Genomic DNA, 64,702 nt, shown 5'->3' with positions numbered 1-64,702 from the left:
AATTGTCAAAATTGTCAAAATTGTCAAAATTGTCAAAATTGTCAAAATTGTCAAAATTGTCAAAATTGTCAAAATTGTCAAAATTGTCAAAATTGTCAAAATTGTCAAAATTGTCAAAATTGTCAAAATTGTCAAAATTGTCAAAATTGTCAAAATTGTCAAAATTGTCAAAATTGTCAAAATTGTCAAAATTGTCAAAATTGTCAAAATTGTCAAAATTGTCAAAATTGTCAAAATTGTCAAAATTGTCAAAATTGTCAAAATTGTCAAAATTGTCAAAATTGTCAAAATTTTCAAAATCGTCAAAATTGTCAAAATTGTTAAAATTGTTAAAATTGTTCAAATTGTCAAAATTGTCAAAATTGTCAAAATTGTCAAAATTGTCAAAATTGTCAAAATTGTCAAAATTGTCAAAATTGTCAAAACTGTCAAAATTGTCAAAATTGTCAAAATTGTCAAAATTGTCAAAATTGTCAAAATTGTCAAAATTGTCAAAATTGTCAAAATTGTCAAAATTGTCAAAATTGTCAAAATTGTCAAAATTGTCAAAATTGTCAAAATTGTCAAAATTGTCAAAATTGTCAAAATTGTCAAAATTGTCAAAATTGTCAAAATTGTCAAAATTGTCAAAAATGTCAAAATTGTCAATATTGTCAAAATTGTCAAAATTGTAAAAATTGTCAAAATGTCAATATTGTCAAAATTGTCCCAATTGTCAATTTTTCTGTCATTTATGTAATTGATGTAATATATGTTATTTTTGAAATTTTGTCATTTTCGTTATTTTTGTCATTTTTGTCATTTTTGTCATTTTTGTCATTTTTGTCATTTTTGTCATTTTTGTCATTTTTGTCATTTTTGTCATTTTTGTGATTTTTGTCATTTTTGTCATTTTTGTCATTTTTGTCATTTTTGTCATTTTTGTCATTTTTGTCATTTTTGTCATTTTTGTCATTTTTGTCATTTTTGTCAATTTTGTCATTTTTGTCATTTTTGTCATTTTTGTCATTTTTGTCATTTTTGTCATTTTTGTCATTTTTGTCATTTTTGTCATTTTTGTCATTTTTGTCATTTTTGTCATTTTTGTCATTTTTGTCATTTTTGTCATTTTTGTCATTTTTGTCATTTTTGTCATTTTTGTCATTTTTGTCATTTTTGTCATTTTTGTCATTTTTGTCATTTTTGTCATTTTTGTCATTTTTGTCATTTTTGTCATTTTTGTCATTTTTGTCATTTTTGTCATTTTTGTCATTTTTGTCATTTTTGTCATTTTTGTCATTTTTGTCATTTTTGTCATTTTTGTCATTTTTGTCATTTTTGTCATTTTTGTCATTTTTGTCATTTTTGTCATTTTTGTCATTTTTGTCATTTTTGTCATTTTTGTCATTTTTGTCATTTTTGTCATTTTTGTCATTTTTGTCATTTTTGTCATTTTTGTCATTTTTGTCATTTTTGTCATTTTTGTCATTTTTGTCATTTTTGTCATTTTTGTCATTTTTGTCATTTTTGTCATTTTTGTCATTTTTGTCATTTTTGTCATTTTTGTCATTTTTGTCATTTTTGTCATTTTTGTCATTTTTGTCATTTTTGTCATTTTTGTCATTTTTGTCATTTTTGTCATTTTTGTCATTTTTGTCATTTTTGTCATTTTTGTCATTTTTGTCATTTTTGTCATTTTTGTCATTTTTGTCATTTTTGTCATTTTTGTCATTTTTGTCATTTTTGTCATTTTTGTCATTTTTGTCATTTTTGTCATTTTTGTCATTTTTGTCATTTTTGTCATTTTTGTCATTTTTGTCATTTTTGTCATTTTTGTCATTTTTGTCATTTTTGTCATTTTTGTCATTTTTGTCATTTTTGTCATTTTTGTCATTTTTGTCATTTTTGTCATTTTTGTCATTTTTGTCATTTTTGTCATTTTTGTCATTTTTGTCATTTTTGTCATTTTTGTCATTTTTGTCATTTTTGTCATTTTTGTCATTTTTGTCATTTTTGTCATTTTTGTCATTTTTGTCATTTTTGTCATTTTTGTCATTTTTGTCATTTTTGTCATTTTTGTCATTTTTGTCATTTTTGTCATTTTTGTCATTTTTGTCATTTTTGTCATTTTTGTCATTTTTGTCATTTTTGTCATTTTTGTCATTTTTGTCATTTTTGTCATTTTTGTCATTTTTGTCATTTTTGTCATTTTTGTCATTTTTGTCATTTTTGTCATTTTTGTCATTTTTGTCATTTTTGTCATTTTTGTCATTTTTGTCATTTTTGTCATTTTTGTCATTTTTGTCATTTTTGTCATTTTTGTCATTTTTGTCATTTTTGTCATTTTTGTCATTTTTGTCATTTTTGTCATTTTTGTCATTTTTGTCATTTTTGTCATTTTTGTCATTTTTGTCATTTTTGTCATTTTTGTCATTTTTGTCATTTTTGTCATTTTTGTCATTTTTGTCATGTTTGTCATTTTTGTCATTTTTGTCATTTTTGTCATTTTTGTCATTTTTGTCATTTTTGTCATTTTTGTCATTTTTGTCATTTTTGTCATTTTTGTCATTTTTGTCATTTTTGTCATTTTTGTCATTTTTGTCATTTTTGTCATTTTTGTCATTTTTGTCATTTTTGTCATTTTTGTCATTTTTGTCATTTTTGTCATTTTTGTCATTTTTGTCATTTTTGTCATTTTTGTCATTTTTGTCATTTTTGTCATTTTTGTCATTTTTGTCATTTTTGTCATTTTTGTCATTTTTGTCATTTTTGTCATTTTTGTCATTTTTGTCATTTTTGTCATTTTTGTCATTTTTGTCATTTTTGTCATTTTTGTCATTTTTGTCATTTTTGTCATTTTTGTCATTTTTGTCATTTTTGTCATTTTTGTCATTTTTGTCATTTTTGTCATTTTTGTCATTTTTGTCATTTTTGTCATTTTTGTCATTTTTGTCATTTTTGTCATTTTTGTCATTTTTGTCATTTTTGTCATTTTTGTCATTTTTGTCATTTTTGTCATTTTTGTCATTTTTGTCATTTTTGTCATTTTTGTCATTTTTGTCATTTTTGTCATTTTTGTCATTTTTGTCATTTTTGTCATTTTTGTCATTTTTGTCATTTTTGTCATTTTTGTCATTTTTGTCATTTTTGTCATTTTTGTCATTTTTGTCATTTTTGTCATTTTTGTCATTTTTGTCATTTTTGTCATTTTTGTCATTTTTGTCATTTTTGTCATTTTTGTCATTTTTGTCATTTTTGTCATTTTTGTCATTTTTGTCATTTTTGTCATTTTTGTCATTTTTGTCATTTTTGTCATTTTTGTCATTTTTGTCATTTTTGTCATTTTTGTCATTTTTGTCATTTTTGTCATTTTTGTCATTTTTGTCATTTTTGTCATTTTTGTCATTTTTGTCATTTTTGTCATTTTTGTCATTTTTGTCATTTTTGTCATTTTTGTCATTTTTGTCATTTTTGTCATTTTTGTCATTTTTTTCATTCATGTTATTTTTGTAATTTTTTCATAATTTTTAGGTAGAAAATAGGATTATAAGTGAAAAATTATTTTTTTGTTAAACAACAGTTTTTACACAGAATGAAAGCTTTTCAAAACAAACTTTGGTTTGAAATTTTTTTTCAATGATTTTTATATTTTTTTCTATGAAGTTTATGATTTTTCCAATCTTTTCATTTATTTTTGAAAATTTGAAAAAAAAATATGGAGGCATTGAATCATTTATTCAAATATCATTGATTTCGAGAAATAAATTATGCATCTTTTCTGAGTGTTCAAGAAACTGTTTCTCACAGGTTATTTGTTGAGATAAGCTTTTAACTGGATCACAAGCAGTTCAAACGCAATTTGATATGATAACATCTTATTCTACGTTCATCACGAGACGATTTCAAAACAGATTGTACCTTTATTGTTTTTGCTTTGAATACTTTCCCTCGAAATGGGACCGAAAAATTCTCAACATTGATGTTATAAACTTAAGTTAGAAATATTTTTCTTTAAAAAAAATAGTACAAAATAAAAACTTAGATTTTTCAGAATCAATATTTATCAGATAGTATTAGTTTTCCAAATCTATCAATCCTACAATTTTAAATGAGATTGAAAATAAAAAAAAAAAATAAAGAAAATATGTAAAATTTGGTTTTATGTAAGCATATTGTTGATTTTTTTTTTAATTTTTGATATAACTGAATAGATAATCTCATTGAAATCATTTATTTGATGAAGTAAACGACTCAGTAAATAGTGTATTAAACCATTTTGACTTCAAGCTACCCTTTTTTAGTGTCTTGATTTGTTATTGGTAAACGATGACGCACAATTCCAGCTGAGCTATCGTTATTTATGACTCTTATAAATTTTGGAACGTTATCTCTACAGAGAGGTGCGTCACAATTATCTTTTCAGATCCTACTCGAAGACGTTCATAGCTGTATATAAATCCCCAATCCGGTTCAATTGGTCAACAAACCAAACACCAAAGTCAATCAATCAAAACATGTTAGTGCTGAACCAGAAGCATCTTCTTACTATTTTATTTTCGGTGGCAGCCGTTTCAAGTTTTCCACAACGCGAAAAATTTAACTACGATGAATTTTACAACCAACTGTGCTCCAAGGTGATCGTTGGAATTTTGGCCCATCCGGAAAGCTGCTTCCAGTACATCAAGTGTGATCATTCGAATGCCGAGGTGGTGACTTGTCCTGAGGATTACATTTTCTCCACGGACCAGATTGAATGTGTGCCCGGAAATCAGGAGCGTTGCCTGGAACCGGAACCAGAACCCGTTGAGCCGAGTTGCGAAAACGGATACCAGGGACGGTTAGCTTGTCCGGGACATTGCGATAAGTATTACAGCTGCTCTGGGGGAACAGCCCGGCTCGAATCTTGTCTGGAGGGCTACGTTTACGTCCACAAGTTCCAGCTGTGTTTGCCGGGATACGCCGAAGAGGATTTGTGTAAGCTCTATAATGCTGATTAGAAGTTTAAGTTAGGTACGATTAAGTTAAGCCACCCTCGCTAGATGTAAGCTTTCTGTACGAATCAATGCACTCAAATAAACGCCTGAATGTAGATACCCGAACGTCGATGAGCTTAATTTAGTCCAGTGAATCGAGACATGGAGGAATGACGAAAAATGGGCGGGGCTTAATGATGTGGTGAGTGGCTAAGTGAACTGCGCAGTACTGTTCACTTTATGTTGCGCGATGCTGAGCCTAATGATCTGTAAGAAAGCATAAATGAATGGGATGGGAAATTTCTTCAAGCTTAAACGATCCATTCCTGTTATAAATCTTCAATTCGAGTGGGTCTAAATACATCATGTTTGAAGTAATACCAAAGAATAACTTGAATGCGGGTTACCTATATGGGCTTACTTATGAGAATGCTGATTTTCTCAAATATGTGTTTGAATTTGAGTTTTAAAACTTAACTCACGATTGTGAAAAAAATTTTCATCATTTGATGGAAAATGACGCTTTGTTTTTGCAGAATTTTTAAATAACGTTTACCTTAGTAAATTTGAACTTTTAAGGTTTGTATGGCAAAATTAAATGTTTTGTGTTGAAAAATCAACGTCATTTTTGTTTCTCCTTTGGACCAAGCCTGATAATGAGTTTTATGCCAATTGATAAATTTTTTACACCGCGCTCTTTACCACAGCTATATTAGCGTGAAAATGTTTCATTAGTTAAGAGAAGTTACTGTCTCCTCGAAATTTCACAGTGATTGGTTATTGAAATTTACTTACAGGAATTCCATTTTTCTATGAATACCCGAGAAATTTTTCCACAATGTTATGCTGTCCTAGAAGCCCTGATTTGTTTTTGAAAAACGGTGAAAAAACTGGTTCCAAATTCAAAATAACATTGAGATTTCGAATAAGGTAGTTGCAATCTTAGAGAAATTCTTTTTTTTTTCAGATTTTAATTTCATCAAAAATAACAGTTTTAATTTTGATTTGAGATAAAATTTAGAGATTTCATGGATTTTATTGGTTTAATTTCTTTACCACTGTGGTCGGATTACTAAAACTAATCTAACTTAGACAAAATGGATTGTTAATTTTCAAGTAAATTGACACGATTTATCGATCTTGAGCATAATTTCCAAATTTTTTCCCATTTTTTTTTTTATATTAAAGTTATAATTGAAAATGTGGGAAAAAAATGTAATCTAAACAAAAAAAAAACTCCAATACAGACTCCGTTCGTTTTTGGCAACATGCCCGAGTATTTTGTGTTGCCAAAATCGAACGGTTTTTTCCGAATCTTTTTTCTTTTATTTTAGCTTAGCTTGGTTGACTACTCATATCCACCTTAAATCATTGAACTCGAAATGCTTCATTAACTATTTCATAGCCATGCATACATTCTATTGTAATTTTTTTATATATCTGTTTTCAAAGGGATTGTAGGTATATAAATATTTATATTTTCAATATTTGTTTTCAAACTATACATTTCGAATTCCATGATCGCTGGCGTGGCTAAGCAGAACAAGTTCCACGTCGCCAATGGTTGATACTCCGTGATTAGTCGAGGCCATCAATTCTGCACAAAGTCCAAAAGAATGGTACTTGGGATTAGCAGCCATTCTCATTGTACAAAACTGATGCTCTCCCTTTTTTATATGATCTATATGATTAATAACGGCGCCGGCCACGTCCTAGTAGTCAATGAGGAAAAGGGAAGGATTGTTAGTAAGATACTCTTAGGTTCAACTAGCAACTTCTCGCTCCTGCATACTCAAAAAAGAAATTTTGAAATAGTCAGAACCAAGAAACGTTAGTGTCACCAACTATGAAAACCGTCTATACGTCTGCGAATCCATATTCAAGTATCCATGGAAGGGGTTGTGTTAGTTTGAGAAAGGTAAAGATCAGGATCCATTTTGGTAAATGGTGCGATCATGATTTTCCTACACCTCCTATGCTCCTAGACATTTCCAAAGGAAATTCCTATTCCTATGAGGCATTCGATAAACGTTAAATAAATAGTTTTTGACTGAAGTATTGAAGGAAAATTCATACCATCCACATTTCATCCTAGACAAACTAGCTTTTTCTCCCTAAAGTGATTCCTGTTTAATCAAAGAATTTGCAAAAGGCTTTTATGGAGGAAGAGTGACAATACCTCGAATTGAACGAATTATTCTATAAATATACAGACGCAAATTTCTCAAACTGTTTTTCTTTATAATACATTTTGAAAATTCTTTGATTTGTTCACCTCTTTGCCTCATTTTAATCTTTATCATAAAAAATACAACGTAATACTTTAAAAAATAGTTATTACTTTAAAATAGTGCACTACATATCCGAATTATTTTTTCCTATTCACCCTATGTAGGTACTTCTTGTATGTACATGAACATAACAAACTCTGGTTATTTTGAGAAAAAAAAACGGAAACTTTTAAAATAACTTGGAACAAAGAATTCAGCTCGTTGGTTTCATGAATTAATTATTGAAAAAAGAATATCTCAATCAGGAAAAAAATTAAATTCACTCCATAATCTTCCTCCATCTTCTAACACTACGGCGTTTTTAATCTTTTTAGCCATTTCATCAATATTTCTTACTATTGAGAGATGCGTTTAATGTAATATATATCTATGTCACATTTTGTTTTGATTGGAAAAAAGTAGGTATAATTTGAGCAAAAATTCGGCCTGAACTTTTTTAGGTGTTGGAAAGGGGTTGATTAAAAAAAAGCATAACATATTCGAGTTCAATGTATTGCTATTCTTACTCAGCTTTTTTTTATAATAAAATCTGTACAGAAATATTCTATTAAAAACAAAAAATTCAAGAAACGATAAACAAAATATGTATTTTTGAAAAACATAACGCCGTCATGCCATCAAAATCCTATGAAATGCAATCAAGACTGAAGTAATTTAATTTATAAAATTGAAGAAAAAAAAAGGCAAAGATTTATTTTGTCAAACTGGATAATTTGTGTTAGTTAGGGAAAAAAAGCTTATTTCATCGAATCTTTTTTCTTTTATTTTTAGAAAATAACTATTTTAATAATCATTAACGTTAAGTTAAGTCAATTTCCGACCATTATAAGAATTTTTATAGTTTTTTTACTCATGTTTTTGATGCATTTTGCACTATTTTTGTTTTGTTCATAATCTTTGTCTTTTTTTTGTCATTTTTGCTGTTTTTGTTGTTCTTTGTCATTTTTTATTTGATTTTGTAATTTTTAATCTTTTGTTTTGATTTTTTTAAATTTTTCATCTTTTTGTAATTTTTAAGTACTTTAAATTAAAAAAAAAAAACTTTTGATTTTTTTTTGTTGTATTCTATCACCATTTCTGAACGTAAAAACATGTTGTTGGTGTTTGTCTAAACTATATCGGTCCCGTTATAGAAAAAACTTAAAGGTAATGTCGCTTCTAAAAACCGTTCGATTTTGGCACATGTGCCAACATCGGATGTTGCCAAAATCGAATGTTGCCAAAATGGAATGTTGCCAAAAACGACCCCACTAATATGTATTGGTAATATAAAATATTGCAGTTTTTTCAGGTTTCAGATTTCAGATTTCTGAATTCAGATTTCAGATTTCAGATTTCAGATTTCAGATTTCAGATTTCAGATTTCAGATTTCAGATTTCAGATTTCAGATTTCAGATTTCAGATTTCAGATTTCAGATTTCAGATTTCAGATTTCAGATTTCAGATTTCAGATTTCAGATTTCAGATTTCAGATTTCAGATTTCAGATTTCAGATTTCAGATTTCAGATTTCAGATTTCAGATTTCAGATTTCAGATTTCAGATTTCAGATTTCAGATTTTAGATTTCAGATTTCAGATTTCAGATTTCAGATTTCAGATTTCAGATTTCAGATTTCAGATTTCAGATTTCAGATTTCAGATTTCAGATTTCAGATTTCAGATTTCTTTTAGATTTTCAGAAAATATTCAATTTGTTCCACCCTATCATCAATTCATAGGATAAAAATAATAAACTGTACAATTTTACGATGATTTCATAGATTTTCGATCAGTTTTCAATGGTTTCTGATTAAAACAAATCATTCTAGATAACCTATCGTGCTTTGAGCTACTAACATAAATGCGTTACTGAGCCATTTTCACCATCTTTCAAGATTCAGTAAGCATCAAACCCAATTCTTTCTCAAACATGTAATGAGAAAACGAAATTTTATGTTTTAAAAACAACCCGATTTGCGGTCTAAACTGGTTGAAGGTTGAATGCAACTTGAACAATGTTTTTCAGTTTTAACTAAATTCTATTGGATATCTCCAAAAGTTCCGGTAGCTCCCAAGTCGATAGTGACACCCTCAACGTTCGTGGATATGCGTGGGCTTAAACCGTTGGCGCCTGCCTATTTATCGCCCATTGAACTGTCATCGCCTCTTTGCATAGATCTTCCCAATTACCAATATCTTATCGCACAACTCGGTTCCGATGAACTGCTGATTTACAGACTCAACCGGAGCCAAAAATATTATCATTTTTTTTTTTGCTTTCTGAAACTGATACCGAGATCTCGTGACAAATATGTTTAATTTTGCCGATCTGAAAATTTGAAATGGGTGTATGTTCAAAAACAAATCCACGTAAATTACTAACACATTTTTTAAACTTTAGTTTAGTGAATTTTATTAAAACATCAATTCTTTTATTAAGACTTTTTTAAATTTCGAACTTCTGAAATCTCAACTCAATGTATTGTTGTTAGTGGCCCCACGCATCACTCTAGTTTTGTTGCAGATTGACTCATGCGCCAAAAAGACGCCAACTGATAAGCTTCAATACCTATGCTTAATTGATACCGGAATCCGAGGAAGTATATCCTTGTCAATCAAGACCAGTATCTGCGGTATTGTTGGTTTGACTGACGAGCATTATCGTGCTGTGATTGGGAAGATTTGATCGAGAGCCTCAGATGACACAATAAAAGGGGGTCCATTTGCATACGAGTGGGTAGTTGAGTTTTGAGTGTGATTCAATCGATTTGCAAAGATGCGGTTGTTAGGGATGGGATCACTTTTAGTTGTGGCCTTCGTGGCAGCTGTGGTTTCCGGTTTTCCGACTCAGCAGCGGTTATCGGAAATCGATTGTTCGATCCCCGGACATCAGGGAGTATTTGTGCCGCATCCTGATTCGTGTACCAAGTACAAAGTTTGCTTTAACGGAGGCCTGGTAGATGGAGCCTGTCCCGAAGGTTTGTTCTACGATCATCCCAATCAGGGTTGTGACTTGCCAGAACGTGTCGAGTGCCACTTGGATGAAAGCGATCCTGATGACGATGTGCCCGAGGAGGAGGATGAACCCGAGGTGGATCAAACTGAGGATGAAGTTGAGGAAGTAGAAGAAGATGATGATGCTGATGTTGAACAAGAAGAGGCTCCTGAAATTGACGAACAGAAGAGAAAAGTGATACTCGCTGATGAAGACGATGAGGATGATGATGATGATGATGAAGACCAAACCAATGAAGATGAAAATGATGACGCAGAAAACGAAGATGACGACGAGGATAGCCATGATCAAGATCATGATCACGAACACGACCATGATCACGAGCACGATCACGAACACGATCACGATCACGAACACGAACACGATCACGAACATGATCATGAACACGATCACGAACATGATCATGGTCACGGACACGATCATGGCCATGACCATGAACATAATCACGATCATAACCATGGACATGGTTGTCATGGAAACGATGATAAAGAGGAACAGCATGATGAAGACAACAATGGAGTAGTAAACGAAAGCCCCGAGAATGTGGAAGAAGGCGAAAGTCGTGGAAGGAAGTTGCTTAAAGTTGACGATGACGATGATGATGATGAGGAGAGTAATGTCGATGATGAGAACAACGATCACGATCATGATCATGATCATGATCACGATCACGATCACGATCATGATCATGATCATGATCATGATCACGACCATGAACATAATCACGACCATGACCATGAACATGGGCATAACTGTGATGATGACAAAGATGATGAAGAAAATACTGATGATGACAGCAATGAAATTGTAAACGAACACCCTGAGCAAGAAGAGGATGAGGAGAATCTCGGAAAGAAGGTTCCTAAAGATGATGACGATGATGATGATGAGGAAGCCAATGATGACGAAGATGACGACGACGAGGAAGATTCTGCAACAGACGAAGATGATGATAGCGATGAGAATGATACCGACGAAAGTGACGATGAGCACAAAGATGATGACGAAGGAACACCTGAAGAAGATGATACAACTAATGAAGATGAAGACGATGATGACGATGAGAACAAGCAAGTGCGGCACACAACTGAATCAAACGATGACGAGGAAAATAATGATGAAGTCGATGATGTGAGCGAAGACGAAGAGGGTGAGAAAAATGATGATTGCGATGAACACAATGATGAAGAGGCTGCCGAAGATGAAAACCAAAATGATAATCAAGATGATGAAGAAGAAGAAAATGATGATGCAGATGATGATGAAGATGATGAGACGAAGTTGAAAAAGGATGATGATGATTGTAATGGAGATGCTGCTGCTGCTGATGATGATGTTAAAAATGACGATGAAAATGATGATGATGATGAAAATGAAAATGAAGGCAACGATGATGATGGTGAGAATATTGATAATGATGATGATGACAACGATCACGATCACAACAATGTTGATGATGATGAGGATGATAAAGATGCTGACGATGAAGGTAAACAAAAATTTCAAAGCCAGGAAACTGGAGATTAATAGTGTTTTTTTTTTATTTTTATTTTTCAGAACCAGAAGATGAAAAATTGGTTCAGGATATTATTGAAAATATTTTGAAGAAAACCTTCAAAAAACTTGCGTTGGCTCGAAATAATTAAAATATTTTAAATTGGACGTATCTTACCAATATTTGGTACACTACAATCGCAGATCCACTGTATCGTGAAAGTTTCAAACTTAATGATCCTTCGAAATAAGAACGTGTTGATTGGAAATTCACTTTTGTAAGCAATAAATCTACAATAGAAAAAAAATTTCTTCGAATAAACATATTTATGAAAACATAAGCAAATGGTATAATTTATTTGAAAGATAAGTATTTGAACCAGAATAATCACTGTTTCGTGTGCCATTACAATACTTCTTATCTAAGACTTTGTCAGTTGGCATTGAATAAAAAATTGGGTAAAAGATCTGTTGAACGTCAATCAAGGCCCGTATGATATATAATTTCAATTTAATCGGGTCATCGCGACAACATCGAGAAATTCATGAAAATTCATTGATTCGGACTACTTTTTTCTTTGGTAATTGCTCTAAAAAGTCAAGGAGATTTTCATAATTGACTTAAGAAGATTTTACTGTCCTGAATTCAAAATATTTGTCAGATACGGTCTTTCATCTCAAGTATTGATGTTATCGCTTGTGGAAATTTTAAAATTGATCAGTTTTGGGGAAAACCGGTCTAAAATAACTGATAAGCTAACAAATGTTCATGAAAACTAAAAGATGATTCTGGATCAATTAGTTATCCTTCAATCCAGGAATCAGAACTTTTTCCGATGTTTTTTTTTCAGAGATCCACGGTTTAAAAAAAAATTCTACAATTTTCACAAAATTTAATAATTATGTATTTATCTATTTCTGAAAAATTAAACCCAAATCTACTCTTGAGTGTCTATATGACAGTATTGGAACTTTGGCTACTTGTATCTTAGTTCAGGTGCTTCCAAATAAATACAATTCTTAGGGACCATCAATTTATTCATGAAATCTTAAATTTTTCATCATTAATTTTTTATGGACGCACCCTTAAGCCCAGAAAAAACTCCTTAATCAGAACTTTAGTATCAATTAAACACTACTCGCTTAAGATCACCATATCTCTCTTATTTTTCAAAAAAAATGTATTTCACTTATAGTTTAAAAAACATCGTAATGTAGTTCTAACATGTTTTTCAAACTATATTAAACTTAATCTTTCCCATTTTCCGTTATTCAAAATCTAAGAAAAAAAAAATCCGAAATAAATATGCATCTGTAAAAAATCTATTGATCAGCTACGAAGTAATAAAAAATATATAGTACACATGAGAATTTTTTTTATATTAAGGACCAAAAAATTATAAAAAAAAAAGTTGTGTAAATCCGTACATTACAATCAATGAACCGTCAATATTGCCTAAGTCACACCAGATAAATTTTGAAAACAGGATTGGAAAGTTAACTTTATTCGACACATTTTTGCATCTACAGATTCTCAAAATAAGAAATTCAGAATTTTAAAGGAATGTTCAAGGGTAGCTGTTTTTTTAACTTTTTTTTTCAATTTGCTTTTTCTCAGATTATCTAACACCTTTATTCAACTTTGCACTGGTTTCTTTTTGTGTATAATCGCAAAAATCTTGCAATAAAATAATATTCACAATAAAGGCAATTTCATAAAAATTCTAGTACACGAATGCCAAAGCGTTGGTAAAGTGTCACAAATGAACAATAAAAATTCTAGTGGGGTAGTTACATTAGTGCTGCAATAATTTACAAAAAAATAAGAAACTTTTTTTTTTATTATTTGATAATAGAAATCAGTTTTTTTTATTGAACAAAGCATGCAAAAAAACTTTAAGCCAAGTTTCGATCACAAACTGGTAATTCAAAATTTGAAATATTTAAATATAATTACCATACAATCAGGACTATAAGACTACGATTTGCTATTTGAATTCCTTCACGAAATAGTCATCTCGATATTTTTAAAACAATACTCATTTCTGAGCTTAACCTGATTTTTTTTAAATAATTATTCTGTATCTTAATTTTGACCCTGAACTCAAAATTTGATTTTTAAATCTGTTTCTGGTTTTTAATACAATTTATTAAAATGTACATTAAAAAAACGATTTCTGAATCTAAATTCTTGGTCAGAAATTTAAACACGTGCCGAGAAGTGAATTTGGTTCCAGGGTCCTCCATCATAAATCTTTAAATTAAATTCTTATGTTTTGGGTTGGAGTCTGAAATTTTTTTTTAATTTCTGGTTTTTAATCCAACTTGTAAATTCTTATTAAAAAAATGAATTCCGAATGATCAATCATATTCTGAGTTTTGAATTCTGGATTGCTAGTTTGAAGCATTGAGAAGCAGGCTTGAAAATTTTAATTAATTCATGTGGACGGCGAAATTTATTCTGGACTACTCTAACCAAGAAATTAAGACCAGTCATGGATCATGTCACGACAGAAATATTCCGATAATGTGAATGTCAATACCATTCACATTCACGTTAATAAATTTCACTTATGAGAAAAGTCAGCATTGGATGAAATTCGCGAACCAAATGGAATATTAAAAAAAGGCGTCTAAAACCGCTTATCTCTGTTTTCATTTTTTATACTTTTGTTAGTTAGCGCTTGTCATTGTACAGCATATTGAAAATTAGCTTGGCCAACAAAGTTGCGAAAATTGCACTGGTGATCTTTCTCATGGCGTATTTTAACCATCATGTCATAAGAGATTTCAATGATCAATGACATAATGGGAAAATCTTTCTTTACCGAAACAATCATTCATTGCATCCGAGGCAACCAAAAGTCACATATTTACTTGAATACAGGCATTGGAAATTACATATTGACTGACAAAGAGAATCAACTACCTAATTTTCTTTAGTGAACTTTATGTATTCATTAATGAACTTGAAGGTTGCAAAAGGGATCAATATGTGACTTGTTTTGTCCAATTCCCGTAAGTGAACTATATGTACTTATGTGTACTTATTATTGAACTTAAAAGTTGCAAAATATACTTATACGTACGTTGTACGGGACTTAAGTCATATAAAGGGCACAGAAGTGCTCGAAACGGGATTTGATAAGTTACATAGAGTGCATTGAGGTGCACTTCGAGTTAAAGTTTCATTTAGAACAACATGTGAATAAAAAAAGGGGTTACTAGTTGCTCATGGTTCATTACTTTGATATAATCCCGTCCCTGTTGATAAGTTTGCATTCTTTATAACAATTCAGTTGAGGAATTTTATATATGAGCGGTGAACAAAAAGTCAACAAAACAAAACAGAACAAAAAGTTCAAAATGTTTTTTTTTTATATTCGGAAATCTGTTTTCTAAATCTTGAAAATGCATTTGCGTTTCGAAAATTATGGATTAAATATTGAATGAAATGCCAAATCAAATTTGAACCAGATTGCAAAACAGTTTTTCATTCCTTATTTCTTGAGAAGATTCGAACTGAAAATCAAAAATCTTAAGCTGGATACAGAATGGTTTTCTGTCAAAGAGTTTAATAAATTTGAAAAACTGTAGCAGAATTTTTAAACCTTGGATTAATTTTCGAGGTTTTGGAGAAGGTTCTGAATAAAGATAACTCATGAATAACCTTACTCAATCATTCAAATTTGATTATAAATCTAATTTTTTTAATGTAGATTAGAATGCCTGGCTTGCTTTTTCTTAACCCTCATGCGTAAGGTTTCCAGATTGCCCGGTTTTATCTGGGTTTGCCCGGTTATTTAATATAAAATATGGACAAATTCCGATCCGGTCCGGTTTCCCGGATTTTATTGGAAAAGCTCGGATTTTGCCCGGATTTATGCTCATTTTTAATCTCAAATCATTAAAAAAAAATGTCATTTTTGTAATTTTTGTCATTTTTGTCATTTTTGTCATTTTTGTCATTTTTGTCATTTTTGTCATTTTTGTCATTTTTGTCATTTTTGTCATTTTTGTCATTTTTGTCATTTTTGTCATTTTTGTCATTTTTGTCATTTTTGTCATTTTTGTCATTTTTGTCATTTTTGTCATTTTTGTCATTTTTGTCATTTTTGTCATTTTTGTCATTTTTGTCATTTTTGTCATTTTTGTCATTTTTGTCATTTTTGTCATTTTATTTGAGTATCAAGTAGACAAAATTTGGTATGTATTTGAAATTGTTTTCTGTAAGTAAAAATGTAATGTGAAATCTTAAAATATCCATTTTTTCCAAGGCTCGCCAACAAACAGCTCTTGTGATGATACCAAAAAGTATTTAGAAGCAAACGGGTAGTTGAATGTGAAAAAAACGACTTTTATTTTAATGAAACGTATAGTTATAGTGCTATTTTTTTGGTCATTTAATAATAAATTAATGATATTTAAAAAGTAAGGACATTTTGCAAAAATAAGTTCTTATTGGACAAATGAATAGGAATCCTGTCAAATGATTAATTTTGAAGAAAAAATGAAAATGGAAATTGTGGGAGGGCCTAGGGGAATGTGTGAAAGTAAAATTTAATTTGTATTTTGAAACTTGCTTAAACTATTCCTAAAGAGCGACGAAATCGATTTTTAAATCATACTTAAAGTAGTCCAAAAAATTTCTGCAACCATGTTTTACGTTCAAAGGATTCCAGTACTGGTTTTAAAAATATGAAATATGCCACATTCCCCTAGACAGGAAAAATAATCGAAAAATATTTTAAAAAAGTGATCAATATTACCCCGGATTACGGTATCTTTAAAACTATTCAACAGATTTTCAAAAATTATACAATGTTGGAATCGCCTACATGTTAATTATCTATTTATGAAAAAAATCATAGAATTTTTGTTGATGTCTGAAAATTGAGCCAAAAAAAACAAATGTATTAAAAAAAGACGCTGTTTTTTGAACGAAGATCGTTGCCATCCCGGTAAAAATAATGGAATTCCATTACATCAGCTAAGTTTTTGCGGATTCAAAGATTCATTTTAATTTTAAAATGTTTTGGTTTCCGTTGTCATTAATCGTGAATGGAAATATTAGATAAAATTTAATTAAAATCATTGGTTTCTTCTTGATAACCATTGTTTTTTACTTCATTATAAGCTCATATTCATAAAACTGGTCTGATAAATTATCTAATCTATAGAAACATTGGAACCAATGGAAACTTACTCAATTTTATTTTTTTAGTGATACTTTTATCACAATAAGAATCGCGAACAACAAAGAACTTGAGATTTTAGAAATTCGCTGACCTGTATTTCTACATAAAATGGCTTAAATGAGCAGATTTTAAATGCTTGAGCTTAGTGAAGAGTCGTATTCGATTTCTAATAATATAACTGGCTGATCCCGTACAAACTTCGTTTCGCAAGCAATCATAACAATGTGATAAAATATGATGGAATTAGACGAAAGTCGAATATTCCTCACACTGAATAAAAAAAACCTGCTCAATAAGAGTATTCTTATTAAAAAGGGAGAAAACCACCCCCATTAACAACGTTTTATCGAGTTATAATTAAAACATCCCTCAGTAGATATTAACATCTAATGGTAAAAGAATGATAGGATAAAGTGATAGAAGCGTAAGGATATTTTCGAGACTGATATTAGCTCTTAGGGAGTTGGTCCAGTTCAAATCATCAGCCAATAATCGCGAACTTATATCGAGTGTAATTCTTGTCGTTCAATACAGTTTTTTTTTAAATTCTATGGTTGTACGTTACATTTTGGTTTTTATCAACAAAGGAAAGAAAATTCTCCTGGTTAGAAGCGCGAAAGTTCTCTGAGTAGATCGATACCAAAATTAGTGATTACGTGTGTCCATTGCTGTTTAAACGCCCATGCTCTCCCTTAAGCTCTTCATGTGACAATTTTCATCTAAATCTAATGAATAATAACGTCAATATCGCAAAAACAGTGATAAGGTAATATGGACGACCTCTTTGGCCGACTCCATGAATCTTGAAATGTTGGACGATCACTTTTTCTGTTGTCTGCTACTAATTTGAAATCCGGAATCAATTGACCGTCTATGAATTTTTGTTTCGATGCGATACAAACTAACGTAATTATTTCAAAAACAAATTTAAAAGTTATTGCAAAAACAAAATGAACAGTTATTGCGGAAATTAAAGTGACACCTGAAATTGATTGCCCGTTCCTGGAAACGCCCGTCTGAAAACTTTCATCCCAATGTCCATGTATGATAATGTCAATATCACAAACACAGTGAATATTTATTATGGACGACTGCTTTGGCCGACCCCTGATCCAGATTTAGATTATTGGAATCATTTGTTCGTCCTTAATAACTTCTGTGCAATTTTTTTTTTTTGTTTCGATTATAGTCGTTTTACCATCTTTATGGCATTCGCGACTTTATCAACGTTACAGTTGGCGGATCGTTGTTGAAAAACTTATCCGGTACAACTGTGTTCGATGTTTTACTCTTGGGCTCGAACTCGCGGACATCGGCTCAGGAGACAACAGACTTGCCAACTGAGCTATATCACAAGCCCTGTGCAAATTTTCATTTCAATCCGATGTATAATAACGTGAATATCACAAAAATATTGAAAAGTTTATATGGACGACCACTTTTTGCCGGCCCCTTATTCTGAATCTGATACCTGAAGTCGATTTCCTGTCCCTCAAACTTTCGTGTTCCGTTTTTTATCTTATTCCGATGTATAATAACGTTAAGGGACGTAGGGGGGAGGGTGGTTTGAAAATGCTCCAAAATTGCGCTACGTAATATATGAACGGCCACTAATATAACAAAAACAGCTAAAAGTGCATATGGATGACCCCTTTGGCTGGACGACCCCTTTGGCTGGACGACCCCGCATTTAATACCTGGAATTGATTTCTCGTCATTCTAAATCCTATGTGGAAATTTTCATCTCAATTAAATGTAGAATAACGTCTATATCGCAAAAACTTCAAACGGTTGATATGGACGACCCCTTTAGCCGACCCCTGACCCAAAATTTGAAACCTGAAATCAATTGCCCATCTCTCAACCCTCAGGTGCAAATTTTCATCACAATCCGAACGTCAATATCGCGAAAACAGTATTTGTCTTGTATGGACGACCCCCCTCACAAGGGGTCATCCAAAAATCTGAAACAATTTTCATCATTCCTGGTCCTTATGAGCATTCATGCAAAATTTCAGCTCTCTAGCTCTTAAGACGGCTGAGCCTATGGAGGACAAACAAACAAACCCACAGAAATTGATTTATACCAATACGGTGATATATGTAGATGAGATCTGATCTGAAAAATATTCGATTTCTTGCCCTCTAGAATTATTCATTTGTTTCTCGTTATAGGTTTGTTCATAGTGCATGTATTTTTGTTTATCAAGATGACGTATGGCGTTAGAAACTATGAATGAAAAACAACTAAACTATCTCGGAATGATATCGCACGATTCTTGGTACCGGCTAGTTTATCTGGAAAGTATCGAACAAACATCTGCTCGAGCTTAGATAAAAACCTTGCATCGCCGTTCAGCCATCAGTACCTGTTCCTAGTTGCACCAATCATGAAGTCCTCAGCTGTGATCTTTTTCACCGTTATCTTGTGTACTTTCCTTTCCGGGGGGTCCACCCAGCAAGTGGTTTCCGAGGCGGATGCAATTTGCGATGGAATCACCTATGGAATAGTCGCTCATCCAACCGACTGCACCCGGTTCTACGTATGTGTACTTTCTAGAGGAACTCTTGGACAGTGCGCTCCATATTTTGTGTTTAATCCGCAAGTATCGTTCTGCGTCCATCGAGGACAGTATCAATGTCCGAGCGATCTTACAACTACAACTACAACTACCAGTGCACCAACCCAATCGGTACCGGAAACGACACCTACTTCAACAACAGCTTCAAGTGCCTGTCCGGAAACTCCCTGGGAGTCACACTTTTGCAGGGATCATAGTTCCGATTTGATCCAGAATCCCTTCAACTGTACCCAGTACATCAACTGTGAAGCGAATCCAGTAAGAAACGACATCTGCCCACCGGATCACGTCTTCAACCTTGCGTATCAGGATTGCTTCCCTAGAAACGGACTAACGTGTGAAATGCAACCGTTGGATACCGAATTCTGTAGCCAGAGAGCTCCCGGCAACTATCCACATCCGTATTTGTGCAACCGGTTCGTAACCTGCTTCCGTGGCGAAGCTCGGCTAGAAACGTGTCCACCATATTACATCTTTGACCAGGCTCTGTTGCGATGTGTCCGCGGTGATATAATTAAGTGTTCCTCTTTACTTGGCTAAGAGTGAAGTGAGATGCTAGGTTGTCGTTTCTGCATGTGATGATATTCTGTGATAAGAATATGGGACAATATTCAATATGGCCTTTGCTTTAGCAATTTATCTCGTGCGTTTTATCTATTTCTGGGAAGGAACAAATCTCAATTTTAAATTTATTGAGATTCATCGTAAAATTTACTATAATGAAATAATTCCAAATTCCAAAAATATTTAAGTTAATTGATAAAAAATCACGGTAAATATTAAAATTTAATAAGTTAATGAAAAAAAATTAAGGTACAAAAAAAAATTATTTGAATACTATAATTTATGAAAGAAAACCATTTGGATCAACATTAACACTTAATACATTCATTGAATGTGCTACTGGTAACCACAACTAGAACACATACTTACTCTATCTAGGCAGCCGACCGGAAGCTGTTACTACCTTTTGCATTGATAGCCTATCTTAAACTGTATACCACGATTATTCAGATGGGTCAAAGTCAAATGAGTGCCTCTTATCTGGCCAGATTTTATCTTATTGCGTGTTCAGAGCGTCCAAAATTAAGGCAGCTACAATTGTATTGATTGGCAATTTTCTGACTCTGTGATGAGTTTGCCTCATATAGTTCGAGCTTGGTTAATTCATTAGTAATCGTGTAATCGTGAGTTTGGATTTCCAGTCAAAAAATGCTTATAATCAACTACGTATAAGTTAGATTGTGGTAATTTTCAGAAAGGTTTAGTAAAGTCTTAATCTGGAAGCTACTGCTAATCAATTCAAGCTTTGAAAGATAGCTTACATACGTACACTAAAACAGTTGATTACCAAGTATAATCGCGGTACAAAAATGAATCGAATCCAAAAGCCGATGGTCATTGTAAGACCTACCGGTACCAAATCAACGTGTTAAGATGTTGCTGTTAGCCCTGCTGGTGGCTTTAATCGCAGTAGTTCCTTCGAAGGCTGACTTAAGCCAAGTTTGTATAGGAGTCAACGCTGGAATTTTCCCCCATCCGGACCCTACCCAGTGTCATCTGTACGTTTCGTGCATCTTCGAAAGATATTTGGTATATCAATGCGAAGCTGGATTGATTTTTGATGCAATTTCTCTTGAATGTGTACCGGGAAACCAAGAAGAGTGTGGAATTGGTGAAGTGGACCCAAGATGTTTGCAGGTTTCGTTCGGAGTGTTCGAGTATGCGGCGGATTGTGGAAAGTTTGTTTTCTGCCAGTTGAGAAGGTCGACTGAGTTTGAGTGTCTAAACAGGGAAATCTGGAGCCAGGAGGAAGGTGTTTGTATTCCCGGCAACAGAGTTACATGTCAACCTGGAGACGTTTTGTGCATGGGTCGGCCCAATGGATTGATTCCGTATCCGGACGATTGCAGTCGGTACGTTGCGTGTTTCGGGGAGCTTGCCACATATAGAAGCTGTCCTCGTGGTTACATCTTTTCAGACGAACAATCACAATGCGTGGTGGGAAGTGCCAGTACTTGTCAATCATCAGAATCCGTTTGTCAGTTCTATCCAGATAGGAAACATCCCCATCCGGATCAATGTGACATGTTCATTAGACTGAGTCGATTTGGGGTCATTTTCGAATTTCTCAAACCCTGGGGTCTTAAAAGTTTCGTTTTGTCCTAAAACTCATCCATGATTTTTTGCAGAATTTTTAAGTAACGTTTACATGAGTAAATTTGGACTTTTAGGTTTGTATGGGAAAATTTAAAATTTTGTACTGAAAAACAAACATGGTTTTTCTTTTTACTCTGGTACCAAGCCATTCAACCCTTCATGTGCCAATTTATAAATTTCTTAAAGGAAATTTTCCGCTTAACAACATTGTCGAAGGCCGTAACTTATTATCTCTTCAGACAACGAAGTTATAACCAATTTAATGAAGGTATGTCTTTTGGCATTGAAGGCAATTCAAATAAACCCGCAACACTGCCGAGTACAAACGAGAGATTGCTTGACTGATTTGCTCGTAGATGTTTTCTTTCAAATTTTATCATACTAGTTTCTTCGGAGCGATTGTTGTTTACATTAGAAGCCATCTTTTGATGTTTTCTATAAATAAAAATAACTATGCTTGAAAGGCTGGCATTCAATTAATTGCAAGCGCATCAACATTTCACATAGAGCTGGAACAGCGAAACAACGAACCCCACACTCAGTATTAAAAACATTAAAAACATATATTAGAATCGTTTTCGCTCGGCCTGTTCTTGACCGATATTCACAAATGTGATATCAAAATGAAGATAAAAGATTCATTTAGCATTTTGTTAAACAAAATTTGAGAACCAAATCATGAGGTTTTAAGAAAAGTTGCTTCAACTGAGCGCCTTTTGCTGAAACATATTCCCCCGGGTAACCATAAAAACATATGCAAAATTCGGATGTTTCATGTATTTAAATTTAAAACGAATACCTAGAATGTATCTTTTTATTATTAGAAACTCAAATCTTTTTTCGATCGAAACTCTGGCATTCGTTGAGGCCAGCTTGTTGAGCGAAAATGTATTCATGGCGTTTTTCGAACGAAAAAACTCCATCTGCTGCTTCAGAAACCATTTTAACACATCTTTCGACACCTTGGCCGTGGCAAAGCCAATTAGGGACTTCCATCGGCTGGAGTTTAAAAGCTTCAATTTCTTCAAATTTCAAATCACATGTCAGTATCGGTTCATCTACACGATCCTCCCAACTAATTAAATCGATCAAATTTGTTGCGTTTATGATTATATTCGGTGATTTTCGCGTTCGGACTGATTTATCGCCAATGATTTGTTTTTTTTTTTAATTTGCACAGATATTTGGAACATAATAAATAATAAATTATAGGTGCAATTCTGTTTAAACATATTTTGGAATCAAGATTTCATTAGAAAAAAGTGCACTTAATGTCATAAGTATTTTTGTTCTAAAAACGCCATGAATACATTTTCGCCCAGCAAGCTGGCCGCAAACAGATACATTCTAGGTATTCGTTTTAAATTTAAATACATGAAATATCCGATTTTTGCATATGTTTCCGCAAAAGGCGTTCAGTTGAAGCAACTTTTCTTAAAACCTCATGATTTGGTTCTCAAATTTTGTTTAACAAAATGCTAAATGAATCTTTTATCTTCATTTTGATATCACATTTGTGAATATCGGTCAAGAACAGGCCGAGCGAAAACGATTCTAATATAGGTGTTTTTAATACTGAGTGTGGGGTTCATTGTTTCGCTGTTCCAGCTCTATGTGAAATGTTGATGCGCTTGCAATTAATTGAATGCCAGCCTTTCAAGCATAGTTATTTTTATTTATAGAAAACCTCAAAAGATGGCTTCTAATGTAAACAACAATCGCTCCGAAGAAACTAGTATGATAAAATTTGAAAGAAAACATCTACGAGCAAATCAGTCAAGCAATCTCTCGTTTGTACTCGGCAGTGTTGCGGGTTTATTTGAATTGCCTTCAATGCCAAAAAACATACCTTCATTAAATTGGTTATAACTTCGTTGTCTGAAGAGATAATAAGTTACGGCCTTCGACAATATTGTTAAGCGGAAAATTTCCTTTAAGAAATTTATAAATTGGCACATGAAGGGTTGAATGGCTTGGTACCAGAGTAGAAAGAAAAACCATGTTCGTTTTTCAGTACAAAATTTTAAATTTTCCCATACAAACCTAAAAGTCCAAATTTACTCATGTAAACGATACTTAAAAATTCTGCAAAAAATCATGGATGAGTTTTAGGACGAAACGAGACATTTAAGACCCCAGGGTTTGAGAAATTCGAAAATGACCCCAATTCGACTCAGTCTAATGTTCATAGTTTGCGATTCAAATGCAGCTTCTGGTGTGGAGTGCGGTTTGAATGAAGTTTTCAACGTTGACATTCAGTTTTGTGTACCGGGAAATCCTGACACTTGTGAAGTTAGCAGACCGGAAGTGGCATGTGGTGGTCGTCCCGATGGAATAGTTCCTCATCCTGATGAATGTAGACAGTATATCCTATGTATTGGAGGTAGTTCGATAGTTCAGGATTGTCCTCTGGGTCAAATTCTTCGACCGGAGGTTCCAGTTTGCGTAGCTGGAAACTCGGATACTTGTGAATTTATGGATGACGTATGTTCTGACCTACCCAACGGCTGGGTCGTGGAACATCCCAATCATTGTGATCTTTTTATTTTATGTGAACATGGGACAACAAATATTCACTCCTGCCCCACCGGATCAATTCTACGACCAGATATGCAGTTCTGTGTTCCAGGAGATGCGAATACTTGCACCAATACGCCAATCGGGGGTATGTGCACAGGAATTGTGTTCCCACAACGCTTCCCGCATCCGGAGCTTTGTGATCGGTATATTGTGTGTCAAAATGAAGAGATTATAATTTTACCATGCTTAGACGACCATATCGTAGAACCAGGTACAATCGAGTGTGTTCCCGGCAATCCAAATACCTGTAGCTTGTATACTCATCTTTGTTTCGGGAGACCAGATGGTCTAATAGCTCATCCTTCAAATTGTCGACGATTTATTGAATGCCGATCTGGTTTCGTGATATTGGGCACTTGCCCTGCTGGCCAAATTTGGGACCCAAACACTGGTGTCTGCGTTATTGGAAATACGGAAACGTGCGACAATTTGAGTGATTTTTGTGTTGGTCTCGCAGATGGAGTACATCCACATCCAAACTATTGTCACCTATTCGTACTTTGCTCGAACGGACAAACTGCGGTTCACAATTGTCCAGCGGGTGAAATTCTAAGACCGGATATGCAGTTCTGTGTTCCTGGAGTTGGATGTGAACCAACACCTCTGGAAAGGATGTGCGAGTCACGTGATGGTGTCAGATATCCGCATCCGGATTATTGTTCACTCTGGGTTAACTGTATCAATGGAGTGCCATCTGTTGAAAATTGTCCAGATGGAACAATTATCGAGCCAGGAACCATTCAATGTGTCGCAGGTAACAGCGAAACTTGTACATTACATACTCACCTATGCAGTGGAATCCAGCAAGATGTTCTCCCTCATCCTGATTTGTGCCACGTCTTTCTGCGCTGTGAGTCCTCACAAACTCTAACTTCAAGCTGTCCACGAGGAACCATTTTCCACCCAGACGCTAGACAATGTCAAATTGGAGACAGAGAGTCTTGCACGTCCCTTCAGAACACATGCACTCAACTGGCAGACCAGGTACTACCTCACCCAAACTTTTGCGATATAACCATTGAATGCCGAGACAGTATTACTCTCATGCGGATGTGCGCACCAGGCCTTATTCTTCATCACCAAATGCAAGTTTGCTCGCCTGGTAATGCCCAAACCTGTACCTTGAGGGATTTCAACACTATGTGCAGCGACCATTTGCAAGGTGTATTCCCAGTTCCCGATCAAAACCAATGCGCAGATTTTGTGATATGCAATGGTTTCATTCCATTGCTGCGGACATGTCGTACCGGTTCAGTTCTGCGTCCGAGATTCATCGAATGCGTCCCCGGCAACGAAGACACCTGCGAGTTCTTCCCACATATCTGTTTGTTCCGGCCTCCGAATGACATCATTCCTCACCCGATACGATGCGATATGTTTGTGATGTGCATTTCCGAGATGCCAAACATCGTAGACTGTCCCACTGGTCAGATCTATGTGGATTCTTTCGGATTTTGTGTTCCCGGAGACACTTGGACTTGCACGCCGTTTTGATGTGGCTCCGAGGAGAAAACAAGACTCTTTATTTTCTTGCTGACTTAATCATAAGATCAAACAGAAGACTGTTCTGCAATTGCGTATGTTAAGCAATAAAAAAGTGAAAACAGTAGTATTTATTTTTCTGTTTGTTTAATCCAATATCACATATCTCGTTCCAACAATTGAGTTTTATCTGTTGAGTTCTTTTAATCAGATACCTGGATACGTTATCTTAACACCTAGTACAAACGATATACAACTAGGTCAACCAATGGTTTGGGAACAGTATTAAGTTTGAAACGTTGTTGAATCAAGTTTGAATCGTTGTAAGGTCGTTGTTCCCTGATTATGCGGAAATCGTGCTAGCAAATATAAGAATAATGGTAAAAATCATGAGGCCACGGTTAATGAAATGAAAATATGACAGATTCAGTAAAGACACCAATCAATAAACATGTGCAACCCGAAGTTCAAGTCGTTCTGTTTGAATCCGGCATCCTTCAATCTTCAGAAGTGGGATAGTAATCCTGAAATCCAGCCTGGAAATACAAAAAGCATAAGAAAAATTTTCTAAAAACTATCAAATATGGAAATAAAGTCTTTCCAGAAGCATTCAGAAGCAGAATTCCAGCGATGCGCATTAGACTTCAAGAGGCACTTCGTAGGCCGGATGAACTGAAGAAATGATCGCGGAAACGCGTTTGATATTCAATGAGGTAATAAATATAAAACAAAGCGAAACCTCAACGAGAATTTATAGATGTTTCCGAATGTAGGAAAGTGAAAGATAAAAAATAGTTTAAGAAAAAAAAAACAGTGATTCGGTTGGGGATTAGATGTTTCGAAAAGAGGTTTTAAATTTTATTTCAACTTTGTATGTATTTTGTGAAGTTTCCGACAATGACTGGATTCGAAACGATGTACATCGAAGACAATGCAAAGGTCAGGATGGCCGAACTGAAGGGAAAACGTGAATGGGTATAGTTTTAGCAACTGATATAAACAAGGAGGCCAAGATAAAATGATTGTAAACGGATAGCGTTAGAAATGTAAAGTACAGATAGCATCAATAATGATCCGTAATGAGCGAAGATTAAATAAGCACAACGAAGCAATCATTCCATGAATGTCATTGCGAGGCTCATAGGTTTATTCCAATTACCCAAATAACGTTGAAAGTTTTAAAGCAGGCTACTAGACCAAGTTTAGGTTTAATATGAGGCTTAAAGAGTCATACAAATCAAAGTGTGTTACTTGAGTTAGTATTGAACTGCATACAATTTCCTATTTGGCAGGCGATCGGTAGACAATTTGCAACTCGAGACCCCATAAACCCAACCTTAGGGTAGTGGTCATATTACCTCTTGTTTTACAACTCTGATTCTCTACCTCCCCGAGGTGCTAGCTGGGGTGCGAGCAACCTTAGCAAAGATCGAGTACCCAACCCCGGTAGATGATTTGGTTGCAAGCAGACTGAGATAGGGGGTCCGTACGCGTCTGTTCTTCATGTCAGGGGCGGCGTGCAGAATTCAACAACGACCTGGTTGTGTTCGGAACAAGGCCCTGGCAATTTCACTTTCAATCGTCAATCGTCACTCAAAAATGAGCACAAAACGCTTCATTCGAAAGAGCTTCTCTTTCAGTTTCTCTTCACACCACTATGCTATTTGCTGCCTATTTTGCTGCATTGAAAATCTCGTTTGATGTGGAAATGGGAGATACTGATTGCGGCAGTTCAAAGCATCATTGAAGTTCTCTTCTGCTGACTTTTGAATTTCTTTCTTTCAGCCGAGCAGTGAATATGAGAGGATTCACTTTCATTCGAGGGATGAAAGAGAATTTTTCGAAAATGAATTTTTTTGAAGTGAGGGGAATGAGGAGAAATTTCAACTTCATTCTTTCTTTTCGACGATTCCGAGCCCTGTTCGGGACACAAAACAGCAACATCATGACGGTCCTCCAGTGAGATAGTGGGGTTAGCTGTGGGCCATGATGCGAGCCCATGACTGCAAAAAAACACATGCAACGAACAACAAATTTCGGATGGAAATCGGCAAAGACTCACGCGACAAAAAGGGACTAGCGATTGGAAACTTGGAACATGGAACTGCCGATCTCTTAATTTCGTGGGCAGTATCCACGTGCTCTCCAACGAATTGAAGAGCCGCAAATTCGACATCGTAGCGCTGCAGGAGGTATGTTGGAAGGGCTCCACGGTACGAACGTACCCAGATAGTCGTGCCATTTACCAGAGCTACAGCAACACACATGAGCTTGGAACAGCTTCTATAGTGATGGGAAAGATGCAAAAGCGCGTGATCGGGTGGTGGTCGATCAACCCACGAATGTGCCGGTTGAGAATCAAGGGCCGGTTCTTCAACATCAGCATCATCAAGGTGAACAGTGCTCACCCCGGAAGTACCGGTAACGACAAAGACAAATTTTACGCGCAGCTGGAGCGTGAATACGACCGCTGCTCAAAACATGATATCAAGATCATCATCGGGGATTTTAATGCTCAGGTTGGCCAGTAGGAGGAATTCAAATCGACATTTGGAAGGTTCAGTGCGCACCAGCTGAACAACGAAAATGGCCTCAGACTAATAGATTTTGCCGCCTCTAAACGAATGGCCGTACGTAGTACCTTTTTCCAGAACCGCCTCCCACACAAGAACACCTTGAGATCACCATACCAAACGCAATAACAGATCGACCAGGCTTTGAAAGATAGCCGGCACTTCTCGGACATCATGGACGTCAGATCCGGTCGAGACGCCAACTTCGAGTCAGACCATTATCTAATGATGGTGAAGATGCGCCCAAAACTCTCCGTAGTGAACAACTAACGAAACCGACGCCCGCCTCGATGAAATGTCACTCGACTGAAGCGCCAGACTATGTGCAATCGCTAGAAGCAGCATTCCCGGTAGAGGGCGAGCTGGACGAAGCTTCACACGAGGACTGTTAGGATACCATCAAGACAGCCGTCAACAGCGTTGCGGAGAACGTCATCGGACATGTGGAACGAACTCTACGGAACGACTGGTTTGACGAGGGTGTAGGCGGGTGATGGACGAAAAAAACAGGAGTGCAAAGAAGCACTCGTCGAAATGTGGAAAGTCACCGACACCGGAAGAGGCCGCGAGTCCGAATAAAAGCATCGCCTGGAGGAGGAAGAGCTCGAGGAGCTGGAGCAGCTGCAGCGTTCCCAAGAAACGCGAAAGTGTTATCAGAAACTCAACGCATCTTGCAAAGGTTTCGTGCCATAGGAGCAAGGACGGAAGCATCCTAATGGACTATCGTGAGGTGATAAAAAGGTGGAAGCAGCACTTCGATGAACACCTAAACGGCGCACATGCAGGAGACCAAAAAGGTGGGGGAAGCCACATTGCCGGCGTAGCCAACGACGAAGAGGAGCCACTCCCAACGATGAGTGATGTTAAGGAAGCCATTCGTTAGCTGAATTGCAAAAAATCGACTGGGAAAGACTGCATCACAGCTGACCTTATCAAAATGGGTCTGGACAATTTGTCCGATTGCCTACAACGGTTGATGGTCCGGATTTGGGACCAGAGATGCAAACTATTTTTCAGAAAACTCTGGAAGATTTTGAATGTCAGAAAATGTCTGGATGGCAAACTTTCTTTTCTTTTTTCTTTGTTGGTCGGCAGATCGCAATAGTTCAGATTTACTATTTGATCGTATCATCATATACATATTCTATACACTATCAATGCCAATCAGACCGTTGTGGTAGTATCGGCACTCGGCAGTACTACATTCTATGGCCAATTTCCTTCTGGAAGACAAAATCTGGAAAGTTGACATCACTGTCTGGGACACAGAACAGTTTCCGGAGGTGTGGAAGGATGGGGTAATACGCCCCATCTACAAGAAGGGCGACAAATAGGACTGTGACAACTACCGAGCGATTACTGTCCTTAATGCCGCCTACAAAGTGTTGTCCCGAATCCTACTCCGCCGCCCTACGCTACAAGCAAACTGATTCGTGGATAGTCATCAGGCCTGCTATATGGAGACCAGATATTCTCATTACGGCAAATCCTACTGCAAACTGAAACGCGAAGCAAGAAGGATTAGGTTGATGATTAATACATCCAAGACGAAGCATATGCTGGCCTGTGGATCCGAAACCGACCGAGCCCGTTTTTTCAGTAATAACAAGGTCACGATCGACGGCGACGAGCTGGAGATAGTCGAAGACTTTGTGTATCTCAGCCCACTGGTGACGACAGACAATAACACCAGCTGTGAGATCCGGTTACGTATTATCAGCTGATGTCGTGCCTACAATGGACTCCACAAGCAACTGCGGTCGAGAAGATTTAGTGCAACCTGTACACAACGCTCATAAGACCGGTTTTTCTCTACGGGCACGACACGTGGATATTGCTCGAGGAGGACCTCCACACACTCGGAGTATTCGGACGACGAGTGTTAAGAACCATCTTTTGCGGTGTGCAAGAGAACGGAGTGTGGAGAGGAAGGATGAACCACAAGCTCGCGATACTCTACGACGAACCCAGTATCCAGAATGTGATGGAGGCTGAACGGATACGCTGGGCAGGACATGGAATATTGTTCATCAGGTTATGTTGAGAGACGGAGCACCATTTAAATAAATAAAATAAATTTCTGATACCCTTATGATACTCTAGTCTAGACATTATCAACACATGCTCATTTCGTAACCTAATGATGACGATGACTGTGACGCAGTGCTTAATTTTTATCAGTTTAATTTTACTAAGTAATGGTGTGGCATCAATTGTATAAAAGTATTTAAGGTGTACATCTAGAAGCTTGAACACCCACACCTTAAAAAAATCAACCGGAAGCTTCTATTTACAATTACGCTGATAGCCTATCAACAACTGAACCTGTATAATGACTATCCAGATTGTTGAAGGTTGAATATGTGCTATTAATTTACAAATTTTATCTTATCGCTAGCTAGAAAACACCAAAAAGGTAATACTTAAACACTTTGGTTTTCTTCGCATCTAATAAAAAATGAGTTCGTTGTGTGGAAACACTACTCTTCGACTTGGTTAAAAAAGTCTATTCAGTTTTATATCCCTTCTCATCTCAATTATGAGCAAGTTCGGCTTGACACTTTGGACACGAATGTCAAATAGTTGATAACTATTTCTTATTAAATGAATCGCATGTTATAAATACAATACAATGAAGTTCACCTATGAGGTACAAACAGCCAACGTACCGAATTAAAGTTATTTCATGAAAGCTCTTTCAATTTGCTTGCAGCGTAGAAAGCGATAAAAACTCCTAATAAACAAATTCGATCCAAAGTTCAAATCATCGTCATTCTGAAGTGTATACGAGAAACTTCTTGTAAACGGTCTCAAAAACGAATAATTTAGATAACCTACCCGTCAAAACATCAACCTCTCACTCGGGTATTAGCTAGATCACCACCATACCAATAAAGTTTGATTACAAACTCTCTAATTGTACCTCCTATGAACTTGATAGCTAATCGGTACGAGCTGTGATAGATTAAACACTAATACTTGAGTGCCCAATTTTGATATCGAGGATAATCGCGTGGTACAAAAATGAATCGAACCCAAAAGTCGATGGTCATTGTAAGATCTACCATTAACTGTGAAACATTTGAAAAATGTTGCTGCCCCTGCTGCTGGTGATTTCTATCGCAGCAGTTCCTTCGTTGGCTGACTTGAGCCAAGTTTGTGTGGGAGTGAATGCAGGAATTTTCCCCCATCCGGACCCTACCCAGTGTTACCTGTACGTTTCGTGCATCTTCGAAAGATATCTGGTGTATCAGTGCGAAGCTGGATTGATTTTTGATGCGAATTCTCTGGAATGTGTACCAGGTGACCGGGATGAGTGCGGAGCTCGTGAAGTAGATGAAAGATGTTTGCAGGTTTCATTCGGAGTGTTTGAACATGTGACGGATTGTGGAAAATTTGTCTTCTGCCAGCTGGGTAATTCAAAGGAATTCGAGTGTTTAATGAGAGAAATCTGGAGCCAGGAGGAAGGTGTTTGTATTCCTGGAAATAGAGTAACGTGTCTACCAGGAGACGTATTGTGCATGGGCCGACCGAATGGATTGATTCCGTATCCGGATGATTGCGGTCGATATGTTGAGTGTTTCGAGGAACGTGCCACGTATAGAAGCTGTCCTAGAGGCTACATCTTTTCAGACGAGCGATCTCAATGTGTGGTGGGAAGTGTCAGTACTTGCCAATCATCGGAATCTGTGTGTGACATGAATCCTAATCGGATGCATCCACATCCGGATCAATGTGACATGTTCATAGTTTGCGATTCAAATGGAGCGTCTGGTGTGGAGTGTGGAACAAATGAAATTTTCAACGTTGACATTCAGTTCTGTGTGCCTGGAAATCCTGATACTTGTGAAGTGAGCAGACCGGAAGTGGCATGTGATGGTCGTCCTGATGGAATTGTTCCTCATCCTGATGAATGTGGTCAGTTTATACAGTGTATTGGAGGTAGTTCGATAGTTCACGATTGTCCTCTGGGACAAATTCTACGACCGGAAATACCTTTGTGCGTAGCTGGAAACTCGGACACCTGTGAATTTATCGACGGAGTATGTTCTGATCGCCCAAATGGCTGGGTCGTGGAACATCCAAATTATTGCGGTCATTTCATCTGGTGTCAAAATGGAGAAGTTCAAATTCATCCTTGTCCACCGGGAGAAATCTTACGACCAGACATGCAGTTCTGTGTTCCTGGAGATGTTAACACCTGTACTGATACGCCAATTGATAGTATGTGTAATGGAATAACAGGTCCAGTAATCTATCCACACCCAGAACTCTGCGACCAGTTTGTTGTTTGTCAAGAAGGAGAATTGTTACCCATTAAGTGTCCGGATGATATGATTGTGGAACCAGGTACAATCCAATGTGTTCCCGGTAATCAAGATACGTGCACTCTGTACACAGATCTTTGTGTAGGCAGGCCAGATGGATTGATAGCTCATCCTTCAAATTGTCGACTGTTTATTGAATGCCGGGCAGGTTTCGTGATATTGGGCACTTGCCCTGCTGGCCAAATTTGGGACCCGAACACCGGAGCCTGCGTTATTGGAAATACGGAAACTTGTGACAGTTTGAGTGATTTTTGTGTTGGTCTCGCAGATGGAGTACATCCACATCCGAACTATTGTCACCTATTCGTACTTTGCTCAAACGGACAAACTGCAGTTCACAATTGTCCAGCGGGTGAAATTCTACGACCGGATATGCAGTTCTGTGTTCCTGGAGTTGGATGTGAACCAACACCTCTGGAAAGGATGTGCGAGTCACGTGATGGTGTCAGATATCCGCATCCGGATGATTGTTCACTCTGGGTGAACTGTGTTAATGGAGTGCCATCTGTTGAGTCGTGTCCAGATGGGACAGTTATCGAGCCAGGGACCATTCAATGTGTCGCAGGTAACAGCGAAACTTGTGCATTACATACTCACCTGTGCAGTGGAATCCAACAAGATGTTATACCTCATCCTGATTTGTGCCACGTCTTTCTGCGGTGTGAGTCCTCACAAACTATTACTTCAAGCTGTCCACGAGGAACAATTTTCCTTCCAGAGATCAGACAATGTCAAATTGGAGATAGAGATACCTGCTTATCTCTCCAAAACACATGCACCCAACTGGCAGACCAGGTACTACCTCATCCAAACTTTTGCGATATAACCATCGAATGTCGAGATAGTATCACGCTTATGCGGATGTGCGCACCAGGCCTAATATTGCACCGTCAAATGCAAGTTTGCGCTCCTGGCGATGCTCAAACCTGCAGCCTGAGAGACGTTCCAACTATGTGCCAGAATCACCAGGGCATTTTCCCAATTCCTGACCAGACTCAATGTGCCGATTACGTCTTGTGTAACAATTTCCTACCGACTCTGCAAACCTGTCGATCTGGTTCGGTTCTGCGTCCAAGATTCATCGAATGCGTCCCCGGAAACGAAGACACTTGTGAGTTCTTCCCGCATATCTGTTTGTTCCGGCCACCGAATGATTTGATTCCGCACCCGATACGATGCGACATGTTTGTGATGTGTATTTCCGAGATGCCACACATCGTAGACTGTCCGGCTGGTTCCATTTTCCTGGATTCACTCGGAATTTGTGTTCCTGGAGATGCTAACACCTGTTTGCCTATGTAAAACGTTAACGGATAAGAACTCTTTCCTTTTCAATCATCAAATCACTTTGAAATCTACATAAAATTGAAACTTTTCTAAAAAAAATTGTTTTTAAATGGAATAAATATATGAATACCTAATGTTTAAATGTGTTTTTTTGTCCTAAACTAGAGTTACTTTTGTTAAACGGTACGACTTTACATGACAAGTAACTCGTCCAACAGCTGAAGATAGTTTCCTGGAGAAATCAGGAATCAAACCGAACCAACTGAAATAACATCGCTTCTAAAACCCGGTGTCAGTGATTTGTTTCATTTCCGGTAGCATCATTGTTGGGAATCATTCAATTTATTTTTCGATTCCAGTTTTAATTAAACCCTTACCCATCCCGGGGCAACCGACGACGACGGGATTTCGTTGACCAGGAAAAAACTTTTTCGGTCATGAATGGTTTCTGCTGGTGAGCAGTAAATCATTCGAGCACCTGTTTACTGACAGCATTGGTAAAGAAGAATAATAAATTCATCACATTGATCGAAAATTTATGAAATGTTGAAGTTTAGTTCATAAAATCATTTGGTTCTCAACAAAAAAAAATTAAACTGTTTTCTTCTCTGAGAGAAAATTATCAAAAAGTTTGAAACAATTTCACAAGAATAAGTATCTTTGTAGCATCGAAAAGCAGAGTGTACGGTAATTGAAGGAAAACAAATCGAAGGGATTCCAAAATTTAAAAGATTAAATCCATTTCCAGTGTAACGAAAACGTATCTTTTCAAACCCTATCACATCTCGAATGGAGGTCATCAATTCTGCTCCGAAACCACACTGTCGAAAATGATTGCCACCAATATAGGGCGTAGGTGGAATAATCATCATTTTTCCTTCGATCGAATTCCAAGGGAAAAAAGTTTTCCCCCGAAACGAAAACGATTGGATTTCGTCCCGGGGTTCGTCGTTCTGTGGAATGCAGAAGCTCTAACTTCACCCTTCAAGCAGCAACCGAAGGGAACGTGACTTTTCAACGATGGATGGTGTTTTCGAAAGAAAAAAAAAAATAAACCGAGTGGTGTCGATACAATTCCCCTATCCCAGGTACTGAATGGTGATTCATTAGCGTTATAGCAGCGGTGGGAAGTTTACTCTTGGAAAATTTCCTGAAACTGATTGCAACCGGGAAAAGCATCTCTTGAGGTGTAAAGATATGATCGGAATATGTTTCGGGTGTTAAATAAAGTTTAATGTTCATTTTTGTTTCATACATATGTAGCTGATTTCTTCAAATGATGCAATTGGAGGGAAACTTAAAATTAGAGATGTACCGAATATTCGGTCGGCCGAATATTCGGCGCCGAATACCGCCAAAAAACCGTTAAGCCGAATATTCGGCTTACCGAATAGTTGAGCCAAGTATTCGGCCGAATAGGCCGAATACGTATTTTTCAAATTTTATACACTAACATGTTTTCCAATTTTTTTCAACTAATGTTGGTAAATTTATATAATATCCAAATGTAATGATTAAAAAGCTAAAAAATCATCAAAAACTTATGATTTCAGTAAAAGATCTTAGGTGTATCCGTGTATATTTCCCTGTAGATAGCTTAATACTTTGATTATCGTTTATTCCAGATTTTTTGAATATATCCAAGCTTGTCAATAAATCCAATAAAGAATTCGAGAAAAGTCAAATCTCACAGGAATGCCCAGATATTATTTGAAATTTTCCGGATTTGACCCGGGTATATTTAGACAATTAGCTAAATCAAATAAATACTCAAATTTCTCTTTAAAATTTTTAGACTTTAACACTGCTGCTGTGATTCGATGAAAACATAAAACTTTAAGTAATTTACTTTCATTTCCTCTTGTATGTTTGAGAATAATGCATAGATTCGGTAGTGATATGCTCTTTTTTTAATTTTGCAAAAAAAAAAGTCCAGACCCGGTCGTGTGGATTCGTTTGGTAGAAAATATAGTATTCTTAAAGTTTGAGATCATCGCTTTTTGGCAACTATTTTGAAGACATCTAGCTAAAATCGACATTCATCTGATTTAATATAAAATAAGCAATTTCAAATAGCTTCACAATAGCTTAATCTCTTTGGTGATAAACGTCCTAGAAGCGAAAGGTCATCTGATGTACTTTCAGTTATTGGTAACATTGTTTAAATCAGAGAGGTCCCTGAAAATATATGGATTACATTTTGAAAATCAAAGAGACCTCTACTTAAAGAAGATCTGATGTTTTATACATCTGGTTGAAAATAATCGCTTCAAAAACATAGGGTGTATTAATATGACAGTAGTAGAAGAAAAATGAAATCGTCGTTTTTAAATTTCTATTAAAAACTAAACAGTAAATCCGACCGAATATTCGGCCGAATATTCGTTTGGCCGAATAGTTGAAAAGGTCAATAGTCGGTATTCGGCCGTTCGCCGAATATCACTATTCGGTACATCTCTACTTAAAATTAAATTTTCTTTTGACAAACTTAAGCTGAAAAGTAGGTGTGTTACAGTGAATGAATTGTCTTTAAAAAAAATTATAAAAGGCTGATTTTTTGGAGGCTCTTGAAGTTTACAGATGATAACTGATGATTGCTATTAGAATCAATGAAATGTTCATTCGATTTTGTTAATGTATGTTAGAACACTATCAGAACCAATAGTTATCCCTACAGTGGAAAGTAGTGAATTTTTGAAAGCCTCAAGAATAAGAACATTGCATTTCAGCTGTGAAATTGTGAACAAGATTCATGAAATTCAAATGATTTTAATATAAAAATCTCATAAAAATATTATAACGTTCAAACTTGCAGCATTTTTAGTCTTCTAGAAAGAGCAATGCTCTGGAAATTGAACATCTAAATAATAAATATGTTACCACGTGCAATTCTAGTAGTCCGATATTCTTATTAGGTTCAAACATAGCAATCAGAATTGCTTGGTGTTCGACTGAAATGATTACATTACATTTTTTTTAAGTCTCTTGTGTGTCCCAGATTCTCAATTCGGCCCATAGCATCTTTGATAGCGTTGAATGACTTTACTTTAGAGAAACGAACACAAACACATACAGGGTCTCAATGAAACTTGATGTTTCCTCGAAGAGAATTCCTTTTCTTAATTCTAAGCGTACATCTTTCGAGGATATGATGGCTAGCATCTTACAAATGCTAAAACCACCAAACCCACAGAAAGTGTACTATGTGTGCCGTGACCGGGACTCGATCTCATACCCGCTGGCTTAGAAGACTGGAAGGCTATCCTCTACGCCACGGGCTGCGGCGATAACATAGTATCGCTTGCTCTGCAGTTCATTCAAATTTCTTATCTTTATGTAGTCGTGTTTCTGCTACAGTAGCTAGCATTGGTACGAACTTTGTTAGATAATTAGCAAGGTATAAAAAGCTACGCAATTTTGTTTAGCATGAGGTTCCTGAAAAGATTGAATAGCTTGAACTTTACTCTTCGCCGGCATTATTCCATTTTCAGTTATTTTGTGCCCCAAGAAGTCGAACTCTGTAACACGCAATTGTCATTTCTCCCAGTTGAGTTCAATACCTCGATTTTTCAATCGAGTAAGAACCTGCAAAGCAAACCACAATAATGCATACTTAAAAGAGTAGCTCACTAAACTTTAAGCAAGTTTTTTTTTCTGAACAGAAACTTTATTTCAGAAATTATTCTTCATTTGTTTCGTCAATAAGAAATTCCAGGCGTTCATCGTGCTCCTTTAGGTCCCTTTCCTTCAACGAGCACGTCATAAAGGTACCAGAATAGCCCATACCCCAGCCACGCAGAGTTTCGTCCATCGCTCTCTGAAATAGCTCTGGAGCAGTGACCAATCCAAATGACAACCGTTTGAAACGATATAATCCCCACCGTGTCATGAAGGTATTCACGTCTCTGAAATCTTATTCTAACTGAATCTGTAAGAACGCCTCCTTAATATCGAGTTTACTCCACAATCTGCCACGTCCCAGCTTTGCCAGGTAGTCACTCACTGATGGCATTGGATGGTGTTCTCTCAACATCGCTTCATTCACTCTCCGCAAATCGAGGTAAAGTCGCATTTCCCCGTTTGATTTTCCAACCACAACCAGTGGTGAAACCCAGGTCGTAGGTCCTGATTTTACTTCAATGATGTCACGTTTAAGTAACTTGTCGAGTTTTCTGTCCACTGCTTCTTCCAGTGGTACGGGCATGCGTCACATAAATTGGTAAACTGGAACTTCTTCTGGAAGCATCCGTATCTTCGAGAAAGGACTAACTTGATGCAGTTTATGTGAAGCCCAACCTTCAGCACACATAACTTCTTAGCATTCTTATCAACCAGTAGACACCGAAAAACTCTGCCCTATTGCGTTCATCTCCAACTGAAACATTTGCAACGAATGATCCGAGGATAACAAGAGGAGCCGTACTTCCGTAGGCACTTAAGATCCGAGAACTGCCTTTCTTCGATGACAACGATCGATCTGTTCGCTTCTCATCATATGCCACATCTCTCCATTGTTAAGATTGGCATCGGCACCAGAGTCGACCAGCATTTCCACAGAAACTCCTCCAATCACACACGCAATAACATTAGACTCGTTCCTGTAGGGTCCTACCTTTTATCAAGATGCATTGTTAAATCATATCGTCAACATCTGTCTTTTGACGTATCTTCAGACGACATACAAGAAAACAGGCTCGCTGGCAGCACTGGTCGGGATAGGGGACTTGACAGCGGGACCTAACAGGAATGAGGTAATTAACAAGTTGGAGCGCAGGAAATAGGGAGAATTCCGGAGGCCAGAGGACACTACAGTTACCCGAAAAAAGGCATAGTACACCTTGTCGCTTCCTGGATCTTCCTTAGGTATTTCGGTTGTGTTCGAGGAGTCTAGAGCCGTCTGGACTAATCTCCCCTCTACCCTGGCACCAGCTCGCTTCGATCTCTGGCATATGCTTTCGTAATGCGCGTGAATCTTACAATTACGGCATTGTTTCCTACGTGCAAGAGATCTGGGTGAGGCAGCGAAGTGTCCCAACCTCCAGCAGTTATAACAAGACTTCTCAGCTGATTTTGCTATACCTGTGGCAGGTTTGCTCTTGGAATTACCTTGATGCTCAATTTTAAATACTTTTTCGGGTTGCTGGCTTACTGCTATCTCTTCTATCTGCTGATCTACACCTTCCTGAATGGTCCCTTAAGCTTCAATCTCCGAAAAGGATAAATCTTTAAGATGGACTCTTCTGCGCACCTCATTCGAAGTACACCCTATAACTACAGGGTGCAGAGTCGTTAGGTCGTTAGAGGAGAGATCAGGCCTCAAGTCGCGAAGAGGAGAAGTTTGTGTGGGAATCTCGAGTCATTGCGGGGAGATGTCGGTTCTCAAGTCGTTAGAGGAGAGTTTAGGCGTCGAGTCGTAAAGACGAGAGGTTGTGCTGAAAGTGGTCTCGTTAATTGGTATTGCCTTGGAGCGCATTAGCGCGAAAGACCTCCCACTATTGAAGCATAGTATACTAAACAGTTGGAGGTGGAAACCAGGTCTGCAGCCCCAGGTGGAGTTTAGGGAGTAGGGGGTATACACGGAGTATATCATGAGTCTTCCCATTGTACCCATGGATCCAGAGTAGCAAACTGGGGGGACGCGGTGGCTCGCTGTGCCTTGGAATACAATCCGTGAACCGGGATTTACAACCTGTGGTTACCAACTAAAAAGAAACACCCTACAACTACCACGTCAGTCAGATAAATATCGCTCAAAACGGAACTAGCTTCAGTACCATATTTTTCACAGTAACACATTATTGTAATCCTTCAGATTCTTGAACACGACTTGCAGGGCCGAACCACCCAGGTGCAGGAGTTTTGCTCTCTTCTGAAACTGGTCGGTGACGGTATAGGCAGCGAAGTAACATTCGAACCCCTCCTTCAACGTTTTCCACTCCTTTGCGAGCTTCCCACTCTCGATTTGGTCGCATCAAAATACTGGAACAGGTTGAGAATCTTGCGTCTGAAACAAGATCAGAAAGGCAATTTTAATCAATTCTTTTCCAGTGTCCAATTATTTCGATCGTCCCAATCAGTTCTAGCTTCCCGACCTGTTCCGAAGAAATTCCAAATATTTCTGCCACCTATCCGGGAAAGTCCGTGCTACATTCGCTTCAATTGCTTCCAGGAGAAATCCCTCAGATTTCTGCCTACTCCAGGAAAACAGTTTCCGCCATTACCCTCCGGAGAAATCCTTCAGATTTCTGCCTCATTCAGGGAAACGCTAGCAGTGTCCGCCATAAACCTCCAAACATCGGGCCCCAATGCAGAGCCCCTTTTTTCTTCTCGTTTTTCTTTTTTTTTCGCTCGAGATACTCTAATCACATCATCACTTTTTTACTGGGTAACTTACCATTTTGTCTACCGAAAGCTTCAAATTTTGCATTCAAAATCCTCGTCGCCAGGTTGTTGTATCGAGTCGTCCGCGTCCGTACAATGAATGCCGTTTTCAAGGCGGATTCTCCACCGCATGTCCGTCTGGCAAACTGTCTGCCAGTCTAGTCCCATATTCTACATCGTTGGATGCAAGGTTGCCAAATATCATTGAAGACACATGTATGGTGTAAATGCAATACACTGCAGAATGAGAACCAGCTGGAAGAGCATGGAAGAAGACCAAAATCGACGGATGATAGCGCTAATAGAAAGTTTCAACAATAAAGAAGAACCCAATCGGTCAGCGATCAATCCGGAGTTGGATCTAGAATCCCTTCATCCAACATCATGGAATTCCACTATGATAAAGATAACGAAAACACTTTCGATCACTGGTTTCTAAAGTATGAAGACCTGTTTCTTCAGGATGGTGCAAAACTCGAGGACGCGGCGAAAGTGCGTCTTTTACTACGAAGTTTATACGTAAATAGGTGTCTACGGCATAATATAAATTGTCTATGCGCTCCCACCATACAGACGATATATGAGAGCCAAACTCAACCAAAGATGTTGAGCAATCGCTAGCCCAACTGACCTTTGCAAAATCTAGCCAGCAATCAAGTCAGTTGTGCGAAATATGGATTTGGATTTCAATAGCGTCTAGACCCGGAACTCCACATTGGCGATTGTTTGTGACCACGAAATTGAGTGCGGTGGCGCTATCTGGGTGTGAATTCCAGCTCGAGTTCGAAGTTTGGTCGATGAGTTTGTTGCAGTCAAAGTTTGCGTTAGCAGTTACTAAAAGAGACTAAAACAGTGCGAAAAAACTGAAGAGCAGTTTCCCAGATATTCAGAAATCGTGAAGTAGTGTTCATTGTATATTGTATAAGCATCCAGTTTAAATTGGAATTGTATAAATATCATGTTGTAGCTAAACCAAGTTATATTTTATCGTTTATGGTATGTATAGTTCATTATATACGATAACATTTTGTTAATCGTATAGAAAGATCAATAAAGTTGTTTTGAATCGCAGTAGAATTGTGTGAAGCTTAATATTTAATCCCACTGTACAATTAAGCAATATTTTATGCTTGCGATCTATGATAACATACTATTTCCATGAAAGGTCGTACAATAATTGTAAGAACATCGTATAATGGAATATAAACAATCTGCAGACTGTCGAGTTGTTTAACAGTACAGTAAATAGCTAGCTAAGATCGCACAGCACTGAATACAATTATTGATTGTAATTGAATCGTCTATGAGAAAGGTTAAAGTTGTATATCAAAAAACGACATCTATAAATAGATTTGTAGTCCGAAATTATGCAGTCAGTGGTAATTTATACGATCAACTGATTTTTAAACAGAACTCTCAATTGTACATGAACCAATTTGCTTGTTTGTATGAACATGAAATGGCGCCAAGGAAGTAACGAAGGACAGGAATCGGAACGTTGTGAGTTTGAGCCTGAGGGAAGATTGATCAACAACATATGCATTACTAAACCAATAGTCAAAGTTAAGGACGGTCACAATATGACAATATGCATACGCAGTATTTGGAAATTGGCATTCAGTATTTTTATAACAAGGTTCATCAATTTTATCAAAGACATATAAAGTTTTATATTGTTCAATTTTATTCGCAGTAAATATTAAGTTCTATTGTATTTTATGTTCACGGCGATTCATAGTATAGTCGTAATAAGGGAAAAATATTATTGCTTTGGGATACAGTTACAATAAATTGTATTGAATGGTGAAGAAAGTTGTACAAACCTCAGGCTACCTGCAAAAGGAAATTGTAATCAAATTGTAAGGCAGGCTATAGAAAGTTGTAAGTTGTACAACCCAAATATTTTATGTAAACAAAGTTGCTATCAAATGGTTGAAAAAGCAATACAAAGTTTTATATTTTCAAGGTGAGCAAAGTTTGGTCCGTATATTGCCGCCACTTTGGAACGTACAGGCTCATATAGAATATTCTATACAACTTTTCCTGATTGTACAAAAGTGTGTATATCTCAGAAACAACTGAAATATACAGACCAAAATGTTCACTGGGTTCCGCCAGGGCTTTTTTAAAAGGCCCTTCCGAAAAAACGTGAAAGCATTTTCTCGTGCTGGCAGTCGAAAGATAAACAACAAAGTATGTTAATAGAAAAGATTGAGTAAATTTATGTAAAGTTCTAGTTTAGATTGTAAATAGTAGAATTAGCTTTGTTAGTTTGTTAGCTAAGTATTAAGTGAAAAAGTATGCAGTGAATAAATTTAAGTGAACTTACCTGTAATCGTCGAAATTATTTACCTGAACAATGAACGTGTTGGAATACCCACCTGATGACTTACCTGTTGAAATTCTTACCGGAACCCTGGATCCTGGAATCAGTGTTATTATTTAAGATTAGAACAAAAATTCCAATTCAGGTTAAAGATAAAAAGCCGGGTTAATCCCATGACAATATATAAATATATAGGTAACTAGCTGACCCGATGTGCTTTGCTACACCTTTCAGAATCAAATGATATTTTCAGAAATCATTCAAATTTTTATTGTTTTTGGTATTATTTTGAATCAAATTATGACGAAATTAATAAGCAACCACTATAAAATGAGAGCTTCAGCTAGAGTTCCAAATTGCAACACAAACCATAACTTATATTCTGAATCTTGATTTATAAATTTGTTTTAAAGATCTGATAGTTTTCATCTGTTTCCTTAAGTTTCGCCCTAAAAAAGAACGGTCCCAAATTAATCGTTCGCAAATAATCTAACTTATAAAGTATGGTTGTTTTTGCTTGATATGTTCTGGATTTATGCTAAAAAACTGATTAGAGAGCCCCCCCTGTCCTTCCCTTCACCCCTGCTGAATGGAGATAGTAATCTTTAATAAACATTTTTTTCGTTCCCAAAAATCCTCTTATATCAAATATAGTTCCATATTGGTTGATAAGTATTTAAGCTTTACAATAAAAATTTTATGGAGCCCCACTGTAAAGCATAAGAGTCTATAACAATCGTAGAAACATATCTCGTAACCAAGTACTTTTCCATGCCATATTTGTTTCCATTTGTTGGCTTTGTAAGCATAAATTGAGAACATATGCTAACAAAATTGTATTGGGCTCACCTCCCTCCTCCCATGTACTTTCTCACTGAAAGGAGGATGATGTGTCAAATAATCATAGAGTCATACCAAAATGATTTTCCATGTTGAGTATTGTCCATTTCTCGGATTTTGTAAAATAAAAGTTAAATGTAAGCTTCCCTCTTCCCTTCCTATATTCCATGCCATGCCAAATTTGGTTTTATTTAAGTAGTAAATTTTTGAGTTATGCATAAACTTGAAAGGGAGTACCATCCCCCTTTCCGTTTTATTCTTTCAATAGAGGGGTGATAACTTAATATTCATAAAAGTATTTTTCGTACTCAAATACTTTTTGATGATTATGATGAAATTTGGTTTCATTTGGTCGATTTATTCTAGAGTTATGCAAAAAAAATGGAAACCTCCCCTTCTTCCTCTATATCTTACCGCTTAAAAGGTACGGCTTCAATTTATAATAGAAACATTTCTCGTATCCAAATACACTCACATGTCGAATATGGTTCAATTTGTTTGATCAGCTCTCCAGTTATACTGAAAATTGTAAGGGAGGCCTCGCCTCTCCCTTTTCATCCACCTCTTCGAAAGAGTGAGGGATTCCAAATATTCATAGAAGCATTTCTCGTACCCAAATATCGTTCCATGCCAAATTTGGTTCCATTTGCTGTTGAAGTTCTTGAGTTATGCAGTAAAAATTGTATGAAACTCCCCTCCCTCTTTCCTTCCTCCCCGCTGTAAGAAGGAAGGGGTCTCAAACAATCATTAGAACATGTCACGTTCCCAAATACCCGCCCATGCCAAGTTTGTTTCAATTTGCTTAATTACTTTCTTAATTATGTTGAAAACTATCAAAGAAGCCCCTCCCCCTTTACATCTCCCTACTGGAAAGAGGGAGGGGTCTCAAATTATCATAGACATATTTTTCGTATCCTAATACCCTCCCATGCCAAATTTGGTACAAATTGCTTTATTAGTTTTTGAACTATATAAAAAATATGAAAGGCCCCCCCCCCTTTCAACTGGAAAGAGGGGGGGTCTCAAATAATCATTGAAATATTTTTCGTATCCAAATACCTTCACATGCCAAATTTGGATCCAATATCATGATTAGTTCTCGAGTTATATGAAAAACTGTAAGGTAGCCCCCCTCCCCCCCTTCCTATCACGCCACTGAAAGGAGGGAGGGGTACCAAATATTCATAGAAATATTCCTCGTTCCCAAATACCACCCCATGCCAAATATGATACCATTTGCTTGATGGGTTCTCGAGTTATGCAAAAAATTGACTTTTGTTTGGGAGGCCCCTCCCTCCCTTCATGAAAGAGGGAGGGGTCTCAAACCATAATAGGAATCTTCTTCTGCCTCCAAAACCCCCACCTGCCAAGTTTCACGCAAATCGGTTCAGTAGTTTCCGAGTCTATAGGGAACAGACAGACAGACAGACAGACAGACAGACAGACAGACAGACAGAAATTCATTTTTATATATATAGATTAATGATAATAATGAATATTGAAAACGGGGAGAATGTGGCATCTTGATATAAGTCGTCTTTGCGCTTCCACCATACAGACAATATATGAGAGCCAAACTCAATCAACGGTGTTGAGCAATCGCTAGCTCAACTCACCTTTGCAAAATCTAGTCAGCAATCAAGTCAGTTGTGTGGGGATGCGGTTTGGATCTCAATAGGGTCTAGACCCGAGACTCCACAGTGTCCACGACCGATACCTGTATTTCCTGCTTCTGAATCATCCACGTGATTTCTAATTTCACAAAAACGTTCAAAATTTAAGCAACTCTTTAGTTCATTAGTTTAATTGATTAGCAAATCTAATTTGCTACTTAACTGGGTATTATTAATCAACCAGAATAGCTTTGAAAATAGTCTAAACTTGTTGGAAAAACAAACAAGATAAATGAAATGGTTACGATTGGTAGGGCTTTGAACTTTGAACTCAATTATCTCTTAATCAAGTTCACGGCGTTCAGTTCGATCTGGTCGAACCCAGACCATATGTATGTTGTACAAAGGGATACAATTTTTTGATTTTTCATGATCATGATCAAAACCGTGTTTTTCATTCAATCAATCGCCTGAATTTTTTCACGCAAAGTAGAAAAAGTATTGTAAAGCTGACGTTATACGACAAGTTTTGTCATCAAATGAATAATTTTTGGCATTGTTGAAGCATTCGAGAGTTCCAATAAAAAATATTTTTTAGTTTTTATTTTTGTATACATTTTTTTCTCAAACATTTCCAACCTAAAATTTTAATCATGTTACAACGTTATAGTCCAGAACTGTTAACTGTATACATAATTTCTATAGAAATTGTGGATTTCTCTTCCTTGATACTCAGCAAAACTAGTCCGTTATGATGCGTTACGTTCGCTCCCCTCTAGCTTTGGCAACTTTGTTGCCGTATCCTGCAACATTGTGTCAAAGCGTCGCGCAACAAGGATTCACGAATGCAACCAAGGATTCATCGAAATGAACTCGAGTCCTTGCCGAACGCTCCGGTGGAGGGGATAAATCCGAACCCTCGTTTCATTTCCAAAATTCATCCGTTTCTGCTTTTGCCATAAAATTTACAAGGAGGATTTCCCTCACAGGCCAGGCACAGGACCAATTTACAATGGGAACCGGAGCAAGGGCGCTCTCCGAGAGATTACACGTTCCTATAAGAGAGCTTGTCATTGTCAAGTGTCTTATTGGGAGATCCCTGCTGACTCCGGCGGGAGTGCGTTACACATTTTCCCTTTTGAGGAAGTTAAATCCTCGGAGGAGCCAAAACAAATTTGGCCATCGTTATGATTCGAGAGAGCGGAAGGATTCTCGCTCCCTATTTGAAAGTAGGGCTGAGCATAGGTACTTCCGAATTTGGCCTGCCAAAAATTTTATAGGAAGCGCCAGGCCAGCCAGGTTTTCGGGCAAAAACTAGAGCATCCGCACAATCCGGACTCCGGGAGAGAATTTAGTAGTGTCGTGACGTTCGATCGTAACACTGATAGAGCACGGAATCGGACGGAAGGTCGTCGTCGCCGTTTTCTAAAGGGGGTTTGCGTGATTTGCGTCGAGCACGGATTTTTGCTTTCCTGTGCCAGGGGTTTTGTGATTTGTGAATGGTTTCGAAGGGGGTGCTATTAATGGAGTGCTGATATTTGGGCAAGGGTTGTTTGCATGGAAGGTTGTTCTGTGGTGAAGAATTGAATTATCAATTTTTCCGAGGTCTGTTCTAGGGGGCAAGCCTTTGGAAAGGATTGTAGTTGTTGTTATTGGTGTAACGAAAACTAGGTAAGAGTCAATTTGTCACGAAAGGTACACGGCCTGTGCTGTGTCGTGTAGTTATCTCGTCATCACGTGAGAGTGAGCGAGAAAGAGAGAGCAAGCGTTTGGTGTGTTACTTCTGGTTCGGGGCTAAGCGAAGGTGCCTCTGAGAGAGTGAGAGCGAGTACGGAAACAAAAGATTCGTCTTCGTGTCCTTTCCGATGATGTGAGTACGTGGTGTTTGCGGAAGTGGGAAATGTGTGTCGGGACGACAACGGGTGGCATGATGATTCGGTGGCAAAAAGAAAATCAATAAATTTCATTCAAGGTTATTCACATCGGCAATAGTGGAAACAGTTTGAAATAAATTTCGGCAAATCAGCGTACACAGCAAACGGACAAATTCGCAAACAGAGACGTGAATCCGAAGGACAAACAATTGCATGCCAGTCGGAAAGTCGGATCCTTAATTTCCGTAAGTGGGACACAAACGGAAGGCCGCAGACCACCGGACTGCCTTAACTGAAAGACAGCATTGCGAATGACTACGGACAACTGGAAATAGATTGGATTTCTCTTTTTGTGCCTCCGTTTGCGACCCAAAGGCAATGAAGATATAACTGTAGATATATATCTCGCAAGACAAATCTGAGGATGAAAACGTGACAACAATTTCCCTTCCCGCCAATTTATCTCTTCAAGCTTCCGAGAAAAAGAAAAACGAATAAGAACGACAAAAATAAAAACCAGAAGAGGAGACGCTGCCAAAATCTTGAAACCATTTTCCGGGGAAAAACAACGTCACATTAGCACCAGGAAAAACAACTTTTCCACAAAGGCAAAAGGCACAGAAGAACAAGACCACCCCGGGCGTAGAGATTGTGTGTGCCACGAGGCAAGATGTGAATTTGATTTCGGTGGTTTGTGTGATATTTTCATTTCCTCCCGGGTGTTCTCCGCTAGCAGCAGAAACGGGTCAAATTCAAATCCAACAACCAAAATTCTGGCACTGTGCCGCGTTTTGTTGACCTGGAGAACCTGGAGCAGCTCGCAATCCTGGAACGCGCGTGGAAATCCTAGACGTAAGTTGACCCAAATCGCTGCTAATCGAAATTTGTTTTTCAAACGTTTGGGAAGCCAAAAAAAAAACTTGTGACAAGCTCCTTCAAATAAACAAACAAACAAACCAACGAACGATGATAACTATCAAACATCAAGACGTTTTGACGTCGATTGTCGTGGGTTGGCGAATTTTTCAATTAGGTAAGCCTATTTCGGTGGGAGGAGCTTAACCGGATAGCGAAACATCGAGTGTGGGTGGGTAAACAGAGTGAATCTGGAAATATTTGAAGTTCAGGGTAGCGTTCAACCAACATTCCTACTGGTGGGTGTACTGTTTGAGCATAAAAGTCATCATATTTTTTTATTGGAAGGTATCTTGTTGTAAGAAAATAAATTTAAAATCAAGTGTTGACTTTAGCAAATTCTCTTTTAATTATTCAAAATTCAAAAGATTTTTATTAACATACACTGAGCAAAACAAAACATGCATGATGAAATAAACCACACACGATTTGTTTTTACAAAAATAATTGATAGCGTTGAGGCCCATAATTATGAAAAGGGGTTTATAATAATAGCACCACTTACATGTTCACCTACTTCTACAAAATCAATATAAATTCTTTAAATTCACTACCACGTTGTATTTATAGAAAATGTTTCAAAGGAAAAAAAAAACAGTAACTCTAGTTTCTTCAGAAATGCCAAATTAAGCCTTTTCTGAATAATCTTTAAGCAAAATTAAAATAGTAAAAAAACACACCAACTTTAATTTCTTCAGAAATGAAAAACTTAGCCTTTTCTGCATCATTCTCAGGCAAAATTGAAATAGGTGAGTTCCCATACGTTTTGTTTTTTTGAAGATTTGTTGTCAATATTTAGAAATTTTTAAATATCTTTAAAATTATTCCAGTGAATTGAAACAGTAGTTTTTTTTTCTTTATTTTTGTTTAATTTAGATTCAAGTTGTTGTTTTTCTGAATAATCAATAAATAACAAAGTTTGTAAAGATAAGTGATTTAGATTTTTGGAAAAACTTATTTCAGTATGAAATTTTTTTTTAAAATCTATTATTTGGAATATCTTTGTTAAAATTAATTTTATCCAATTGTTCAAGAATTTATATTCATATGTGTATATCTTGGAAAACTAATTCCGGTCAAAAAAATTTTTTAGATTTCTGAATAACAACAGTCCAACACCATTTGATTGGTTTCCAACGAAATATCAAAAATCTTTTCTTTTTTTTAGACAAATAATTCTACTATATTTCTAGGCTCTGATGTGTTTGAATACACAATTTGGAAAAAAACTTAAATTTTTGATGATTCCACTCGTTTATGACATTTTTAAATTATGTTTACCTCAGATTAAATTTAACCATATCTTAGCAGAACAGTTTTCAAAAGAATTTAAAATTTAAAATTTAGTTAAAAGTGAAAGTACTTGCACTTAAATTCGTACATCCTCCGCTATATAAAACCAATTTCAAATTTCTTTTTCTCATATTGAAGGAGAAAAAATTTTCGATCAATCATTTGAAATTTATTTTTGCTTAAGGAATGAAGTACTGTTGATATTCTCGAATTAATGATCAACAAAACGATGAAAAGCGATTTTTTTTTCAGGACAAATTTCAATTACATCGGTTTTAGATCACATTTATGCATTTGAATTTTTTTAGTTTAAATAGAATACTATGATTCATTCAAACCAATTATTTCTAGAGGTTTTACCATAATGGGTATATAATTGTGGAAGTTTAGATTGTTTTACTGCAACATTAATGCTAAATTTATGTTCTTTTAAATAATAAAGATGAACTTCAGTGTGTTATTCAGTAGAATAACTAAAATATGATGAATCTTATGTGCTGCAGACTAGCTTGCTATCGATCAATTGTAATTTACTTTTGCCAACAATACTGTTGATATATTTAATTTTAAGATTGACAAAAATATAGAAAAACATTTTCTGGAAAAATAAATAAATTTACCACAGTTCTAGTCTAGAATTCATCGTCTAGTCTAAGATTCATCCATAAAAAAGATTATTACCAAAAAACTATAAAACTTAATTCTAAACAAAGCAGGAGAAGTAGGTAGTAGAAGTATCTCATCGAAAATTGTTTTTACGGACGTTTATTTTTGAATACTCATTTTCTTATTTTTTTTTAAAGCATTAATTAAGGCCACCGTTTCTATCCTAGATCGCATCACGATAAGCGTTATCAAAAAAAGTTATGGAGCTTTCTTAATCATTGAGATTTTTTAAATAACATTTCATCCAGTGTTGCCACAATCAGAAAATCTATAGGTAATGGATTCAAATGGAGTCATTTATGAATTTATATTATTCCAGATAATTCTAACAAATTATGAGAGGCCAAACCAGATCAGCCATAGATCTGTTCAGAGAGTTCATCATGACACCAGAGGAAGCGATAATTTTCCAATTGAAATAACCAAGAGAACAACAACCCATGCTACAACGTAAAAAAATATGGTGCTATGATAAAGCAGATTGGGAAAACTTTGAAAATCTGTTACTAGAGAGGGTAGACTCTCACACCCATTACTCAGTGAACGATCTCACCAGCATCATCTTCGAAGTTAGTCAAGAAAGTATATCCCGTTCAGGAGGCCGAATAGGCAAAAAAGCGACTCACTGGTGGAATGATGAAGTCAAGGCTGCCGTTAAAAATAGACGCAAGCATTTACGTGCCCTCAAAAAACTACCTTTAGGAGACCCGCGATATATTGAATATCATCACAATTATTGTACGGCAAGGAATTCGTGTCGGAAAATCATAGCTGATAGCAAACAACGCTGTTGGGAAGATTTCTTAGATGGAATATGTTCCCAATCCTCGAGTTCCGAACTATGGCGAAGAGTAAATTTTTTGAGTGGAAAACGTAGATCACAGGGTTTCTTTATAAAAGTGAATGGAAATTTTACTGAGGAACCATCTGAGAAAGTAGAAGGCCTTGGAAATTATTTTGAGGATCTCTCTGCATCGATCAACTACGATCATGATTTTCTAGTGTTGAAATCTAAAATAGAAGCAGAAGATATCACTTTCAATCAAATGATCAACTTAGAATGTGACTACAATCAGACTTTCAGCATGAATGAACTTCTTTTTGCTCTAGACCATGGGTGGCCAAACCATGGCCCGCGGGCCACATGTGGCCCGCGACCAACTTTTTGTGGCCCGCGAGGCTCTTTTTGGAAAAGTCATTTTCTAAGAATTGTATCGGTTTTCTTGGTCTGCGTATATCATTGGGAAAAATATATCTAAATCTTTTCTCACTAAATTCAAAACAAAGATCTGAAAATATCTATGAATTGATGTATGCCAAAGGGGTAATTTTCCATACATTTTTCGAACATTTGCAATTTTGTCCTAATGTAAAAGTATGCGAATATAATTTAAAAAATCTAAAAAAATCAGCATTCAGAATTGTTGGCATTTTTCACTTGAAACATTTTTGCACTTATACACCTTTGGCTCATCAGGCTTGCGTCACTGTATAAAAAAAAAACAATGACAATTACAATTACAATTACAAATTTTGACTTGGGAAAGGTGCAATGATTAAGAAAGACTCAAATTCGCATTCATCCTGTTCATAGAACGCTTTCTGAATTCACTAGTTAAATCGAGATATTGAAAAATTTAGAAATAGTTGGATTAGGTTGAGGTTCGTACTTTGGAAAATCAATATTATTTGTGATAAAACGAGAGTTCGTTGAAAAAATTATATTTTTAAGCGTCAGAAGCTTGTGAAAGCTACTTTTTTCAACAATACCATTCTGCGTTTTTTTTATTTTTCTATAAAATTTTTCTAAGGAAAACGGTAAACTTGAAAAGTTTGGAAAATGGGCGGTCATTTTTATTTTATTTGGAGACCATAAAATTGACTTTTTGTTAATTGTAGTCACGCCATTTGATTTTTCTAGTATGAATGAACGGATCAGATTTTAAATGCCTTGAAAAAATTGATGTACATACATAAGTTGGAAGGAAAAATTCATTTCGTATTTATTGTGTAATTTTTAAACTGTTTGTAAAAATATGCAAGTAACAAAAACGAGGTTGCCAACAATTTTCCAGCACGTATTTGGGCCGGGAAAATCCGGACTATTTTCATCTAAAAACCTAGCAAAATCCAGGCGTGTGATTTAAAAATTTTAGACCAAATCAACAGCAAAAAAACTGAAAAAAATGATTATCATAAGTTATCAGCAGATTTTTAATCGTAATTTAGGCTTCCACAAAACCTTTAATGATTATAATTTTATACAACTTATTTAAACATTCTCGTTTTGAATTTTCTAAAAAAAAAAATTACAATACAATTGATTTATATTTTATGTTAGATTTGGCAAAAAAGTGAATAGATCCGGGCAACCGAGTTAATTTATGTTTTAATACTCATGTATATGATAGATTGTTTTTTTGGCCCGCTCGCCAATCTCATTTCTGAAATTTGGCCCGCCTATTGAAAATGTTGGCCACCCATGCTCTAGACAGTTCAAGCGGACAGTCTACTGGACCTTGTATGATTGGGTATCCCATGCTCAAACGTCTTCCTCTACCAGTAAAATCGGCACTTTTAAAATGTTACAACAATCTTTGGTGTGATGGAACTTTCCCAACATGCTGGAGCAACAGTTATGTTGTTCCGATCCCACAAAATGGCACACAATGTCGTGAGCCTAGCCATTTTCGTCCGATAAGTCTCACGAGCTGCCCTTCGAAAGTCTTTGAGAGGATGGTAAATCGTCGCTTAACAACCCTGTTAGAGGAAAACAAATTGTTAGACGATCGACAACATGCCTTCCGTAGAGGTCGCGGGACAGGAACGTACTTAGCAGCTGTTGGTGACGTTATTGACAAAGCAATTCAGAATGGTTTTCACGTTGATTTAGTTTCACTCGACATATCCAAAGCTTATAACCGAACTTGGAAAATGGGTATCCTCATGCAACTGAAATCTTGGGGAATAGATGGCCGCCTTGGAAAATTCATCTATAATTTCATGTCTGATCGAACTTTTCGAGTAGTCGTCGGAGATACCAAGTCATCAATCAAACACGAAGAGAACGGAATACCACAAGGATCCGTGTTGGCAGTTACTCTCTTTTTGATTGCAATGAACTCACTTTTTGCAGTTTTGAATGAAGGAATTCATGTTTTTGTATACGCCGACGATATTATAATTATCGTCACGGGAAAAAGCTTAAAAATAAATCGTCGTAAAATACAACTGGCAGTCAACCGCATATCAGAGTGGTCAAAATCTGTGGGATTTTCCATGTCAGCCGAGAAATGTATAAGAAGCCGCATTTGCTTGGAAAATCACCATCCATGGAAGTTCAAAATAAAGCTCGAAAACAAAGAAATCCCATACCGAAAAGAAGCGAAAATACTCGGAATAACGCTTGATCGCAGATTTTGTTTTGAACCGCACTGCAAACGAGTAAAACATTAAATTGCAAGCCGCTCAAGGCTGATAAAGACGATCAGCAAGCGCCATAATTTGAACAATCGTCGAACGCTGATAAGGATCGGAAACTGTGTAGTTACAAGCAGGCTACTCTATGGGCTGGAGATCACAAGTGGTGCTTTTGATAAACTCATTGATATTTTGAGTCCAGTCTACAACAACTATGATTAGAAATGCCAGTGGTTTATTACCCAGCTCCCCAGCACTTGCTGCTTGTGCAGAAGCTGGTGTTCTACATTTTCATATGATAGTTGCCCTTCATACAATCAAGAAGGCGATCAGTATAGCTGAAAAGTCACTTGTGAACCAAAACGAACATACTTTGTACAACAAAGCTACAGAAATTTTTCGTAAATATACGAGGTTGGAACTGCCAAGTACAGAACGTCTAGAGCGAATTGGCGATCAACGATGGAACGCAGGTAACTTAAAGGTAGAGCTGGAAATCAAGAAGAAGATACGCGCCGGAGACCCTAAGAGGAAGGTAATAGCACACTACAACTCCTTAATCGAGAGGAACTACTTCTTTTTTGAAAAATACTTCACTGATGGTTCTAAATTGTCAGAAAAAGTCGGAGTCGGATTTTTAGGTCCTTCTGTGGCAATCGCAAAAAACCTACCCGGACAAGTCACTGTTTTTTCTGCTGAAGTAGCCGCTTTACTACTAGCTTTGCGTCATATCACATCTTCTGGAAACGCTGTTATTTTTACCGACTCTGCCAGCGCGTTAAGTGCTTTGCAGAATCCAAAAAATCGACACCCTTGGATTCAAGGAATTCAAAAACTCCATCCAACAAATGTATCTTTCTGCTGGATACCAGGTCACTCTGGTATTCGTGGCAATGAAGAAGCGGACAAGTTAGCTGCACTCGGCCGTGATGAAGAATCAGATCCTATCAATATTCCTGCTTCGGACCTACATCTGTGGGTCAAAAACAAAATTTGGGAAACATGGCTGAACACCTGGCGAACGAACAGAAACCTTGCATTGGCAAAAATCAAAGGAGAACCTTTCTTTTGGAACGACAGAGAAATTAGACAAGAGCAAATCGTTTTGTCAAGGCTACGAGTAGGACACACAAGGCTAACAACTCATCGTCATACCATTGAAGGAGGAGCCGTTCCAAATTGTGAGCACTGTAACTGTAGATTGAATGTGGAACACATCATCGTAGAATGCCCCGGTCTCCATGGTATCAGAGAATCACATGACATCGATAAATCTATCCGCAACGCAATATCAAATGACCCAGCAAACGAAGAAAAATTGATAAGTTTTTTAAAAGAATCGTGTATTTACGACGAATTGTAATCCTTTTGTACGAATTTTAAATCTTCTAGAGGCAAACCAGCCTGTGGCTGAAAACCTCTCAAATAAAGAAAAAAAAATTCTAACAATTTCAGTTAATTTGACCCTCTCAGACTGTTGACCGGATTTTCCAGCCGATTTTTAAATTAAGGATAAATAGAAATTTTTAAGGAAATTTCCCTTGTTTTAATAGCTCTGTAAAAGTTTGAAATAATTTTGAAAATTTTTCAAAGTTTTTGATGAGATTACTTGTTGGTTAAGATTACTGTTGAGTAACCAGTTCAATATAAACATATTGGTTGTAAAACTGAGAGAATTTTCACCTGAGAAGCTTTAAAACACTAAAATTATTTATATTTTTGAAGATTTTAAATAGAAAATTTTCAAAAATAAAATTGTTTGACCCCACTGACAAAATATTTTAATTTATTGGTGAAAATGAATCGGAAAAGCTCTATTTTCAGTCCTTGCAAAAATTTGTGTTACTGTATTTTTTTTCTTTAAGTCCTTCTACGAAATTCACCGTGACACGAGGTTTTCGATTACATTAAGCGTTAAAAAAAGAATGAAATTGCGCAAATGTTTCCAACTTTTACCAGCTGCCATTTCTGTCTGGGTTGATATTTTTTCATGAAATTTTCAGAAAATCGGGTTCAACTATCCAACTAACACTGCACAAAATTTTGAGACTGTACTATGACTGGGAATGAAGATACAGCTAATTTCATGAAAAAGGGAAATTTGATATACAAAATTCGCTGTCTTTTTTCACATTTTCCATTAAAAATACTTGAAATTTGGCCAAAAGGAGACAATATGTTTGATCTAAAACCTGGCCAAGTTTGATCAAACTTGATTGATGTGATCAAAAATGGGACCGGATTGAAAATGATGTTGGATTTATTTTTTTTTTGTATGGATGTTTGTATAAAAAATATCATAATCAATGTTTTTCGATTTTTTTCTTTCACAAAACCCAAAATTTACACCAAAAATATTGATAACGGATAAAAACTACATTCCGGATGTAGTTTGGAAAACGATATTTTTTAGCAGAACTAAAAATAAGATAAACAGAGTTTCAGAAACGACCTGAATAAAAAATTATTTACGAATTTGAAACAGATTAAATTTGAAGCAAGAATTTTATCCACTCTTTTGTTAGAATTTGAATATTTACTATTTACAATTAAAGCAGAAATGAAGTCCCTATAAATTTACAATTTTTATGTGGTTAATTTTGAAAATGTTAAAGAAAAATCCAATAAAAAATGATAATTATATCTTCCAAACATATATCCGTCCAATAAAGAATGAAATCGCCTGCTGGACGGTAAATAATATCATTTTCATATCGGTCCCATTTTTCATCACGGTAATAGATTTTGAAGAAACTTGGCCAGGTACTTGTTCAAACATTTTTACATTTTTTTGCCATGTTTAAAGTATTTTCAATGAAAATTGTCAAAATTACAGCGAATTTCGTGAAGCAATCTCAATTTATCCTTTTTCACGAGAATAGATGTCAATCTTTATTCCCAATCATAATAAAGCTTTCAAATTTTGTGGAGTGATAATTGAATAGTAAAACTAGGTCTTCTGAAAATTTCATGAAAAAATAACAACCCAGTCAGAAATGGCAGCTGGTCAAAGTTAGAAGAGAGTGCGCTGCTTCATGCGATTTCATTCTCTTTCGAACGCAACACGTCATGTTAATGAATAAAGTAAGATGTTTGGTAATGTATTACATCTCAAATATCAAATTCCTTAGAAAAAGAGGTGCATCTCTTAAAACCTCTTTTAAAACCTTTGGAATGCTGAAAAACGTCTAAAAATGCAAGGATCTATTCAACCCTGGAACTGTAACACTGTCTAGGAACCGTCAACAGTTTTTAAAAACTTCTTCGGTCATAACCAAATAAAGAAAAAAAATAGTTTGAAGAAGCATCATTATTAATATTTACACAGTAAATTTTAAGGAATAATCTAGATTTACGGAAAAACATAATTAGTACCTACTATTTTTATTCCTCACTTTTTCCCACAGTTTTGGTTCTCAATGCCAATTACGTCCCAAAAAAGTAAACGTATGCTTGATTCATCCGTTGAACAATTTAAAACCTGTTGTAGAAAAAAAATTGTGGTAATTTGCAATCATTCATATTTGAAGAAGTGATACAATTCTTGTTTCGGTCACTGTAGGCAACTCTTTAAGCTTTTTCCACCTTCAGGACACCACTGGGTTCTCTTAACGAACTTTGATGATTTAACCGCATGGAAAATCTGGCTTCCAGCATTTTTTTATGCTTTATAAGAGCTAACCGCGCTTGAGTTTAAAAATTTCTAGTTTTTCTGCAAAAACAAACCTGATAACCTGGTTAATCGATTCCCATAAAGCAGCAGTCTGAAATCAATTTCAATCCCCACCCTTATAAAACTACACTGGGCAAGAGCCAACTGCAGCCAGCACTGTTCCAGAACTTTTGACTAAATAACAGTTGGACATCCGCAATTTTCGGAAAATTTGGTTCCACTCATTGGCTACTCAAATAAACCGGAAAACGTACAAACACCCCGTACAATATACTCAGAGCGTCAAAAAGAGTGCGCATCGCTAATAAACTCCCCAGCACCTACCCAAAAACTCACAGCGGGGAACTTTCATGCTGCAATTTTCGTCCTGGAAGTTTCGGATGGCTCACCTGCCTAGGAGGATGTGTTGGGAAAGGTGGGGGTGGATCCATGCCGTCAACACACCCACACACCCCGACCAAATATAAATAACAAATTGAAAATTGACGGAACTTCGTGCACGGCCAGCCGCCGCCGAAGCGAAATCAATATGTGTGTTTATTTATTTGCCCAACTGTTTGGCCGAGCCAAGCCACTGCAGCCACTGCAGCCACTGAATTCTGAATTTTTGGGTAACGACACCAAAGACTGCGGGGGAGTGCTGCAGCGTGATTAAGTGAATTGTTGAAATTGGCTCAAGTGTTCAACACCAGTTATTGATATGCGGGTTTTTGGGAATGAATTTGGTGAATGCAAATTAAATGATTATCAAACAGTGTTTAAACCCCTCTCGTATTCGTTGGTTTTGATAGGCCGAATAGGAAACAATTTAACCTTGTTTGGAATGTTTTGGAACACGCTCCATGAATTTGTTCAAATGGTGGTCAAGACCATTGTCGAAGTCAAACAGAAATTGTAGCTTAAATGCTGAAATTATTGAGTATTTTTTCACTCTGATCAAAATGCTCCGGAATATTTAATTAATATTTTTGATTGCTTATTTATCATTATCAATTTTGCACTTTATTATTTTACCACTGGTTAAAACTTTGAAGTTTTTGCTCAGTGCAATTATATTTGTGTCCGTGTCGGGCGAGCTAATTGACTGTTTCTGTCAGTTCGGACGCAGTCAGTTCTCACCCTCATACTAACCCCCCGGTGCGGTATGAGTGATTAAACGCGTGAGCAATTTAACTATACTCGCGCTTGCTGCGGTGCGGCTGGTCTTAGTGCTGCTTTTATATGCCAAATGTAACATAACGCGTGCAACACATCTATCTTCGGAAGCTTAGAACGCTCAGTGTGCTAAGCGTGATGTTGACAGAATGCACGGATAATAAACTCTACGAGTTGATATTTATAGAAATTCGTATTGTTGACTCTTCCATATCGCATATTTGGATTTGAACCCGGAATATCCATGATCAAAATTGCGTTCCTGTGTAGTTGATTCAGCTGTAGCGCATTTCTCAGATGCTTGTCGTTAAATTAATCAAACAGCTGGTAGATTTGGCTATGTTTTCCTAGTATTCAGTTGAAAACATAAAAAGCATGTCAGTGTATAAAATTTGAAAAATAAATTTTCGGTCTATTTGGCCTATTATTACATAGTAATAATTTCCGAACCCAAGAAATAAGCTTCTAAAAAAGTATAACTCCTTCAAGTCATAATTTTTTGCCCCATGGCGACTTTCAAACCCCGAATTACACCTACGTGTACACCAGTAAACCCAAATTCATACATATTTGCTCAGTCTCCTTTTCAGATATTGACGCGACCTTTATTGGAAAAATGAGTCACATTCAGCTAGGAAAGGATTGATCTACCTTGAATTATGGATACGATTTGAACTTTTTATTATTTTTTCCTGAAAATGGATTATACGTTTATAGAAAACCAATAGTCTGTTCTTCCGAAAACTTAGTAGGGTAGAGGCGCCTAAGACAACGGCTTAAGGAAGCTTTTTTCTTTACTTCAATAGAATTGCCTTCCATGTTGGTTTAAAACTGTCATTCATTCATTGAACTATAATTTTTATCTTGTGTTATGAAATTATGCAGGAAATAGATCAATTCATTACGTACTTTTGAGTCAATTTATGATTTATTTTCTTCATTCCAGTTCCTCCATTGTCGTACCAGGTCCCTAATTCCGTCGTACAAGGAGACCGAAATTGTCTCAATTTATTCCACCCTCTTCAGAAATTCATTTAAAAATTTGCGGTTGCGGTTCATGCAATTGGCATTAGCTTACTTCAAACGAATCAACCGCGCAGGATAATAGCAAACTTTCGCTCAAGTAACCAGTCGCAATAAGCTATGAAACTAGGATAGCTTTATTGTAAAATGGTCTACCATTGCTTGGCTAATGCATCTGCAGGCAGCAAAATATCATACCTTTCATTAAATGCTACCGAAATTGTCTCAAACTATTGAGGGATAGTTTAACAATTTTGCGGTTGCGGTTCATTCGAATGCTATCATTTACTTCGCACCGATCAACCGCGCGGGACAACTGCAAAGTTCGGATTAGATAAAGGTCGCAATAATATGGTCTCCCCATGAAACTAGAAAGCAGATCAAAGGTAGCTTTATTGTAGCTAGGTACCATTGCTTGGCTGGGGCAATTACAGGCAGCACAATATTAGACCTTACAAATTGAATCCACCCTGTAAGTGTTTTTTATACCAACACACTCTCAAACGGACAGGGCTGCCATGAGGCAGGATTTGTCGGTAAAATAAGATTTTTTAACGATCATGCAGACATTTTTCACAAATAACTTTGCACAAATCTACACAGAAACCGCACATATTTAAAGAACATCAACATTTAAAAAAGAACTATATGTTTTTCTACATAATGACACTGAATAGTAAGAGATTGGAGAAGAGGCAGAATCACTCATGCGTTTTGTCAACATTTGTATTCTTATTCATGTGGGAACCCTGGCGCAGGATATCGAAACAAAGCAACGCAACGTTGATGCGTGAAATGCACATTAGACTGGTTCAGCTCATCTATTCGAGTTTTTTTACGAGCGATAAAAGTTTTTGCAAGAAAGTTTTTTTTTCGGAAATTCACGCTCCGTTATTCTAACATTGTGTTGTTGTCATTTTGTTTTGTTGTATAAATCAGCTAAAAGTTTTTGGGTTCAAATTTTTGGGAGTTGACGTACAGTAATTCAACCAAAATTAGACTTTTTGACCATTTTCATTCAAACTGTAATATGTCAAAAACGACGAACCACATTTTGTTGAAAGTTCACTGAGAATTTACAAAAATTAACCAAACATGAGTCAAGTTTTAAAACTTATATGGGAGGAATCAGAATATGAGCGGGTTCGATTTTGTAGAATTTTGAACGAGTTGATGTACAAAAAGTCAACCGAATTCGATTTTTTATTGAAACTTGTATTGAGATCTAAACCAGAGACTCATGTATTCTGGTCAGTAGTTAGAGTAGTTATAGATTCCCATTCAGAGAATCTATGAAAACTGGAGAAGTTTTAGATTTAGTTTTCAAGGATCTCTCAGTGACCATTCTGTAGAGCAAAGCGTTTGGTCGTATGTGAGATATTGCAGTTGAAAAAGTTCAAAAAGTTTAATTTTCATAGAATTTATGTATCACATGTTTCAAATACTTAAGAAAATGTTTAATGTCATCAGATAATAGAATCAAAAATAATCAAATCTTCAAATATTAAATTTTGAAGAAACAATGTCATTGGAGGTGAACATTAGATATGTGTAAAGTTGGAGATATTCTTGCGTGCACCCCAACTTCTGTTAAATTATGCACGGTACTGTAAGTAAATAATTTGCAAAACACCAACCACAAAGCTAGATCATTTAAAACCACGCATTATAAGCAATGCTGAATACATTCGAGTAATTTATAAATATAAATAGACTTTTTGCACTTATCTCCCAGCGAATTAAGTCCCTATCTTCAATGAGGTCAAAATAATCAAAATTACTTTTAAATCAATTATGTTCATTATCTATAAGTCCAACTGTGGTCATCAAAAAATAGTAAAAATGAACCGGTCTAATTCCAATTATTGCAAAACGGTTTCCTATTCTTGTCGCAAAATTACGACGAATTTTGGGGGCCGAGCGATCGGATTTCAATCGAAAATTGATAAATTTATACAAATCAGACTGGTTTGAAATAATTTTTCTAATTTTATTTCGACATTTTTCTGTTGAATTTTATGATTTTGATCGTTACATGCATTGACAGGAAGCGTTAAAGCAAAGAAACACGTTGGGGGATCACTAAGTTCGTCTTTCAATATGGCGGAGTGCGCGAATTATTAATTTCACTTCGCGATTTCAGGATCAAATATCTCAAAAAATAGTTTGAAAAGTGAGAAATTTGTGATAAAGAATAAATTCACATGCGTAAGTTTATCATGTGACGTAGCCAACTAAAGTGGAAAGTGATTTTTCGGCTCTCAAACATGCATTCATGAATTAAGACGAATCAGAGGGATACGACGGAGGTAGGTACTCCTACCCTATTAAAAGTGAAAAACAGCAAATGATCTCAAATAAAAATAAACATTTAATGAAGAATTGGAATGGTCCGTTTTACAATACTCATCGTGTTATAATGTTTTAATGGCATTTCGGCGAGATGAACTCTAGTAGAATGAAAATCGAAAGGTAGGAAATGATAGGTGGATAGTAAAAGCTAGGGCGCTTTGGAGAAGAAACATTGAAAGGTGGTCTTGAAAATGTAAGTCTAGGGCATGTGAGTGAAAGCTTCAAACTCAGCAGCGGTTAGTTCTGTAGATCCAGGTGAATGCTTTAAAATACGATATAAAACGTAAATCTACGTCAAAAAATCGTAGTATTTTGGCTCTATCAAGACACGGAAGGCAAGGTTTAATCAAGCCCAATCTCAATCTTTCGACTCAGAAAGGGGCCCAGATAAAGTATCTTTCTTTCCGATTCGTCCAAATCGAAATTCAGAAATATTTGTAATGGACGACATAACGTCTTATGCTGTAGGCGCCTAGCAGATCTTCGGCCCCAAATTTTGTGTTGGCTAGTCAGATGCTTGAATGCTGCCTAAAAGTTCCAGAAGAAAAAGTTGAAAAAAAAATAGCAACGCAACGATGACAATTTGTGGGGAAAATGGCGCAAAAAGCACTCGCTTAGTATTCAAAAATTTCACAAAGCTGGTTACTTCTGGAATGGTACTGCTTTGAGAAAACTGCAAAACACTGATAAGAAGCCTAAGCTGTTGATTTTCCGCTGAATAAAAAAATCTTCCAAATTCGTTGAAATTGAAACAAATCTCTAGAATATAAGTTTTTGCTAAAATGTAAGCGAAACGTGAAATTTCGCCCCTTCAATTTTCTTTGGAACCGTCATTTTCTTGAACGTCGTCACGTCACGCTTGTTTTTCTTGAATTACTTCGAAATCGCAAATCAGAAAAAGAAAAAATTTAAGCTTGTTGGATGAGGAATTTAATAATTCAAGAATTTGTATAGTTTGTTGGGGTGCAAATTATGCAAAAAAAAACATGTCAAATAGTCTTCATGTCTTGCTGGAATGTGTCCTATATAAAAAATGTTTAACTTTTGGATGTGAATAAAAAATAAATCGCAAAAAACTGCTTTGCATAGCCAATGAGTTTGATGATTTTCAGATCCTTTGCAAGAAATTTTCAAATAATTGAAAAGTTCTAGCAAGTGAAGCCTGCCATTTTCAAATACTTTTCAATGGATTCAGTTTTTTTTTGTTATTTTGAAATAGTTGTTACTTTTTTTTCATGAAATACTAATTTTCTTCATATTTCAGGAAAAAATGAAGCCTAGGATTATGCAAAACTAATAATTAAAAACAAACTTTATTTTATGCTAGTTTGAATTTAGCTTAGCTTAGCTTGATTGACTAATCACATCCACCTTAAATCATTAAACTAGAAATGCAACACGAAAATATTCTAAATCGATAGTTACTTATGAACTTCGCCATCCTTTAATTGTATTTTTTTTTATCGGTAATAAAACAAACACATTTCAAATTCCATGATCGCAGGCGTGGCTAAGTAGAACGAATTCCACATCGCCAATGGTTGCTACTCCGTGATTGACCGAGGCCACCAATTTTGTACAAAGGTCAAATGAATGGTATCTGGGATTGACAGCACATTCACAATAAACAAAACTGATGCTCTCTCTTTACACATCAATAACGGCGCCGGCCACGTCCTAGTAGTCAATAGATAGGAGGAAAATAGAGAAAAAATATTTGATTGAAGGATGAAAGGATGAAAGGATTGATAAAATAATAATTCATGCTTTAGGACCGAGGTCACCTCTTCATCCTAGCAACACAATTTTTTGTGTGGATTGGGTAAAAAGGGTGTGATCAAGAAACACTTTTGACTAGTGTGATGCAATCTTGGTTAAAAATTTTTTTTTATACTAGATTGAATTTCCTGATTTAATATGAGGCCCTTGGAACCAAAATGGGTATAAGTGCATAAAAGCTGATTTCGAGCTTCCTGCGCCGTTTTACGTTTGTTGTTTTTGGCAATTTTTCCATCCATTTTTCGAACATTTGCAATTTACTTTCGAACGTAAAAGTTTGCGAATATGATTTTAAAATCTGAAAAAATCACCAAAAATAATTTGAAAAAAAAAGAGAATCGTTAGACATTATTTCATTAAAAATCGGTCATTTTTACACGTTATACCCCTTTGGCACTGAGGGCTTTATTAAATTTTACAGAAAAGTTTACCGTCACTGAATACAAAAACAATTACATTGACAATTTTTGAATTATCAAAACCGTGAGGTATTTGATAAATTAGCTGTATATTCCATCATAAGTTTATCAATGTTTTGCGATTGGGGTTTTGGATACTACATATCGTTAGTATGAAGAGCATTCAAGTGGACTCTTGTTTCAATATTGAGGAGTTTGGATAGCCTTAAAAAGATCGTAAGATCGTATCGAAATCGTATAAAAATCATTAAAAAATCATCGAATCATATGAACATTATAATTACAATTATCCGTTACAACAATTTCAAACATTTGAAACTTGAATTCTATTTTCACAACTTCGTCCATCTATCAGAATTTCATAAATTGCATATTGTGAAAAATATATAAAGTTTTCTATGTAAATCTTTCCAATTATAGCCAAGCATTACAGAAATAAGTATATTTTTGAAAATTAAACAAAATCCAAATATATTTTAATTGGCAACGTGCATTGTAATTATGTACTTCAATAATGACAAACTGAACAGAATTTACAGTTGGGTTCCAGAATTCAACTTAAACCGGTTAGGTACTGATATATCTCTCCGAAGAACTCATTTTTGCAGCTAAATTTTCCCTTTAAAAAGGTGCAATAATTAAAAAAAAACATCCAAATTCGTATTCATCCTCTTTATAGATGGCTTTCCCAAACCGCTAGATGGCTTGTCAAACCGAGATACTCCGTACTTTGAAAAATAAATATTATTTATGATATAATTAAAGCACTGATTAAAGTTCGTTGAAAAGGTAAATGTTAAAAGCTTGTGAACGTTACCTTTTTCAACAATTTCATTCAGTTTTGTTCAATTTGTCTATAAACTTTTTCAAAGGATAATTGGGAACTTGAAAACTTTGGATAATGGGCAGTAGATTTTTTTTTTATATTTGGAGACCATAAAAATGACCAAATGACCATTATTGTAGTCACGCAGTTTGACATTTCTGGGATGAATAAACCGAGGACGTAATAAATTTCTTGAAAAGATTGACGTGCAAACATCAGTTGG

The 64,702-nt window shown here is 36.0% G+C and overlaps 7 protein-coding genes across 7 annotated transcripts in view; all 7 read left to right on the top strand.

Annotated features, from left to right (window-relative positions):
• Positions 1-4,482: 4,482 nt before the first annotated feature.
• LOC129744211 (peritrophin-1-like) lies at positions 4,483-5,062 on the top strand. The gene has a single exon (XM_055736619.1). The coding sequence runs from the start codon at positions 4,494-4,496 to the stop codon at positions 4,974-4,976; it is 483 nt and encodes a 160-aa protein (XP_055592594.1). The 5' UTR covers positions 4,483-4,493; the 3' UTR covers positions 4,977-5,062.
• Positions 5,063-9,870: 4,808 nt separating this feature from the next.
• LOC129749027 (protein PFC0760c-like) lies at positions 9,871-11,980 on the top strand. Its single transcript, XM_055743855.1, has 2 exons — positions 9,871-11,729; positions 11,798-11,980. The coding sequence occupies exons 1-2, from the start codon at positions 10,001-10,003 to the stop codon at positions 11,884-11,886; spliced, it is 1,818 nt and encodes a 605-aa protein (XP_055599830.1). The 5' UTR covers positions 9,871-10,000; the 3' UTR covers positions 11,887-11,980.
• Positions 11,981-19,315: 7,335 nt separating this feature from the next.
• LOC129749593 (uncharacterized) lies at positions 19,316-20,319 on the top strand. The gene has a single exon (XM_055744615.1). The coding sequence runs from the start codon at positions 19,323-19,325 to the stop codon at positions 20,052-20,054; it is 732 nt and encodes a 243-aa protein (XP_055600590.1). The 5' UTR covers positions 19,316-19,322; the 3' UTR covers positions 20,055-20,319.
• A 480-nt stretch (positions 20,320-20,799) lies between these two features.
• Positions 20,800-22,876, top strand: LOC129743281 (uncharacterized). The gene is made up of 2 exons (XM_055735266.1): positions 20,800-21,604; positions 22,855-22,876. Exons 1-2 carry the CDS (start codon positions 20,952-20,954, stop codon positions 22,874-22,876), a joined length of 675 nt encoding a protein of 224 aa, XP_055591241.1. The 5' UTR covers positions 20,800-20,951.
• Positions 22,877-23,855: 979 nt separating this feature from the next.
• On the top strand, positions 23,856-25,767 carry LOC129743280 (uncharacterized). The gene has a single exon (XM_055735265.1). It carries the CDS (start codon positions 23,856-23,858, stop codon positions 25,746-25,748), a length of 1,893 nt encoding a protein of 630 aa, XP_055591240.1. The 3' UTR covers positions 25,749-25,767.
• A 5,605-nt stretch (positions 25,768-31,372) lies between these two features.
• On the top strand, positions 31,373-34,049 carry LOC129747042 (uncharacterized). The gene has a single exon (XM_055741055.1). The coding sequence runs from the start codon at positions 31,399-31,401 to the stop codon at positions 33,937-33,939; it is 2,541 nt and encodes an 846-aa protein (XP_055597030.1). The 5' UTR covers positions 31,373-31,398; the 3' UTR covers positions 33,940-34,049.
• Positions 34,050-46,424: 12,375 nt separating this feature from the next.
• LOC129744637 (MOXD1 homolog 2-like) overlaps positions 46,425-64,702 on the top strand; it is a 355,619-nt gene continuing 337,341 nt past the window's right edge. Inside the window, exons 1-2 of the mRNA XM_055737259.1 lie at positions 46,425-46,755; positions 47,431-47,810. The gene's annotated coding sequence lies outside the window, so the exon portion shown is untranslated. The remainder of the gene's footprint in view (positions 46,756-47,430; positions 47,811-64,702) is intronic.

The sequence above is a fragment of the Uranotaenia lowii genome, chromosome 2, assembly GCF_029784155.1.
Source record: "Uranotaenia lowii strain MFRU-FL chromosome 2, ASM2978415v1, whole genome shotgun sequence".
Classification (NCBI taxonomy): domain Eukaryota; kingdom Metazoa; phylum Arthropoda; class Insecta; order Diptera; family Culicidae; genus Uranotaenia; species Uranotaenia lowii.
Note: the sequence above shows the minus strand (reverse complement) of the source record. Positions and strands in the feature narration are given on the sequence as shown.

What these genes read in the sequence shown, in the direction of transcription:
- LOC129747042 (XM_055741055.1), top strand. Translation starts at nt 31,399, where the DNA reads ATGTTGCTGCCCCTGCTGCTGGTGATTTCTATCGCAGCAGTTCCTTCG.
- LOC129744211 (XM_055736619.1), top strand. Translation starts at nt 4,494, where the DNA reads ATGTTAGTGCTGAACCAGAAGCATCTTCTTACTATTTTATTTTCGGTG.
- LOC129743280 (XM_055735265.1), top strand. Translation starts at nt 23,856, where the DNA reads ATGTTCATAGTTTGCGATTCAAATGCAGCTTCTGGTGTGGAGTGCGGT.
- LOC129743281 (XM_055735266.1), top strand. Translation starts at nt 20,952, where the DNA reads ATGTTGCTGTTAGCCCTGCTGGTGGCTTTAATCGCAGTAGTTCCTTCG. An exon ending in CATCCGGATCAATGTGACAT is followed by an intron (nt 21,605 to 22,854) that starts GTTCATTAGACT and finishes TAATTTGCACAG; the next exon opens with ATATTTGGAACATAATAAAT.
- LOC129749027 (XM_055743855.1), top strand. Translation starts at nt 10,001, where the DNA reads ATGCGGTTGTTAGGGATGGGATCACTTTTAGTTGTGGCCTTCGTGGCA. An exon ending in TAAAGATGCTGACGATGAAG is followed by an intron (nt 11,730 to 11,797) that starts GTAAACAAAAAT and finishes TTTATTTTTCAG; the next exon opens with AACCAGAAGATGAAAAATTG.
- LOC129749593 (XM_055744615.1), top strand. Translation starts at nt 19,323, where the DNA reads ATGAAGTCCTCAGCTGTGATCTTTTTCACCGTTATCTTGTGTACTTTC.